General features: G+C 31.5%; 6 protein-coding genes and 1 long non-coding RNA gene across 8 annotated transcripts; 4 read left to right on the plus strand and 3 right to left on the minus strand.

Moving 5' to 3' along the window:
- Positions 1-4,970: 4,970 nt before the first annotated feature.
- LOC114398423 (adenosine kinase 2-like) lies at positions 4,971-9,903 on the plus strand. Its single transcript, XM_028360613.1, has 12 exons — positions 4,971-5,120; positions 5,268-5,321; positions 6,096-6,142; positions 6,287-6,318; positions 6,410-6,511; positions 6,608-6,675; positions 6,849-6,925; positions 7,034-7,131; positions 7,207-7,277; positions 7,356-7,422; positions 7,519-7,702; positions 9,493-9,903. The coding sequence occupies exons 1-12, from the start codon at positions 5,038-5,040 to the stop codon at positions 9,633-9,635; spliced, it is 1,026 nt and encodes a 341-aa protein (XP_028216414.1). The 5' UTR covers positions 4,971-5,037; the 3' UTR covers positions 9,636-9,903.
- Positions 9,904-12,953: 3,050 nt separating this feature from the next.
- LOC114400421 lies at positions 12,954-15,368 on the plus strand. The gene has a single exon (XM_028362859.1). The coding sequence runs from the start codon at positions 13,270-13,272 to the stop codon at positions 14,665-14,667; it is 1,398 nt and encodes a 465-aa protein (XP_028218660.1). The 5' UTR covers positions 12,954-13,269; the 3' UTR covers positions 14,668-15,368.
- Positions 15,369-21,217: 5,849 nt separating this feature from the next.
- Positions 21,218-21,738, minus strand: LOC114399286 (auxin-responsive protein SAUR50-like). Its single transcript, XM_028361449.1, has one exon. The coding sequence runs from the start codon at positions 21,618-21,620 to the stop codon at positions 21,243-21,245; it is 378 nt and encodes a 125-aa protein (XP_028217250.1). The 5' UTR covers positions 21,621-21,738; the 3' UTR covers positions 21,218-21,242.
- A 6,640-nt stretch (positions 21,739-28,378) lies between these two features.
- Positions 28,379-32,163, minus strand: LOC114400795 (translin-like). Its single transcript, XM_028363430.1, has 7 exons — positions 31,809-32,163; positions 31,396-31,492; positions 31,197-31,312; positions 30,001-30,045; positions 29,543-29,568; positions 29,188-29,323; positions 28,379-28,834 (listed from the first exon to the last, which is right to left on the minus strand). The coding sequence occupies exons 1-7, from the start codon at positions 32,140-32,142 to the stop codon at positions 28,701-28,703; spliced, it is 888 nt and encodes a 295-aa protein (XP_028219231.1). The 5' UTR covers positions 32,143-32,163; the 3' UTR covers positions 28,379-28,700.
- Positions 32,164-34,888: 2,725 nt separating this feature from the next.
- Positions 34,889-35,662, minus strand: LOC114399362. The gene is made up of 2 exons (XR_003663706.1): positions 35,486-35,662; positions 34,889-35,359 (listed from the first exon to the last, which is right to left on the minus strand). It is a non-coding gene; the product is annotated as an uncharacterized LOC114399362 (long non-coding RNA).
- A 2,063-nt stretch (positions 35,663-37,725) lies between these two features.
- LOC114400704 (serine/threonine-protein kinase PCRK1-like) lies at positions 37,726-41,952 on the plus strand. Of its 2 annotated transcripts, XM_028363295.1 has the most exons (6): positions 37,726-37,955; positions 38,410-38,471; positions 38,592-38,995; positions 39,402-39,662; positions 40,386-40,508; positions 41,018-41,952. In XM_028363295.1, the coding sequence occupies exons 2-6, from the start codon at positions 38,450-38,452 to the stop codon at positions 41,528-41,530; spliced, it is 1,323 nt and encodes a 440-aa protein (XP_028219096.1). In that variant the 5' UTR covers positions 37,726-37,955; positions 38,410-38,449; the 3' UTR covers positions 41,531-41,952. The 2 variants fall into 2 exon arrangements, with proteins under 2 accessions (XP_028219096.1, XP_028219098.1); XM_028363297.1 differs by lacking the exon at positions 38,410-38,471.
- Positions 41,953-48,760: 6,808 nt separating this feature from the next.
- LOC114400419 (RNA polymerase sigma factor sigF, chloroplastic-like) lies at positions 48,761-53,849 on the plus strand. Its single transcript, XM_028362856.1, has 9 exons — positions 48,761-48,997; positions 49,231-49,370; positions 50,293-50,417; positions 50,529-50,732; positions 50,841-51,129; positions 51,213-51,443; positions 51,732-51,872; positions 52,076-52,276; positions 53,252-53,849. Exons 1-9 carry the CDS (start codon positions 48,952-48,954, stop codon positions 53,537-53,539), a joined length of 1,665 nt encoding a protein of 554 aa, XP_028218657.1. The 5' UTR covers positions 48,761-48,951; the 3' UTR covers positions 53,540-53,849.
- Positions 53,850-72,089: the final 18,240 nt, after the last annotated feature.

The following is a 72,089-nucleotide window of genomic DNA, read 5'->3' on the forward strand; positions in this document are numbered from 1 at the left end:
GATTGACCCTCACCAGAAAATTACTCCAACAACAAAGAATGCAAATCTAGCCACCCTCAAGTATGGACTTTAGTAAAAATAATTGTTTTTGAGAATTGGTGGATTTTGGAATAGATTTTCAGTTTCGAGAAAAATAAAAGTATGTTAGTTGTGGTATGGAGCCGAAGTTTTGATTTTTAGTTGACATTTCATTGTGACTATATTTCACTGTCAACAAAGATGATATTGGAGTTATAAGATGGTTGTGATAGCAGCAACGAAACATAATTTGTCGGTTTACCCAAAGAAATGTAAATTGGTTCATGAGTACCAATTGGTAATTCATTTACAAATTAGTTTGCTCCCAATCGTGTTCCAGTTCAAGAAAAGAGCCAAACCTGTACTGTGTACCAAAGAGTATTCAAAACCAGATACCCATAGGTGGTGGTTCATCTTTTAGACGGCATTTATTAAGATATCCTACATCAGCTAGGAAAAAGGTTAAATTACTCCTTATAAGACTTGGGCTAGCTAGACTTTAGAGTTAAGTTAGCTTGATCCAGCCTTGATTTTAAGCCACAGCAAATATTCAATCCTACAAACTTTACGCTCCAAATATTCAGTCCTTGGGATGAAGGTGGGTGTTAAGATGTCTCACATTGGTTAGGAAAATGGCTAAATTATGGGAGTTCTGCCCAGTTCATTTCTAATACTTTTAAAAGGACAAAAAGACAAGACTGGTTTGCGGTGATTCAATGTATTATCATTGTTGAAGGTTTGAACCAGGAGTCACTAGGAAATGCACTTGCACCAACTTGGGGAGTCGTCCGCTTAAAGGTTCTTCAATGAAAGTTTTAACAAAAAAACATGCATGTTTAAGCAAAAGTTAGTGAAGCATGTATTGAGCCCCTACCGAAAATGTAGAATGTCGCAAATACATGATATATCTGGCTTTGGCAAGAATTCGATGGTGTTTGGCATGTCAAGCAGGTTCTTTTTCTCTGAAAATTGCATGTTCCTGTAGTTTCATTGGTCAAGGGATGCCCTGTGGAATCAAGTACACTAGACAAACCATTTGAATTACCTAAGGGCATATAAAAGTGGCAAGAAAACAATCAGCAGTACCATTTGATTTACTTGCTCTATTGACAACAACACTTGGATTCTTCTTGCTCTTCAACCTTGTTTTCCGATATTTGGAATCAACAATATTCTTGTACACTTTCCTGCCCTTAGAATCAGCATCATCATTGGGCACCTTCCTCCTCTTGGGATCAAATTTATTCGTCGTGAATTTCCTCCAGTTAGGATCAACATTATCCTTGGACACTTTTCTCCTCTTGGGATCAACACTATCCTTGGAAACTTTCCTCCTGCTGGGATCAAAATTATCCTTTGACGTTGTCGTCTTTTCTATAAAAGTATCTTTTCTCAGCGTCTAATAACTCCCATGTTAATGTAAAGACACACCAACAAAATTGACACTCTTGTTAGTGTTACATCATTTTTTGGGACTTAGAAGTATTTTTCATTAATAATTTTATTTTTATTCATAAAACTCAAATTGCACGTATTTTTTTATAATGAATTCAAGTCTAAATTCATTCAGATCGATTTTATTGTAATCACCAAACACCATTAATACACCCAAATCTTAATCATGGAAGTCATGCAAACTCATACAGCAAAGCTTTGAACAACATTAAAATAAGATGTGCAAAAACCCTCAAATCAGAAGTTTCTTTTTTCAATATTGAGATTTGAACAAGAACTCCACAATTCTCAATTTAATGTATTCTGGATCTAATCTATTATTTAAGAACTTCTCATTGTAAGAAGGCATTTCAATATCATCAAACAACTAAGATTAGGTCAATAAAAAAAATCAATTAACATATCTTAGAGTGAAGAGAACCATGATTTACTTTAGTCCTTGATATTGTTATGGATTGACCAAATCACAAACAATAACTCAATCTCAACCATAAATTGTGTGTTGATCACAAACAAAACAACATGAGAGTTAATCACGAACAACGCATAAATCAAGAGTTCTTTTCACCACGTCTAACATCACTATACAACACAATAAAAAAAAGTTACATCACTTTTCCACATCCATTTTGTATGTATTTATTGGACGATGTGAATCCAAACATCCACTAATATGACATTAGTTAGAGAAAGTTGTGTCACTTTTTCAGATTCATTAAGCGTGTATTTATTGGTGGACATGGATTCAAACACCCATTAAGAAGCATAGTAGCTAGAGAAAGTTGTATTACTTTTTCACATCCATCACGCCTGTATTTATTGTAGAATGTGGATCCAAACTCCCATTAAGACTTATGATAACCAATTACACTATTCCCAATAACTTAACCAAGCAGTGAAAAAGTCTCCCAAGAGGCAATGGAGCTAAGCAATCTTGTTTTACAAAAAATTCAACAATATCTATTTCACAGAATCTTGATAAATTCCTGAGAATATGAGGATAATAATATATATTCTCATGTTCGTTACTAATTTTTAAAAAATATTTTCTGGTTTTGTTGATTCGTGACAAGGATATAATTTCTTTTTTATCTTATTTTCTTCTGTTTATATTCTCATTAGGAGGGTGAAAACTGATATTCTCATGAGAATATGAATATTGTCTAATATACAAATATATTTTTAATTTAAATTATTTTTTAAAATTTAAAATTATTCTCAAAAATATTAAAATATAATCAAACATATTTGTTCAAAATATGGAAAATAATATTTTCATGTTCTATTTCTGGTAAAAATATTTATGAAAATGTAAAAAAAAAATTGCGCGAAACAAATACCCCTCAATAACTCGAAAAAATAAAGAAAAAAAGAAAGGAAGCATTTTTCAAAGATTATTCAGACTCGTAATTTTTCAAACAAGAGTATAATTTTTTTTACATTAATTGTAAATTAAAATGGATACTGATTTGAATTAGATTATATATTAATATAAAATAAATCAGATATTAATATAAAATAAATCAGATATTAATATAAAATAAATCAGATATTAATATAAATTAAATCCATATTTACAAAATCAATGAACATTAATAAAAACAAAAAGAGAAACCGTGCAATAAAAAAAGAGAAAAAAATTAAATAATAATAATAATAATAATAATAACACCGCAGCACCTTCAAACACCAACATACCTTTGACATCAACTCTTGTCCTTATCATTGATAGTTTATATCTTTTAAAATGGAAATTATGATAAAATTTGAGATAATAAATCAATCAATCGGTTATATAATATTTTAGGAAAATAAATTAATAGCAATCGATTATATAATATTTAGGCAATCAATTATAAATATTTATGTAATCAATTAATCAATCATCAACTATATAACATTTGAGGTAATAATCTACTGAATATATAACGGTTTAATTAGACTAACTCATTCGCCGGTCAATCATGTAATTATTTTTATTTATTTATTTTATGGTAGACAAAAATTCATTTTTAAGATTTAATTGGCCGAGGTCTTGACAAATTACAATGGTCAGTTGCGGAATTCCAAATATTATTATTATTGTTATTTAGTACATGTTTATATAGCATAATTAGAAGAGCTTTTTTTATAATATAATTTCGGTTAATATACATACCATATAATAATAATTATCCAGATATTATACAATCATCCTGAATGTTACGTTATTTAAAATTTTAAAAAATCTCAAATTTATTTTAATATTTAACACAAATATAAAGGACAATTAAGTGTCAACTTTTTAAGAAATAATTTAAATTAATTATAGGGATATTTTTATACGGGACATTATATTATGTTGAGTTTTTTTATAAAAAAAATATATTTGCACCGTATAATAATATCCGTGGAATAAATTGCTTTTTAAAATTTTTAAATCAATCAATATTGTAACCACTCAGAACCCGTAATATTTATACATTTTAACAATATTATAACGTGCATTAACAATATTTAACATGGAGCTTAACTTGGTAATGCTTTAACAAGATTTGTAATTATAATAAACTTGATTATATTTATTTTGATTAAAATTTATTTATAAATTAATTTCATGATATTAATAATTGCATCGATTTAAATAAGCATTTTATTTATCGATTTTTTTAATCTAGTTAATTTAAATATAAATACAAAACATAGCCCTATATTTGATTTATTTGCTAAAGTCTTAATTAAAAATATTTTTATAAGACAATAAAAAAATAATCTTTATATCTTTATATATATAAAAGGAAAATGTTTAATGTATGAATGGAAGGAAGATAGATTATGTGGGGAAAAAAAATTCATATTGTGGTATCAATCAATAGATAAAATTTTCTTTATTAATCACATTAAATTTATTATTTATTAATTTGAACTTTGAATAAAATTATACTGATTGCACATGACTAACATTTAAAAAATAAATAAATGTAAGATTTTAATTGATAATGTTAAAAATATTCATATTTTTATTGTATTTTAATTGAATTTTAATGATAATGATAATGATTTTTTAAATGATTATTATTATAAAATTCTATAAAAAAATTAATCAATTTTTAATAAAACATTCAAAATACACACGATGGTTTTTAATTCAGAAAAAAGAAAAAAATTAAAATTTACAAAGCATTAATTTAGAAATAAATTTTGACATAAAACACAGTATCTATAAGAATAATTAATTTAAACAACAATAATTATGATAAATTAAAATATCTGATTTGTGTGTGAGACTGAAAATTATTATAAACTCTTCAACATTATGTTCGAGATGATAATTCACACAGCTAAAAAATAAAATAAAATATTTGTATTGTTATTTTGATTGGTAAAATTGTGATAAACAGCATCATTAAAAAAGTAAGATTAATTAAAATTAAAATTTTACATACATTTAAAACTAATAATTTTTCTGACTCGGTGGAGACTTGAGGGCACAACACGTATATATAGCGTATAAAAAGGCATTGTTTAGTGTCCTCAGCAGCATGCAGAAGAGATCGGCGCGTTTCATTTGATCAGATCATAACAATGGTGTCCGAAGGCACTCTCCTGGGCATGGGTAACCCTCTCCTCGACATCTCCGCCGTCGTCGATGAAGACTTCTTAAAAAAGTATCACCGCACTCTCTTTAATTTCCATGCCGTTTTGCTCCATTCTCCTCGTCGTTTCGTTACTTTAGAGAACACCGTTCCGTAGCTTCACCGGACGGATAAACTACGTCGTTTATCGTTCTGAATGATTTTTGTGTGTTGTGACAGATATGATATCACCTCGAACAATGCGATTCTTGCGGAGGACAAGCACAAGCCTATGTAAGATACTTCCGTTCACTGTTTACTTCTCCGTTGTGCTGATACTCAACGATGTCGTTTTGTATAGTTGAGATTAATTTGTAGAATTTATGAAGGTTTGTTGTTTATCATTGGATAATCGAGTTTTATTTCGCTTCAAGCACTGCGGTTTTAATTCTTTTACACTGCTTTTTTACTATCTTCTTCACTTCTTCGGGAAATGTATTGAGTTTCATAAATCTGCAAGTTTTTATGTGCTTTTTTGGTCTTCATGGGTTTATTTTTGGGACAAAACTTGGATTCAGTTATATAGTTTCTTAGGTGCTTTTTGGTACAATTCTCCATTTAGAATTGGAGTTTCAACTTGGTAATACGCATGATAAAGGTTTGCTTTAAAGATTTACGCTCATTACTGAGGTGAAACTCCAACTCTAATTGAAGAATTGCACCAAAAAGTACCTATGTAATTGTATCTAAGTTTTCTCCTTATTTTTATTTTCACTTAATTACTTTTATGCTCTGCACCAGTCCTAATAGCTATATGTTAACTGTTGAAGGAATTCTTAGGTTCTGGGTATGTCTTTCACTAGATACCTAGTGTCAGCATGTATATTTTTGGATGCATGTAAAGTAACGATTCATTGCAATAGTAAAAGGGATATTCAGTCTCCTATTTTGATAAGATTTTAGATCTTTCTTATCCGTTCTTTAATTACGGGTTATTTTTATGGTTACTTGTTAAATAAGATATATCTTTTGTGAGTTCATTTGATGTGATCAGCACAATCGTTTCAGGTATCAAGAATTGGCTGAGAAATATAATGTGGAGTACATTGCTGGAGGTACTGCACTAGATCTGGAGTATTGGATTTCAGATAATTGCTTTAATATTTAAATATCATAAGCAAACTTAATAAAATCAGCAGTGGAAGTGCATATTTCATAATGACAGCTTCTACAATTTTTTTTTGTTTGTGTGCTGGCAGGTGCCACTCAGAATTCAATCAAGGTTGCTCAAGTATGTATCTACCTTGTTAGTGCTTAGTAATACTCTGAATCTATATTAGCTTTGGTCAAAGCAATTTACCCTTTACTTTTGCTTCTTGTAGTGGATGCTCCAAGTTCCTGGTGCAACAAGTTACATGGGTGGCATAGGAAAGGATAAGTTTGGGGAAGAGATGAAGAAGAACTCAAAGCTTGCTGGTGTAAATGTAGGTTTAATCTTATGATATATCTTCTCCTTTCATTGTCATGTGCTTCTTTGTACTGGCTGTTTTAGAAATTTAACTTATTTATTCATCCATCAGGTTCACTATTATGAAGATGAAACTACACCTACTGGAACTTGTGCTGTTTGTATAGTTGGTGGTGAAAGGTAAGACGATCAAATTTTCACCTGTTTCTTTGTTTGTCTGCGTGTCTGTTTTTTTACTAATTGAAGTTATTTTTTATGCTGTTTCTAAATAAAGTATATACCTTCCAGCCTGATGTTTACTTGACTGCAAAACAATTGTTTGAAGCCTTACATTTGATTGCATCTGAATACAGGTCTCTTGTGGCGAACTTAGCAGCTGCCAATTGCTACAAGTCTGATCATTTGAAGAGACCAGAAAATTGGGCACTAGGTACCCTGTCGTTGTTCTATACAGGCTCTCTTTTATTTCTCTCTCCACTTCATATCTGAGTAATTCAGTGGACTGACATTTTTTATTGTGCAATTTTTTGTGACGCAGTTGAAAAGGCCAAGTATATTTATATTGCCGGCTTTTTCCTCACTGTATCACCAGATTCCATCCAGTTAGTTGCTGAGCATTCTGCTGCAAATAACAAGGTTAAATATGATTAGAAAATTGCTTCTTTCTATTAAATGGCTGTTTCTGATGCTTTATTTTATTCCTGTATGCAGATCTTCTCAATGAACCTTTCTGCTCCTTTTATCTGTGAGTTTTTCAGGGATGTACAGGAGAAAGCTCTACCGTAAGGATCCATCCCCAATAAATTAAAATGAATAAATTTTTCATATTTGTTCTTAAGGATGCCCATTATGTGATTTAGGTATACGGACTTTGTTTTCGGAAATGAGACTGAAGCAAGAACATTTTCTAAAGTTCATGGCTGGGAGGTAAGCCTTGTATGTCAAATTTGTAGGCTTGCAGTTTTGGTTTTGAATGTTAACCCCTTACATCTTTTGACCCCCCCCCCCCCCTGTTTTTTCTAGACTGATAATGTCGAGGAGATAGCTGTAAAGATTTCCCAATGGCCAAAGGCATCAGGAACACACAAAAGGATAACAGTTATCACACAGGGTGCGGATCCTATTTGTGTTGCTGAGGATGGGAAGGTGAAAAAGTTCCCTGTGAAACTTTTGCCTAAAGAGAAACTAGTTGATACAAATGGAGCAGGTACTGTGCTACTTCTTTTAGGAGTTGAAATGTGGAACTTGCATATATAATTATTATGTATTTATGTTCATAAAAGTTATCTATCTTGTACTGGTCTTTCATGATGGTAAGGGGATACTTGACTGGGGTAGAGTGGATTAGTAGGAAGATAGCCCCTATAGTTAGAGGTACAAAATCATTAGGAAGGACTTGGATAAAGTTGGGTAAATGGACTTTCTGATGATTTATCATGATGAAACACATTAACATTGACTCCATGTAATGAGAAAAGGCTCTAGTTGTTTTGTTAGGGATGAAAATATAGTAAGCCACTCATCGGGGATTTATGACCTAGTTTACATCAAGTCTTGGCGGTTTATTTACTAAATAGGTTTTGGTTGGGCCATTTAAAAAAGCCTTTTATGCCTAATAAGTCAGCTTGTTTGAATAAATATAATAATATCATTATGTAGGGCATTTATTACAATTATTATAATATTGAAACTTCAATGTAATATTTTGAGATTGTTGTATTTAAAGTCTTAATTTAGTTAATGTACATATATAAGTTTAAGCTTATTAACCTATTTAGAGGTGGGGTTTTTGACCCAATGTTGTTAATGGCGGATGGCGGTTCATGGCGGAAAGCCAAAAATCCGCCATAAAAATATAGCGGATGGCTTAGCAGAAAATGACAGACGTCATGGCGGACAAAAAAAAAGCATATATATATATATATTAACAAAACAATAGATAAAAATTAAATATAAATAAAAAATTAAAAAACAATGGATTGCATTCAAATAAACTAAAAAAGTTTCATGAGTTCACACAATAACCAAGTACCAACACCAAATAAACTCATTCAAGAGTGTTCTAAAAATGGGTCAAACAGAAAAAAAAATAATCAAAAATAAAAAATGGGTGTCAAACAGAAAAAAAAAAACCAGAACATGTGCACACTTTCGCCGTTGCCGCCGCCCTCCGTTTGTCATGTGCTTGCTTCCGTGGTGCTCGCGTGCGTGGTGGTGCCGCTGCTGTCGTCGCGCCGCTGTGTGTCATGCTGGAGACTGCTGTTGCTATTCATGCTGTTGCTGTGCGTCGTGCAGGGGTCTCCTTTTGCAGGTGGCATTCGGGTAGGGTTGGCTTGGGTCGGGTCAGCCCAACAGGTGTTGCGCAAAATTTTAAAAAAAAAGTGCTATTCTGCCATTCCGCAACGACCGCCATGGCTATGGCAGCTGCCATACGAAACCCGCAACGTCACCGCTATTTGGTGGCGTTTTTTCAAAAACCCTTGACACCATACCGCCATGGCACCGCCATAACCGCTTTTTAACAACACTGTTTTGACCTATTTAAAAGACTTCATTACAAAGTAGACTTTTAAATAAACTTGAAGGCTAGACTATGATTTAAAAAAAGGCTAAATAGCTTTATTAGGTAAATAGATAAAACTTTAGGGTTAAATTTGAGAATTAGTTGAGGCTTAGACCTTGTAAAGTCTAGTGTAGCCAGCCTATTCTCACCTGTTGGTTGTTGTTGGTCTTCAATTGTTATTTTCGCTCTAAAATCCATGCTTGCTGGCTATAATTCTCTCATATGCACATACACGAACACAATTCCTCTTTGCACTTCTTTTAATTGCATTGTATATTATTGTTATACGACATTGTAACCAACCTGGAAAGTCCATGACATTATTTATGGTTACTGGGGCACAGCCAGGATTTCATAAATAGACGGTGGTAGTGACAAGCAAGATGCTGCTGATTTTGTTTCATGTTTCATCCCTTATTGTTTTGTGTTTGTAGGAGATGCATTTGTTGGAGGATTTCTTTCTCAATTGGTTCAGGAGAAGCCCATTGAAGAATGTGTGAGAGCTGGCTGTTATGCAGCAAATGTTATCATCCAAAGGTCTGGCTGTACGTACCCAGAGAAGCCTGATTTTCATTGAGTGTTTCTCTCGGTTCTGTTCCCATTATGAAGTTTTGATTGTTAGGAAACCTTTTGTTGTATTTCGATAGTTGCAGTATAACAACTGCATTTGGATTTTTTCAATCCCGACTGGGGAAAGCGGGGAAAAAGTTTCAGTGAAAGGAAACAAATAATTAATCTGTTATATTATAGTACTACCATTAGAGATTTAGAGCATCGTTTCATATTTTTGCTGAGTTTGTTATTGAGTCTTTTTTATTCGATATTAAACCTTGTTATTGTGCTTAGACTGATGTCTAACTTGTCACTTGGAGTATCATTTAACGACCTATTGGTTAAGCAAGGTTAAAAACATTATCATTTTTTTCGAATACATTATCCAGTTTATTAGAGAAATAATAAAACTGTTCATGGATCCTTGGAGACAGATTTTTCCAAGTGCTTTTAAGATTGGCAAAATTTCCTATAACTCAATTTACTGGCTTATTGATTTTAGAAGTTGATTAGTATGCTTTTTTAGAAAATTTCCTTTTAGTCATTTTTTAAAATTCAATGTTAGTTGTTAATTTATTAGTTTTTATTAGTGGGATGGGATGTATTTGAATTCAGGATTTTTTTTTCTTCTTCTCTCTTCGACCACCCGTTAAATCTTATAACTCCTTTTAGTCTTTATATATTTTATTTTTAATCTTTTTTTTTGTTTGAGTTCAGAGGATATAAGAATTAAAAAATATATATATATACAAGGACTAATGTTTTCTTAAAATATAAACTAAATGAGCAATTAAACTAATAATTTTTTAAAATATTAACAAAGAATTTGATTAGCTTGTTTCAGCTGGTTAGTTTGTTATTCATTTCTTAAGTCAATGTTACAATCTCCTCCATATAGGTATGTTTATATCCATTTTTGTTAGAGACTAATTTGAACCCATGACATTGACCTTTTCACTTATTTGTTTAACCAGCAAGTCAATTTATAATTCTGTTTATAAGCCACTTTATTGACATTGTATTCTCAATATTTTATTCAATTTAAATTCAGTTTCCCAAGTTAAGAACACACCTTCTGCGAAGCTTTTTGTCATGTTTATCAGCTGTTACATTCAAGCTAGTTATATTCAATTGAAAATAATTTATATTTACAATTCAAAGCAACTAGTGAAGAGTGTAAATAATATAGTTTCAAAATTGTATTTTGTCTATTTGATCATTTATCGGGCAAGAGTCAGACAAAAGCTCACGAAGTATTTGATTAACGTGTAACAGGTGATTATGCCAATTACCAATTGATTGGTTCTCTCGGACCTGTTACCATAGCTGGCTTGGAACACAGACAGCTTTATGCAGCTGGATCGCTATGACATCCTTGATTGGATTTTGATAAAAATAATTCAACGTTAATTACTTAATTTCCCTTTAGTTGGAAAATGTCACTATTCTATGCCAGTCTTCCACTTTTAATTAGTTATTAAACTGTTTTTCTCGAGGAACATAAATATTTGCACTTGTTTTTACTATCATAAATAAATATTTATCACAAGTCCTCCAATTTTGTTTAGAATACCAATAGAAACTTACATAAAGTACTAGATTTGCTTTTCCTTATATTTTGAAACCATTATGAAAGAATGACACTGATTAATTGAACTATTTAATTATATATTTAATACATACTTTCATAATTCGTGCTCTTTTTCTTTTGCTAGCAATGTTTTTGTCGTCACCTTTTATGTAAAAGGGCTGTTCAATTAATCAACACAACACTCCAAACAAATAACCGTACTAACACTTTTAGAAACAAATTAATTTGTTTAGCTTGGAAAGAAAGGACAATCGAGAGCGTGAGTTACTATCTTATGACGATTATTTTTATGGGTGTCACTGTTGAATTTAATTTGAAATTAAACCAAACATAAATAAAGTAATATACATTTTGATTGAATTTACATATAATATTAAACTCAATTGAAACCAAACTATTTTTATGGCAGTTTAGTTTAAATCAATTTTTTGGTTTTCCAAATTTTTTTATATAGTTTTTATAAAATCTAATAAACATACACTACCAATGTCAACCAAAGGTTATTAATGATGTAATTTTTAAAATAATTATTATAAAAATTAATAAATTTATAGAAAATTACATTCACACTCCGATTAGTGTTTATTACATTCAATCTCGCTCTTTTTTTATCATACACACGACTCTTTTTTTTTTTATCATATGTTACACAGTGACCCTCTGACCCTTTAAAACGGTCAACTTTAATAAGAATTAGGCCTATGATTTGCAAAGGGTGTCAAGCTAGGTAACCACATGCAACATGCAACGAGAGCACCGATCATTGTTGAAATCGCCGCAGCACTGGAAGAGGTTGTAGATGGCATCGAAGGAGGCAGGGACAAAGAAGTTGTTGTGATTGGCGAAGACAATGGAGTTGACGAGGGAGGTGAGGAGTGAGTTGACAATGTTTTCATAAAAAAAAATTGATGTGAACTTGAATTAGGAACAGACTTGCACAAGAGTAATAAGAGTTTCGGAAGCATTTCACAAAAAATTAGTACCGTCAATAATGGTAATCGTTTAGGAGGAACAAAATAAATGAAATTTTAGAAAAGGAGCATAATATAATAAATGTTAATCTCAAGGAGAACAAGTATAATTTACTCATAAAATTACTATAAATAAGTAGTTTATAATTAGATGATATTATAATTTTTTTCACACACTAATTAATAAATATATTATTTATTCTTTATAAAATTGTTTTAATTGAAAAATTAATAAAACAAATGAATATAATACAAAATGTAACGATCATTTTTTTTTTACCAGTCCTTATAAAATGATATTTAGATAATCATAGGAAATAATTGTTGAATCCCTACACTCCAATTCCTGACCCAAATGCATGGTCAAAGGAAAGAATTAATTTTTATATGCAACAAGTAGCCAAGTACAGTAGGAAAAAGAAAAAAAAAACATTAATACATTTGAAATGTGATTTAGTTCGAATCAATCTTAACAATAAAAACCAATTTTTTTAAAAAAAATGTAGTTTTTTAGTCAAAATTGCTGAATCTCCAATTTTCTTATTCAAGTTAAATAATTTAAAACAGTTTAAGATTTATTTAGCAAATGGTTACTAAGCTTTTAAATTTAATCTGAAATTAGTTCAAAAAAATATAATTTATTGTCAAATTAGTTATTCAACATTATAATTTAACAATAAAATAATTTTATAAATTTAATGATAAGATTAATTTATCATATTTTTTATATATTTAAAAATTAAATTTATATTTTCAGTGTATCAATTCATCACTTTATTGAGATGAATTGGACTATTTCTCCTTTATTTTATATTTCTGTTTTCTTGGTAATAATAAAGTAAAGCCTTGTGTACTGGAAGAAAGTAGAAAGCCCAAATCCACGATCCTGATCGACCACGACTTATCTCTTCTTCTTCATTTTCCCTTCACCTAGAGCGTTGAATGCACGGCCCTACACTAGCGCGTGAAACAAAATACCACCAGACTCATAGAACCAGCCACCTTCTCTTACCTTGTTGAAAGAAAGAAAAAAAAAATCGCCAAAAACAAGAACGAACGAAGAAACTGAAACTAACCAACGAACCCTTGAATCCGCCATGAGCGACCACCACCCTCGGTTGCAGCACCTTCGTTCAGCCTCTCACCTATTGAAAGAATCATTTTCTTCTTTCTCCTCAAATTTCCTCATATTTTTGTTCCTTTCTCTCTTAACTCTTTCTTTTCGCACCCTCGTCGAAACCGGCACCGCCCATGTCACCTCCTTTATCGACCGCGACCCTTCCCTCCGCGCCCTCCTCTCCCGCCTCGACCTCGCCGGAAACTCCCACAACCACCATAACGGCCACGACCTTCCTTCTCCGAACAACCACCGCCACCGCCGCCGCCCCTTCCTCCACCTCACCCGCGTCGGAACCCTAGACGACGACTTCTTCTCCGGCGACGACGATGACGCCCGCTCCCTCTTCGGCTCCATCCCCAAACCCTCAGCCAACGCCACCCTCCTCGCCCTCTCCCCCTTCAAAACCACCTCCGCCTTCTCAGATCTCTTCGCCGACGACGGAATTAGGGTTTCCCAAGTGATCCGCTCCGGCACCACCTTCAACACCCAAGGATTGTCCTCCTTATCTTCGTCGTCGTCGCGGCGCGACAACGACGACGACGACGACGATAGGGAGGAGAAGGAAGAACCGACGAAGGAGAAGGTGGATTTGCAATTCTTCGTGAAGGGGATCGAGGTGGGCCGCCGAGACGCGGCGGCGCTGTTCTTCCTGGTGAGCTTCCTCTCCGCCGTGTACGGATGGGTGATCCTTGTTTTCCTCGTGACGTACTCGTGGGTGTTGGGTGTCGTTTTCGTTTCCGTTGTGAACGATCTGTTGGGTAGGTTTAGCTCCGTCACCGTTTTGGTTTGGGAAGGTTCGAGGTTAGGTCTGAAGAGGCTTTCGGGGTTTATTCTGATGCGTTGGGCCGTGAGGGACGCGTTGACTCAGCTTCTTGGGTTGTGGTACTTCGGAGAAGTTGAGGATCAGTACTCGTTTTTCAAGCTCTTTGTTAGGTTAAAGTTGATGCCTTTCTCGGTTATGTCCCCTTGGGTTAGGGGCTTTGAGAGGGAGATTTCTGGGTTCCTTTTTACTTGGTTTCTGGTGGATACTTTTGTGGCTTTTATATTCTCTGTGGATGCTTGGGTTGCCATTGTAGACTCAAGGAAGAGTGGGAGGGAGATTGTGAAGGAAGGGTGTTATTTGATATCCACTATGTTGAATCAGGCTATTCAGGTGAAGTGCTTGGAGGCTATACTTTGCGGGTCGTTTGTGAGGTGGGGTTTGAGCCGGGTTTGCGGGAGGTCCTTGGCCAAGATGTTTCAGTCCACCATGGAGGTTTACTTCATGGTGACTTGGCTTATGTTTTACTTTGCAGCGCGGTGTAAGGACGCCGATCTTCATGGTAGGAGGTTCGGGCAGAGGGAGCTGGAGGGCTTGGTTGAAGGTCACAGATGATACTTGGTGGTGGTTGTTGGGTTTGGATGGATGTGGTTTTTTTTTTTTTTTTAATTGTGATGCACAAGCACAAGTAGCAGCAAATAGCAATGTTTCACAGGTTCTTTGTGTCTCCCACTTTTGCAGTCCATGTTGACTGCCGTTCTATAGTTTTTGTCACCAACGATGATGTGTTGAATGTGTACTTCACCAGAAGGCTGATATACTTCTCGTGTATAGTATATTCTGAATGAGGGTAGTTCTTATGTATATTATTCATGGAATTGTTGAATTAGTTCCTCAATATGTGTTGGTGATATGATAGTCTGTTAGTCACAAATTACAAGGTTTGAGACATGAAGAATGGTAATGATTTTTCTCCATGCAACATGGGGTTGTGTTGTGATGACAAAAGTTAACTGCGTAGCACTTCTGTTTGTTTGGTGTTATACTCTATCCTTTATGGGCATTTGGTGGCCTGACTTTGACATCATCTACAAACAATGAAAAGCGCTTTAATCTGCAAGAAAGAACAAGGAATATTATTAGTGAGTTATGTATTGTTTTCCCCTTTTAGAAATTCTCAAAGAAGGTGTGTTCAGGCTATATTAACTTTTTGTTTGTTTTGTATGATTATCTGCAACTTTTTCCGAACGAGCCTTTACATATGCTGTATGTATAGAATCATCTTGTAGAAAGTTCATAAAACTTGTTTTGCATCATGAAGCTACTTTGGCCAAGTTTGAATGAGGACAAATTTAGGCTGATAATTTATAACAAAATTAGGGCTATATGAGAGGGGCTTTCCAAGTGTTGAAATTAATTGTTGAAGAGCTTTGTGTTTAGTTATGCAAAACTGTTGTTTAATAGTCTATAGTAAATACTTGATGTTTTCTGTTTGATAAGGTGATGTGTGATATAAACAGTGTGCAAATGCATTGTGATTGCAATTTAATGAATAGTTCCTCCTGTTTGTCTGTGACTGAATGGATTCTAGTTTTTTTAATAGACATAACATTTTTGGCCAGTATTGGCCCTGAAATCAGTAGAATGTATAATAAAATTGGAGATGTATGAGTTTCTATGATTTACTTGATAAACTGCCTTTTGAGGGTGGTTTCCTAAGCATGTTGAGGATTACTCTTGTAAAACAGAAGTTCTCTGAAGGATTCCCCTCCTCTCCTATTGCTATTAACAATTCCATTAGTTTCAATACAGTTTTTGTGGTAGTTTCCTAAATGCACTTACTTTGGCCACCATTTTCTAATGCTGCGAGAAAACCAAAGAGGAGAGGATTTTCGTAATGCTGTAAGAAATCTAGAGACGAGAGAAATTTTGAAATTTAATTTGATGTAAAAATGGAAGGAAATAAAACTTAAAATTTTGCTGTTAGAATTCAACTTTTGTCTTTCTTTTCTTTATATAAACTCTATAACTAAATTTTAAAAAAAAAATTGCATCTTTATTTGTATTTTTCCTCCTCACTTTTGAACAAACCATAATAAACGTGCGTGTGGTGGTAGAAATCCTAAGGATAACAGTTTCCAAACACAAACTCGAAGCTAAGAACATGAAATCAGACCAAGGCTAAGAAGTAAACAATTAAGCATCATATTTACATCTCACCCTAATAAAATTACATGTCAATATAACAATTAATTAAGTGAAATTATTGTAAATTAGTTTTGACTACACGCGTGGTTTTAAGTGCTACCATTAATTAAACTTGTTAAAGGGAAAATATTTAATACTTAGATATCTGCATAAAATTTAATTTATCTAATTTAACACATTTTTTTATCTAGCACATTAATGCATAAGATAAATAATATTTTTCTATTATAATATTTTTTTAATGAAAATATATATTTCTATTTACGTAACCCATACTAGTAATTTATAAGAAAAAATTAATAATAAATGTTACCACCGCCAAAAGTCAAATTTACTTGAATTTTATTTATAATTGGAGTTTTAAAATCATATTATAAAATTTCATGATAAAACCGGTACAAAGTATTCATTTTTAAAGTAATCAATGCTAATTTTATTTTCACATATCTTATGCTTTATTTTTTTCATAATAATAACAATCTTATAACTTGATTGATCCTCGGGTTGGAATATGAATCTCAACCAATGTTTTAAGAATTGAATCATTCATCGTACTAGCCAAAAAACTAGGTTAATTGGCCATTGATCAAATCAAAATCTCACTGGTCAAACCAATTTGATTCATTATGCATCAAAAAATTATAAAAATAATATAAGTAGGTAACTAATATAATTTAATCATTCAATATTTTAAATTTAAAATGATTGTCATTATAAAGTAACTAATATTTATGTCAATAAAAATTCATAAATAAATTTCAAATACAAACAAACATCCAATGTTTTAAAAATAAACATAAGTTCACAAAAAATAACATAAAAAAGTTCATAATTTTATATTTTAAAAAAATAGCACTAGATCCAACCAAAGATCCACTTTGGTTCAATAAAAAATACACTTAATTCAATCAAAGACCTATCCCGATTCAACCAAAGATTCTCCTTGATCAACCCAAATCATGCATTTTTGATCCTTTTAATGAACTAAACAAGTGTGGTAACTAGATATCAGCCGGTTCAGTATGGTTCTTAAAACACTAACCTCGGGTATTGAGACCATGGACCTCAGTTATCGAGTTAAGAGGATACAAATATTCTTCAGCTTTTTTTGATACACTCTCTATCTTTTCTTTTCTTGGTATACACTTAAACTTATTCAACTTATTTTTAATGGTCCCCATCTTAATTTTAAAAGAAACTTAGAAAAAAACATATATTCAAAGGGAATACACTACTATCTTTAATTAGGCAAACTTAGTAAAATATATTTGAAACATATTAGTAAAATACATTTGAAAATGTTTTGAACTTGAAAACAAAAACCAAAATTAAACTCTATTTTAATAGTATATTAGTTTTTATTTCTTCTTCCTTAAATATAGAAACTCATAAGAATTGGTTGAATGGTAGTACTAGAATTGCCTGATAATATAGTTAAAGCTCAAATATATTTTTCGTTTTTATAATTTAGCTTTTTTTTTCATTTTAGTCCTCACAAAATATTTTTATTTCATTTTTTGTCCTTGAAGTACTTTAGATAATGATTTGAACAATAAAAAAATACTTTGAACAGTGAAAAAAATATTATTTAAAACACTTTAAGGATAAAAATATATATTTTACAATGATTAAAACAAATTTTTTTCACAAGGACCAAAAATAAAAAAAAAATACTAAATTACAAGAAGAAAAATATATTTAAACTTATAATTAGCATATGAAACCAATAAGTGTTTGAATCTTGACAAAAAGATTCTCATGGAAAATCTACTAGTCAATCTAGCCAGCTGCTTTGGACACCTAGCATTTTGGGTCATAAATAACATATTCCTTTTTTTTTATTTCTGCAGCGCCTTTTTGTTTTTTGTAAAACCTCACTCCGTAACTAAAACTTGCTTCCGTTATCTTCCGTTGGTGCCCGTTTGTTGCTTCCAAATGCACGTGTTTTGTTAAAGATATACGGTGAAGTTTGGTGGTTGTTTAATATGTTTTAAATAATATTACAAAATCAATATTTATAAAATTACTAAAACTATTGCAAACACAAAAAAAATAATTTCTATAACATGTTAAAAAATAAATAAATATTTAAAATTATTTAAAAATAAAAAACTCATACGAATTGATAATTCATATGACTCACACAGATCAACAATACATATGAGTTTTTTTAAAAAAAAATAATTTTAAAATTTGTAGTTATTTTTTAAAATAATTAAAAATTAAAAAAACTCATACAGATTGATGATCTATATGAGTCATATGAATTATCAATTCATATGACTCATATGCATCAACAATCTGTATAAATTTTTTATAAAAAAATATTTATTTATTTTAAATAAATAAGATTAGAAAAAACCCATACGGATCAATCTATATGAGTTTGTTTTTCTTAAAAAATATATTTTTTAATTTTTAATTATTTTTTGAAAAACTAATTAAAAAAAATTCATGCGAATTAATAATCTATATGAATCATACAATATGATTCATACGGATCATCAATTCGTATGAGTTATACATATTATCAATTTTTATTTAAAGAAAAAATAAAGAATATTTCAACTCTTTCACCTATTGTTGGATGTCCAAACAAAAATGTTGCGTGCCGAGTAACTCCCATCAATTTACATGAAAATATCTTTAGGCCGAATGGTTCTTTTTCTCTTTACTTTTTTAACCTAAGACCCAATGGTTTCTGCTGCATACAAACTCGATCTGTGTGAGCCATAATATATATGCTGATCTTAAGACAGAATTTGTTTGTTGAACTAGAAAATAAAACTTTTATCCATAGGTGCGGCGAGTGCGACATGGTGTCACTTAGCATCAAGTGGTGTAACTCTTAAGATTCCTAAAGATTTGTTTGTTATCTCACTCAAACTACATTTACACCATTTCAATGCAAAAACACACTTACTACGGGTATTAAACTGTTTGACTTCTCACATCACTTGACATTTACAATCTTTGTTGTTAATTACATTTACTATCGAGTATGACATTTAAGTTTCCTCTAGTATTAGATCCATAATCCATTGTATGTTCGTACAAGTACTTAGTAATTGATATTATAACAATAGTTCAAAAAAGTCTGATAAATATCCAATATAATATCTAACACTTAAAGAGAAAGATGCAAAAATATAAGTATTATAAGATTTTAAAAAGAGATTCATATATCAATTACTTATAGTGCAAGTAAAATTTTTAGTAGGCTTAGAATTTACTTATTTGTTGTAGGTTTTTTTATAAGTCTGACTTATATAAACGTTTTTTAAAAGTTTATTTTATTATAAGGCCGGTTGATTTAAGTAGGTTTAACGGCTTATTAGTAATTACACATTTTTTATATTCTCACGTGTTATATATGTGTGTATATATAGTTATGCATATATAATATTACATAATATAATTATATAATAATATTATATTATATTATATATGAACATAAATATACTCATTTATAAGAATTGATCTGTTTTTTTTTATGGTCCAAGGCCTAATTTTTTTAACAAACAACTCATGTCAGACTCTTGATAGGTTATGTAGTTTATTTTCATTCTTACTAACAATATATAATTTAACACATTCTTTGTTATTGTTTAAAATTTATTTAAAATTATAAAATTATTATAAATAAAATATTCATTAAACTGAGAAGGAGATCTACTTGTAATTTCTAATAAATTTTAATTGATAATAGAAAGTGTATCGGAAAGAGTGTTAATAATATTTCATATATGTAATTATAAATTGCTTTCATAATTTAAAATATAATAAAAGAGAGAATTCATAATATTATAAGTATTGTAGCTAATATATATATATATATATATATATATATATATATATATATAAAAGTATTGATTCACATTTTAAAATTTCTGAATTATTACTGCGCCTATAATATCCACATATTATTTTCTTATCAATAACTCTAAAGTGAGAGTTACGGAGAGAGATCCCCATCCTTATTAGACCACGGATCAAGTGAGTTTAACAACAAAGAGTAGTTAACTTCTTATTGTAAAACTGACTTTAATTTCCTTATAATTTGCTCAATTACTAACTCTGCATGTTCCCTGATAAGAGCAAAAATACAGAACAGGACCCTCTCCATCACTAGCGGATTCAGAAATTTTAGTTAATAGGAACACGAAAAAAGTCTATAATAAAATGATTTAATTTTTTTTTCTTGTAGCTTATTTTGTTAGTTGAATTTAATACTTTTATTATTTGCATGTTTAATTACCTCATGTATTTTTTTAAAATAATTTAATTAGTTATTTTATTTTTAAAATATTCAATTAAGTACTTTATTTTTTAAAATGAATTTAATTTGATCTTATTTAAAACCAATTCAGGTTCTACTTATTAAATTTTTGGAGCAAATGAAAGAATAATAAAACTAAATTGAATCCATTTTATAAAATAAAAGACTTAATTAAATCTTTTAAAAATAAAAGATCATATTGGATCATTTTTAAAAAACTACATGACATAATTGATCTAATGAATAACAATAAATGGTGATGATTTTTTCTTTTCTCTATCTGTTTGAGAATGTGTCAAAGTGTATTTTTATATTACTAACTTATTATGTTTTAGTACTAGAGGCATAAGAATGATAAAAATTAAAATAATAAAATGGTAAAATTAATATCAACATATTCTCTTTTTTATCTTATAATTTTATTTATTTATTTTAAATTATGGGGGCAAAAAAAATTCCTAAATATCTTTTAAAAAAAGAAAATAAAAATTTTGTGGGGACAATTGTCTCCTCCTAACACGCCTCAATCTTTAACATAACATGATTACATATAAAGGGATAACTAAGTAAAAAAGAAAAAGAAAAAAAATTATGATTCCCTCTGCTAATAAAAATTAATATTCTAATAAATTAATATTTATGAATAAAAAATGATTTTATATATACATGATTGTAGTTGTTTAGTTTAATTAATAATAATGACTCAGACACGCACAAACACTCGTTCGTTGTGTGGAGTGCTTGCACGGCGAAGGACAGTGAGGAAAAGATGCTCACTGCAAGGAATATAGAGCTTTGAATCTGCAATGAAATCATACTCATCCTTAGCTTGATCCAGCAGAGTCTTGAAGAGTGGATGATTGAGTAAGGTAATCTTGATGACATATCTCTTATGGTGCTCTCCCACGTACACAACCAAGTGACCCTTTGGCACATCGTTGGGAATGGAGTCTCCTTCATCTTCATGCATGGATGACCCCAGTTCCCATTCACAGCAGTAACCGTAGGCAGCACAATGGAACACTCTACTTCCCATTTTCTTCCACTTGTTAAGGCACCCTCTTAGAAACTTTCCCTTCATAGTGAGAGAGAGAGAGAGAGACAGAGACTGGGAAAGGGAGAAAAGGTACGTGGAGTACACACGGAAAATGAAAAGGTTTATATAAGTGCGGCATGGCAAGTACAAATGCTCTGCAGCATTATGGGGGTGTGTTTGCGTACTCGTTTTGAAGCCTATGCTTATATATAAATTACATGATGCATCTTATATAAAAGACCATTCAAGCTTAATTGGATACCATTATTATGGGTGGTAAAACTTTTTTTCTAATTACTTAATTTCATCTCAAAACAATAAAGGTAAAATAATCTTGTGTCAATTAATTCATATATTTATTAACTATATTGATGATATTTGTACACTCAAATTACAAATTAAACATCTCATCAACAAATTTATTTTTTCTGTATATTTTTGTTCTTATTACATTATTAATTAAATCAATAATTTATCTTTTTTCTCTTTTTTATTTCTCTAAAGATAAACAGGGAGTCTTAAGAATTCATTCTACTTACTGATAAGCCAATGCTTATGTCATGAGAGAAAACATATGAAAGATTTTCTTTTTATTTTTGTTACATTCCAATAGGTTCTATTTGAACTAAAAACCAAAGACACAGTAAATGGTTGACATGATACATCGTAGCTTTTGCCTATACAATTATCGCGGAAACATCAATATCCAATATATATTATCCTAAGTGTGTCAGATACTTGGATACATCAATATCCAATATATATTATTCTAAAGCGTGTCAGATTCAATTAACTGGCCTTGCTTGTTAGTAGCTTCTTTATAACATTGCACCTTGCGAAATTATACCAGCATGCAATGCATGCAGGTTAGAAAACATCAAAATAATAGAGACAGGTAGGAGTTAATTTCAGTTATGCATAAAGTCAAAATTAACTTGTATTATGCTTTTTATTTTTTACACTCTCACTTGATATGTATGTTATATATACAATGAGAGTATTGTCTCGTTAAACATGTGTTTGGTTTAGGTTATAAATTTAATTTTAGAATGTTTTAATTTGATAAACATAATTTAAGTAAAAGTGAATTTGGAAACCTATATATAAAAAGTGATCTTGATGATAAAATAAATATTATTAAAATAATGTTATTCAAAATTACTTTTGAATTATAGTATAACCAAACCAGTATGTCAGGTACGCGAGTAGTTAAAAAGAGAAATCAAATTTATAGAATTTTTTTAATTAAAATTTATACAACAGAGAGAGAATGGAAAAAGAAGAAAAACAAATATGCGATAAAATAATTGATATGATTAATAGAGAATGAAACAAGAAAAAGTAACATTGTAAATTTTTTATAAAAAATTATTGTATAGACTTTGCATAAGTTTTTGACAAAAACAGACAAAAATGTCTATTGCGACTTTCTTACTCCCATTCAAATCTCACTTTGAGGAATAGAATCACGGTTATTTACTTATTTCCTAAAAATGCAAAATTTGCCAATCATTTGTCTCCAAAAGCATGTTTAGAGTCTCAAACGCACAATTGCAGTTCTGAAAACCTAAATCCAAACACAACATTGATAGAATGTATAGAACTTATTATGAGCATTAAAACTTATTTAAAGATTTGCTACCTAGAAAATCCACTTGACTGTAATTCAATGTTCTAATGAAATTAATATCTTTCCCTGGAAGTAAGGGTAGTGTCTTTCTTTGTAATTCTTAAGGCCGGTGCTTGATGATTGACCTTTCAAAGTTCTTAAAGTTCAGACCCCACTACTTAGAGAGGAAAAGATAAGATATGAATGAGGAATGGGATAACGTTTCTTGGGTGAAGTGCGATCCCTCTTATTTCTCTTGAATTTCGATTTGTTTTCATTTTCTATATTTGTTACAAGAGAGAAAAATACAAAAGTAGTGAAATTAATAAACTTTATGAAACTAATAATAAATTCTAGTATAATTATTCCTATGTCTTTTACCCTTGTATCACAGAAAAATAAACATGAGAAGCCACAAACATGTCTCTTAGACAGTGTGATACCCACATTTTTTTCTCTCTATGTTATACTTATATGTACAACTGATCAACCACCTTCTATGTAGAAGATTGGTGTCTTTGTCAATTTGAGCTGCTTTTTTCTAAGCATGTATTGATATGAATTTATCATTCTTATTTTGACTGATTTCAGCTTAATACTTGTGTTGAATAGCCTTGAATTTGTCATGCCGGCCAAATCTTGCATTTTGCATGGAGTAAGGAGGGTACTATCCGTACAAAAATGTGAATTATTCAGTCTTCTAGTCTAGGAAAATGGGTTTGTGACGAGTTTTATTGTCCCATGTAGCTCTCACACATTTAGGAATGAAAAATTCTATTTCCCTCATTTTTTTTAATAATTTTTTTCTATAATTAGAAAATTGATGATAAAATGAATAATGTAATGGAATTAAAAAAGAAAAAAAAGTTATAAAAATTGTTATTATATTATAAGGATAAAATATCTCTTTAAGAAATGGGCTTATACACTGTATAAGGAATGGAGAAAACATGTACAGTTGCAGACAAAAGAATGAGTGTTACAGTTCTTTACCCTGAAATCTTTGACCCTCGAAAGATGTGACATGTTTGACTTGATTCCCGCATTCCGGTTTCTCATACATAATTCACGGATCTTTAGAATTTCGATATTTTAACTAGGATATTGAGTTTCAATGGTTTCAGATTCAGTTTTCAGCCCTTTATTGATCTTAATCTTAGCACTATAGCACATGATTTTTTTTTCTTCTTGAAATGAAGGTTAACATAATACAGAAAGTGTAACCTAAAGTATAAACTGAAAAAAAAAATCAATTTGTACCAGGAGAGTTCATTCAGCCACTTTGTTTTGGTTGAGAGAGGTTTAGAATCTTACTTTTCATTGTATAATTAGAAAATTATTAGGGAGTTGGAAACACTATTTTCTAAGAAGAATAACTTTTAGCACTTATACTAAAATAATTATAGATGATGCATGGGGTTTGAGATCCCCTTTCTCCTGGTCTGCGATGCTCAGAGAGACTACTGAGACTCAGTATTCTGACCCTTTAAGACAAAAGTGGGTCGTGCTTAGTTGTTTGAAAGAAATAGCATGTCCCAATTTGACACAACCTGCAACAGTTTTCCAGATATGAGAGGGACCATAGGGGCCAAGTACGTGTTTTTGAAAAGCCCTTTTGTGGATCTCGCGAAATTAATTTTGTAATGGAAAATACTATCTATTCAATATCATATTGCTAACTAAATAGAGCAACGAGTCCAGACACAAGAAAGATTAATTGAACAATGAACACAAGCAATTAATTCCATTAAAATTTGTCATGCTAATTCACCAAAATGAAAAAATTAGTGAAAAAAGATGAAGAATCACGAATTGCCACAAAAGAAGGTCAAATTTCAATTCTCAGAAACTTTGATCACATTATAATCAATGCTTCATGATCTCTTATTTCACACTAATTTACTCTCCTCTTCTAACGACTGTTATCTTCTTTAATTTGAGTAAGATGGTCTTTTTTGTATTGAGTTCTAGAGAACAAAATTGTAATTATAATCACTGCATACATAGCTAGATATTGGCTCATATCTGTGCAGGTGTTGATGTAACAACTCTACATAACCGAATCCAATGGCTACTTGTGCAACATAATTACAGTGATAAGAGAGTCTTCAAGGCTAGATGAAGCAGTGATAAGGTTCATTATTACACCTCAACCCACCATCCATTTTGTACATCAAAATTATTTGATTTGACTTGCTTTGCTCCCATTCCACGTGCAATTCTCTGTTCACATGAGCTGGTGCTACAGGCAACTTTATCGTTTTTTGTTTCTACTTCTTCCTAAGTGCCCCACCCACATCCCTCTATTAATTCCTCTCCATGCTTCCTTTTAGGGAGCAATGCCTCTCTGTACTCTTACTGTGTGGGTGTTTGATTTGGTCAGAATTGTGTGTGAAATTTAAAATTTAGTGTCGGTTGAGTATGTGAAAACCTTGGTTTTAGAGAATTTAGTGACTGAACCGATACTTAGGCTAAAAATAATAGCTACTATTTTCTTTGGGAGAAAAAAGGTCCTAGTCTTTAGATGTCATTCCACATATAAGAGTTTTAAATCACGTTTTAGGGCTTGATTAAGGTTTATGATAAGAATGTCAAAAAGTGTTTAGTCAAAAGTAGAGGATGAGCTCACTCTCTTTGCTTATGTTTGTCCGAGTCAAAAAAAATATTTTTAATTACAACAGGAGAATGAATATTAAACACATAATCAAGACATATTTGATAAGTATATGTCTGAAAAGTATTTAACACATCAGGACATCAACATGTCGTTCTATAGGAGTGTACTACTTTTTAGACCTCAACACTCTATATTAATCTTTAATACAAATTTTTATTACATAGATTCTCAAAATTAAACTTTAAATTAAATTGAAAAACAACATAGAAAACATATAACTGCATTTAGGTTTTGTTTTTTAATTTATTGGTAAAGTAAAAATGCAGACAGGTGTCCAGTGTCCTTCATCTTTCCCAAACCCTCTCACCTAATCATTTATGTGTAGTATGAAAATGTATGGTACAAGAAATGAGTACTTTATTGTTAAAATGTGATGTGATGTGTTTTAGTCATCGTTTGTAAGGTTCCATTGTTTTAAAATTGATAGACTTGATTTTGAATTGTTAAATGTAATTAAGATTAAGATGTGTGATAAAAACTTATTTCATCTATAGGTTTTTTACATTAAAATGTGTGTACTGTGTGAAAAAAAGGTTCTTGATGTAAAATAAACAGATCTTCAATCTTTTACAGTTTTACTCACCTTTTACAGTATGTCAGTATTTTTAAGAAGAAAAATAATTGTGAACGATGTTTTTCAACAAAACTAATTGTCTCACATCCCATGGAGAGGTTTGAGATGAAGATAGGGATGAGAGAGATATAATAATACGAGAGACAGAGTGAACATGAAAATGTAATGGATGATGTGTTGAGAAAATAAAAAAGAAAAAGAGAATATAATTGGCATCTAAACATTGAGGAGATTTGAATATTCTTTCACGATACAGATTTAAAAATTTAAAATGAACGCATTAGCCAACTCTTGCAATAGCAGTTCAGATACTTTAAGAGCATATTATAAAATAACAAAAAGAATACTTATGCTTTTTACTACCTTTTTAGTTTTTAGAACAGCAAAAAAGAAAAACATTAAAAAAAAATCCATAGAACCACAGACGATAAGCCATGAGTTGTCAGAAGGATTTCATTAGCTGATATGACCCTCGTAGAAAAAATTCACATCAAACAGAGGAGACCTTGTATAAAAATTGTATACAAATTCCACTCATTAAAAGCAGTATTATATATACTATTATCCTACTCCATACATATTGTTCGACAAGATTTGCTTAAATTGTCATTGCATGAGATTGAAAAAAAAAATATCGTGAAGTTGTACTAAAACCCACCTTATCTTGTCACATTTTAACAAACCCACAACAATCATATAATATAATTGACATCCGTGGTACATAAAGAGCCTTCTTTTGCGTTTATATAGAAATTAAGCAAGGAGGCTAAAGTGCTTCAAGATGAAGCTTCTAGCATTTTTTATCGCACTTATAGTGGTGACATCTCTCTTTGGAGAGTCGAGGGCCTCAGGAATAGGTGGGATATATGGCCAACAACAGAGAAATCGCGATGGAAGGGGAAAAGTGATACAAAGCATTGAAAAGGAAAAGACCAATATCATCAATAACCCAAAAGGCAGTGTTGAAAGTGCAAACCACCACCATGCCAAGCCTAAAGGAAACTACAAGGATATGGCATGAACTTCTCAAGAAGATGGTGGGAATAGAAAATGAAGATGGCAAGTTCAAACATAGGATACCGTTATCAGGCATAGGTTGAGTATGATGGTATTATATATGGTTGCTCTAAATAAAGGGACTCTTTATTTGTGCTGGCAATTAACTAAGCTCAGTCACTTTTTTTTCTTTTAATATAGTTCAAGGTTATGTTGTATATGGTTAACTTGGCGTAAGATGTGAGAATTACTGGCATATAACAGGGCTCCTCGTATGGGTTGCTAAGTTGTAGATTCAAATAGTGTGTTGTTCTTATGTGTAACTGTGTTGAGAACTAGCTTGCCTGGGCCGTTTGTAACTTTGTTGATTGTAATAGGACTTGACCTTGCATATTGTTTCATTCAACATTCGCATTTGCAAATCTGACTTGTACACTTAAAAATAACCACCACCTTCTTTCCTATTTAAAATATTTATATGATTAAAAAAAATAGCTAAAAGCTAAAAAAAGTTAGAACAGTACTTAGAACTTAGAAGAACGTTAGGAAAAAAAAAACACAAGTTACTAAAAATTAAGTTACTTTACGACACAGTTTGCTAAAAATAATTTACTTTACCAAACTCCAATCTTCTGACTAGAATTCTTTCAACTGAATGAAGTTGTGAAATACATTCTATGCAAATTCCCATCTTCTGACTATAATTCTTAATGACATATCCGACCTTATTGTAGCCGTTAGTATTCAGACTTCGAATTCATCGCTTTAAATTCCTCAAAATTATAACATCCCAGGTTATATCAGATCACCTAAAAAGAATTACAAATATTGATTTATCTCATCAGATTTTAACTTAATGAATTTTGAATGCCTCACCTTAGTGCTTGTTAAAAATCAATGAATTACCTTCTTTATTCTCTATTTCTTTCATCTCATGAACTTTTTTATTTTGCAATAGGGAATTACAACTTCATTTAGCCGATGGGGTGAAAGGTTTTAAAGAAAAACTTCAAATTGTCCGCTGTGGATTGAATTGAAAATCCCCGTTCAACCCACAAGCATTGAGTACAGGGTTCTTAGTTCTCACGATGGTTGAAAGTCAGCAGCACATACTGGCAATTGTATTTCCTTACTCATGAATCTTGCTTTCATCAACCATTAGAAATAGAACTCCCGTTACAGCTAACAAAAAGCTAAGCCTATCAATTTTTAAGGTCCATAGTTTGTTAAGAAGCTAGTAAAGCTCCATGTACTTTGGGTCTACAGGTATCACAACTTAAGATTAAGATTGTCCTGCGATTCCTTGATCTCCAAGTCTCCAACTGGCTCACCATTCGGTGTCAAACCCCGAATCTTAACATCATAGTAAACTTCTTCGACTTTTCTTAAGTCATACTTCATGCCTGCCAAGCCAATAGTGGAAAGATATCAACCAAACAGAAGGTACGAGTGAATACAAACTCCATGCCAACTGCACAAATACCTTAAGCACACATAGTTTTTTTTTTTTTTTGGGGGGGGGGGAGTAATCCTCAGCTGGTACATATGTTTATTAAATTATTACCTGTTTTCTGTGTAAGTCTGTTATGTTAATGATGTTACTCACTATAGTTAGTAGACCAATCTTGCTTTAGGATGATAAATATTTGTGACAACATTGGGAATGCAACGTCAGTACCATTATCTGATGAAGGTAATGCAGTGACAATAGGAAAAAAAAAAATAATGCACAGACAAGGTACAAGTAATAACATACCATCAAACTTCTTTCGCAAAAAATCATTTCGTAGATTAAGCATGCGGAATGCAGCATGGAGATCTGTTAAGAACTTTAAGACCTTCCTTGGACAATCATAGTCCCCAGCTGTCACTTGATTCACCACATACCTTGGCTGCAAAGTCAAATGAATGGCAAAATAAGGTGTAATTGTCATGATGTATTTTCCTTGAACATACAGAAATTTGATAGTATATGTAGGTGCCAATAAACAAACATTCATCCATCTCTAGTCTATATTCTTCTTGACAATATGGTTAAAAACATGTAGTGAAATATCTCCTCTATTTTATACAAGTTGATATGTAACAATTAAGAGGAAACAAGTTCTTACCAATTCATTAGACATAAAACAGACACCTGCATGGTAAAAATGTATCAACATCAGTTTAAACGGCAAAACTCTGAAATCATAATCAGCTATGTAATGTGATTGATTGATAAAAACTAGACCTATGGCTCAAATCAAAAGATGGAGTTGTGGGTTGGAGGATTTTGGTTGAATTCTTTAATCAGAGTAAAAAACTTAAGAATCATTTGTACTAATGAGCAATGGCTAAATATAACTAACAGTATAACATAACGCATTTGGTTATTGAGCTCCTTTGCCTTGGAAACCCTACTGATTCTAACTGCCACACCCATGTTCTTCAAAATGACAATCATATTTAAATTAGTCAACACTTCCTGAAGGAAGCTAGCCTAAGAAAACATGCAATAGAATCATATTCATCTCCATTAATGATCATTACACATAAACAATTAATGCAAGTACATGTTTAGAAGACTCACCTATTAAGTAATCTTCAACGTCTAGGCCAAATTCTGAACTATTCACTGCAATAGAACAATAAGCATGCAGAACTTAAAAATCTCACTGACTATGTGGGGAAAGTAGTTGACATTATGGCAAAAAAACAGGGAGGGAAAAAAAAAGAATACATTTTGTTTCCACTTATTCCAAGTCACAAAAGACATGAATGGTTATGGTGCATATAGAAGAATAGAAGATAAACAAATAAATTGACATAAATGATCAACTATGAACTATTTGTTCAATAATCTAATTTGATACAAGCTATCAACTATAGAAGTTTATTACGATCACAAGTTCAATCACAATGCCTCTTATAATTTAGAATAGCATTGAAAAAGGTTGGAAAATTTAACTGTCCAAAAGATAAGCTATCCCAATTAGATGTTAAAACTCGTGTTAATGGAAATTTACATGAGGCAAGACTCTTAAATGTAAAACAATGAATTCATAGGTATTTCAGCTTAAATAATCTTTGATTTTGGTACTTCTGGGACCCACCAATTGGACGATCAATGGTTCAGATTTTTATAGCTTACAAGTACCTATAAATAAATTATAAATTATATATGTAAGAACCCAGTCCCTTGATCTTACCATTCTGCACCAATATAAAGTGCACCATTCATTTAGATTTAGAATATCACAATGCCAAATGCAGTAGCAATTGACAAATTCTGCAGGACATTTGTTACACCAAAAATAACAATAAACTCAGCAGGACCTTCTTTACAACAAAAATAACAATGGTTGTTTCTTCTATATAGCAACATGCAGCCATGCATAATTGCATGATATGGTGTTCTTCACAACAACCATGTGAAAGCTGTACAGTTAATGAGGTTCCTTTTATTTTCCCTTCTCCCCGTTAAGAGGTAATGTTTGGATTACAATATGGTACATACCAAGTCCTTCAATACTTTGCCTAGGGACGAAACACTACCAGCATTGCATGCAGAAGCTTATTTTACAAAAGACACCAGTTTGAAACCCACATTCCCCTGCTGCTTAGAAGCTTAGGACATCATAATGTATTCAATTAGTACATTAGAAAATTAGTAAATCGTTAATAATAATGCTTAATAAAATCAATCTATGCATACATGCATACATACCTAAAGAATAAAACATTGATTGACATGCCAATAACTAACACGAGAGTATTAAAACATACACCCAAGTTTTTCCTCAGCCTCTTTGTGCTCGAGAAGGCTTCCTGTTTCAAGCCAGTGCATAAATGTAAGCATTGAAACTACAGACTGTGTCTCACTCTTCCAATCACCATGGTACCTAAATCACACACACACACAAAAAGTTACATACACACACAAAAAAAAAAAGATACACAGTTTCTCTTTAGTGAACTTAATCACCTATAGTATTGCCCAGGGCATCCTCCAACAACTTCAGCAAGTTGCTTATACTGCTTCTTTAACACATTAACATGAGACTTGGCCTTCTCTAAAAGCTCTGTTCAAACCCAAAAAACCAGATACACATGAGATAATGAGAAAACACGTTTCCTTGCCACATTATACACTTCATCCCTCAGCATTCATCGCAGGCATGCAATGGCCAAAAAATTATCTAAACCTAAAAATGTGGAACACAAGTTTGGATTTTGATGCTTTCTATTTAACACTCAAGCCTTGCAAAACAAACCCATTTACACACCACAAGTAACACGACAGAGAAACCCAGAATCGGCCCAAGAGAGCATAAGAAAAGGAAACTAGTGCGGTTAGGGTTAAGTGAAGAAAGAGGAGCATAGTGTGCTGGGTAGTACCGGGAGTGGGACGAGACTGGTGAACGAGAAGAAGTGTGGCATAGATGAGCCTAGTGGAGGACTCAATCTCCGAAACGACGCTTCGAATTCGTTCGCGCAAGGTTCCAGATTCTTCCAGCTGAACCCTAAAGTCATCGAATTGCTTCTCCAGCGAAGACGGAGGCACCGCCATTGAGGAGGAGGATAAGCACGAAACGGGTGAAGCGAGGCGAAACGTTTCGGGTTTCCGAAACGGGGAAACGAGGAGCAGAGGGTTAGGGTTTAAGGTTAAGGAGCGAGAGAAGACGTGGCAGTAGAAAGCCGCGTTTCGAAACGCTGGTTTCGTGTATTGCATGGTTTTGTTTTCTTTTTCCTTTTTTTTTTGGTGCGGGGTAATTTCTATGCTGGACAAGAGGCAAGTGTTACCATCAACGACTACTTACGTTTTTGCCAAACATTTTTTAGGATTTAATATCTTGTTGTCCTTAAATTTTATTTTATTTTCAAATGTTTGTTTTTAGTAACTAATTCTTGTAGCCTTTTTTGTATTTTGATGATCATGTTTTTTAAAATGAAAATTAGAAGAAAATGTTAACATATTTTTATATAATTATTTTTGAATTGAATGATTTGATCAACAATAAGTTAAAAAAATATAATTATTACATTAACACGCGCATGTGAGGAGTGTCTTGAATCTTCAACACTCATTTGCATGTTCAACTCTTATGTGCTAGATTGTTATTAGTTTTCTTGGAAGTATAAGTGGATATACTAATCGGTCTAATTCATTTAAAGTCAAATTCACAAAGTTAACATTTTTATACGGATTGAATAAGTCCAATCTACAAAATAAATGATCTTTAATTTATTCAAGTTTTCATCTGATTTGCAAAGTCTACGGATAAACGTGTTCGTTCACAAACACAAATAGTAATATTAAATAAATAAAAAAATCTATCAAACTATAATATAGTAACATTTATAACTAAAATATATCAAGATTTATTACAACACCACCGAACACTCAAACCTTGTAGACTAAATATCAAGGTTTTATGCAGGTTTCATGGCCTAGACTCAAACTTGCATGTATTTATGCATTTTTTTAAAAAAATAGGTTAGTTATTTATACAGTTTGAGAACTTAATGGATTGGTCCACAGAAGTTAGTCCATATATCTACCCCTACTTCAAAGGATCTTCAATTTTTAACGAGGTTAGTAACATTTTTAATGAGGGATGCCAATTACATTGCTCATGTGACAGCTAACCATGGTGTTAGACAAGATCTTGAATTTGTTGTTTTAGACTCCCCTTCTCCTTCTCTAGCTACCCTTGTGTTATGTTGATGATTTAGAATTTGTTTGATTGAGATGATAAAAATAGAAAAAATGAAAACAAATGAGTGATATCTAGATTAGAGTAATATGTTCTTTCTCTTCTCTATTAAACATAAGTTTAGAGTAATTTCTTGTTTCTTTACTATACACATATATATATTGTTGAGAATGAAATCTGATGATAGAGATCCATGATAGAGATTCAAAACAAAAGTGTTTATATATTATAGATCTAATGTAATGAAATTTTTTATTAGAAATCTATAACAAAAAATTATTATTTATAAAAGACTTAAAGCATATCTAAATTAAAAATTAATTTCTTTTTTAAATTATATATAAAAATAATTTAATAATAATATAGTAAAATAGTTTTACATTTTCAATCAATTACAAATTAAAATAATTATTGTAAAAGTAAAAAAAGTTATATATCATTACTGTTCCTCCAATGCAGTCGGTTCACCAAGACAGCATAACTACAACGCGAAAGAAAGAAACGGGGTGGAAGGTTCAGTAGGATGGAAATCATGAAAATGCATATTTTGTTTATTTAATTTGAAACAGATGGAATGCATTTGTTTAGTTTGTTAGGTTTTCAATTTCGATCATTGGGATTATTTGTTTCACGGAAATGATATTCTATTTTCAGGAATCATGTTTGAGTACATTATGATATTTTTAGACTTATTTTTTAAAATTTAAAATACTTTAAGTAAAAAAATAAAAATAAAAGTTACATATGTATTTAAAAAATAATTTTCGTATTCTCATGAAAATATCAAATTCTTATTCCTCTTTATGAGGATAAAAGTATAAAAAAACTATAATAAAAAATTAGTTACAACATTCCCAAAGATCAACAATATTCATAAATAATTTCTTAAAACTTACAAATAACTTAGCTGACTTTCTAATAAAGCTTGATTTCGCTACGCTCAATAAGAACCCATAATAGCAGAAATTGGTTCATGTTCCGCATCCAGACCCAGTCATCTTTGCTCAAGTGTAAACTACAAATAACTCTCCATTGGCATTTCTTACTTAGAAAGAGGTTCTTTAATCAGAAAGAATTTAGTTCAGATATAAAATGCTTATTCAAAAGTTTTTGCAATTAAATAATGTATGATGGAATCATGGAAATATTAGGTGTTTTGAATGTTTACTTTTTCAAAATGATTTTTATTTTTAAATTTACAAGATTTATAAAACATGTATAAAAAAAAAATATTCTAAGGTGCTATTACATTTTCACATATTCAGAAAACAACTAAAAAAGTTTATTTATTGTTTTCAGTTTTGAATATATTTTTGAAATAGGAAATATTTTTTAAATTTTAAACAAATGTATTTTTATCCTTATTTTTTGTTTTTTTTTTTTACAAAATCCATGAAACAAACACACTATTTAGTCTAGTAAAAACTATATAAAACAAAACATACGAGTGGACAACAAAATAGAATAACTAAGAGTCAACAAAGAAAAAGAAACATGATACAGAGATACAGATGCAGTTGCAGGGAAGCAAAACTGTGTAGTGGGGGGGGAAAAGAAAATTGATAGAAAAAAGCAGCTGTAGAAGAGAGGAAAAAAAAAAAAAGAAGGAACAGATGAAGAAGGAAAATGGGTTCCAACTTGCAGGTGGAAGATAAGGAAAACTAAGTTGGTTGCTAAAACAGAGCATCGTTACATTAATTTTTTACCCCTCTTTAGATTTGTTAGATGTTTGGAGGGAACTTTTAAATAACAAAATGTTGATTGTTCGGTAAAACTTTATTTTCATTAGTTTCACACACAATTTCATCATCAAGCATTCAAAATATACCCACAAATCCTTTAAGAGGAGACTTACTGAATTAAGCCCACAGAGAACATGTTACAATACACAAACTAAGAAGGAACGTCTGCATGTATGATACAAATCCAAAGTACCACTAGCGGCATCATGTTATTAAGCATCACTAGTTGTGCCTTCACTGTAAATAAATTTAAGCCTTGGAATTCAAAACAAGTAACCAAACAAAAGCATCACGGGAATGAACAAGGATGAAGATTTGTTGATTGAATAGGTGCTTGCACTATTCTTCCCCTTATGATCCTTTACGTTATTCCCTCCACCATTTGTCTTTGCTTTCTGTGACACCTTTGTGTGTTGAACAACATGCAATCCTAGATTTGTTCTTCTTTGAGTGTTTGGTTTGCTTGATTCCATGATCACACCGTACATGGCTGCATGCCCCAGAAAAAAAAAAAATTTAACATATTTTTGTCCAATTTGAATTTGATTTTTTTATATAAGAAATTAGACAAAGAAGTAGGACAAGAAAAAATAGCACAGAAAACAAAAATTGTTACTTTTGGTTTCCTTTTGTTGCCTGGAAGTCCCAAGATCTTCAATTTTTGTAGTAAATGTGCTCCCAGTAGTTGAAAACATGAGGATGCTGATCAATAAAAAAATCCATAGAAGTAATGTTTTGGTCATATTTTATTTTGGTGGTAAGTGATGAGCAGGGAGAGTAAAGTTGCTTGTGTAGAGGCATTCGAAAAATTTCATTATTTATAAGGATTTTATTTCTAATGAGTAAAGATGGTTCTAGTAAGTGAATATGTTTGTGCGGTGCACATGCTTGCATTGATTATCTTACTTTGGCAAAAGTATCATCTTCTTTGAGCATAATCCAGCTAGCATGGTTTCCGTTAAAAGGGAATAATAACATGATGATAGAAAGTAAACGAACATAAACATTGTCCACAAAGAAAAGAAAAAAACCATATTCTCGTAACCCAAATACGAAACGAACATTTTCTTCTGTTTTGTTTACCTTTTGAGTCAACCATGGATGCCATGCTTCTTCCCCGTCGCTCCAAAAATACATCTTTTCACGTTTGGGATAAGCATTCAATTTATAAGCGTCACAAAATAAATAAGTTACGTATTTGATTACATCCAACATTTGTGTGTATTTGTTTTTTTTTTAACATCAATTTGTGTATATTTGTGCAGTGCACTTTTCCTTCTATTAACTAAAAAGACTCGAGTGGGTGAGAATATTTATACCACGGCGTGATTAGTTTGTTGAGTAATTTCTGGTCTCAATTTTCTTTTAAGAGCACCGGAGATTAAATAAATTATTTTTAATTTGTGAACATAATAATGATTTTTTATATCATTATGTTGATCTTTTGAATTTTTTTATCTCTATAATATAGGGTACTTCTTTATTATAGCCCAAAAATTTATTTATTTATAATTCTTTAAAGATTTAAAGTTTTTTTCTTATTTTATCTTCTTATAATCTTTGATCAAGTCAAATAGACTGTAATGTTATTATTTCATTATTATTTAATGCTATTAGTAGACAACATATACTATAACAAAAAAAATTCTTCAAAAGACTAAAATAAGTAAAATCAAAACTCTTATTTCATAATCAACAAAAAACGTATTTAAATCTAAATTTTATATCAATTATTTCATTTACTAGTACAATATAAAAATAAAATAAAAACTACATGACTCTATGATATGAATTACATTTGTTTTATAATAAGTGTTATCTTAAATTTTTTTACATAAAACAACAAAAATTTGAGAAATGCTTGATATTATCTCTTAACATTTTTTTAATACTCTTTTCACCATGAAAATTATAAATTTTAATGAATCTCACATATCAAGATAAACAGTCATTAAATAAAAAATATGACCTATCAAAATTGATATTATTTTAATAAATTTTAGTTAATAATAAAAAATGTGTTAAAAAAATGTTATCAGTATTCCTTAAACTAAATAAAGAACACTCTTTATTTAATTTATTCCACTTATAATTTTATAATCCAAAATAAATTTTATTCATTCTATTTTAAAAAATAATGCTTGGAAGAATAAAACTTCTTCTATTTTAAATTTTAAATACATATACAAACTTGGGAGAGGCAATAAGAAATTAAAGTGTGATTTGGATTGTGTCCATTCAGCAGGGACCTTGGCTTTGATAACATTGGCCAATGGCCACTCAACACTAACCTTAACACAATCTGTTTGTTCCGTCTCTTACGGCAGTAGTGCTTATTGTTATCCAAGTCAAATTCTAAACACCCTTTTCACACTTATCTTTCCCTCCTAACGATACACCCTTTTTGATAAATTTATTTTTCTTTTAATAAGAACTTTTTATAATTTTTAAATATATTAATTATTTTTTTATTATATAATTTTATTTAATTATTTTTCTTTAAATATTAAGAAGTAATTAAGTGAATAGAAAATTAAAATAATAATACAAATAATTAACATATTTAATATAATTAATTTTTTAAAAATACGAATTAATTAAAAGAATATTATAATTAAAGATAAAAATAATTTAAATGGATGATTAAGTAGTTATCTATTAGATGAATAAAAATGATTTATTTAATAAAAAGAAAAACTTGTATTCATAATTATCTTGTGTAAAATTTTGTTAGACTAACAACAAACACCACAAAATTAATCTTTAAGTCATTCTAATTCGATTTTTGAGTAGAAAAAAAATAAAAAATGAGAATAGACGAAGGCAACCAAAGTTTGATTATTACTTTGTTATGCTCTTAAACACTGTTTGGTAAAACTAAGGTGACCAAGCCGGAAGCTGCCGTGTGGAAAACTTCTCCTTCCGAGCCTGGACTGGACTCTGTCTTTCTCTTCATTCTCAAAAGGTCTCCACTTTTGGAGGCAAATGGCTTATGTTGTTGTGAGGGGGCTCTTCAGAATCTTGTCCTAAAGGGAACTTCCAACATCGTAATCTTATTAGATCAAAAGTTTTCTTTTGCACCAGAGGTGAGTTTCAATCTCAAAATCTCCTTTTTCTTTTCATTTAGATGAAGGGTGCAACGATCCCATATGATTCTGAACACGTTTCAAACGTTACTGGGCTTCTCCTCTTTTAGATTGCAGTATGGATGGTCAATTTGGATACTCTCTATTCTTAATCTTATTTCCCCAAAAGCAAAACTTTGTTTCTATTAGCATTTTTTTTAAACTTTTTGTAGTTTAAAAAATTTGACTTATCTATTATGGATGGTTTCTATTAGTATGGAGGTTTAGTATTTCCCAAACACAAAACTTAGTTTCTATTGGTATTAATAGGGAAGGCCAATTTGGGCTCTTCCTTGATCAGAATTGGTTGTTGACTTGTTTAGCTTTGGTTGGGGGCAAAATATATAGGAAAAACATTTCATTGATTGAAAACATTTTGTTTGGGTTATCTGAAAATTGGAGATCTTGATGACAGGTAGAATTTGGCTGATAAGGCTGCTTTGGAAGGTTTTTTGATGATATGGTTATTTGATGCTAGTGGGTGCTTTTTTCTTTGAATTCAATTTGAGGACTCTTCATCATGTATGATTTTAGATGCAGTATTGCTTTTTCAATGACTCTCAACGTTCCTTTTCCCTTCTGAAAATGGAAATGCAGTCAAGTCAGAAGGAATGAAGTGTTTTCCATTCTCCTATGGAGAGAAGAAAGATGAACCGAAAGGCTTGCAGTTGCAGTCAACATCGGGTCGATCAGACAATTCCACATGTGTTGAGGCTGAGGTTAGAAGATCTGGTTCTGCATTAAATTCTCAGGATGTTTCAGACAATGGCAGCTCAGAATCTCTCAGGAGGAATGCGATTCCCAGTTTGTCCCAGAGACCCTGCAACCTCAGAGTGTTTACTGTATCTGAACTGAAATCAGCCACAAAGAATTTCAGTCGCTCTGTTATGATCGGAGAGGGTGGGTTTGGGTGTGTCTACCTGGGATTGATAAGAAGTGCGGAGGACCCCTCCAGAAGAACTGAAGTCGCAGTTAAACAACTTAGTAAAAGAGGAATGCAGGTAAGAGTTTGGCTTCTGTTTTTATCTTAGTGAAGGTATTGCCATGCACTAGTGTGTAGTTATTTTGCTCTATGATATACATTTTTATGTGTTGTAATATCATAATTCAATTATAATGTATATATATTATAAAACTTGAATACTTTGAATTGTCACATTAGTTGCCTCATGTAGACATGGTTCGGCGTTTAAATAATATAACTCTGTTCCCATATGTTAAATTTTACTGGGGAGAAAAGCTTTCAAATTGTTACATTTTGATTTTGTTAACCTTACTTGAGGCTAGAAGATTTCTGATGTCAAGTAAGATGCTCTGGTAGCTACACAAGATATGAGTTATGTGTTATTCTTTTCTGTATAATTTTTCCTCCACTTTAAATTTGTTTCTCTACTTTTTGACTTGTAGGGCCATAGGGAATGGGTAACAGAAGTGAATGTTCTGGGCATTGTTGAGCATCCCAATCTTGTGAAACTAGTGGGTTACTGTGCTGATGATGATGAGAGAGGAATCCAGCGGCTTCTGATTTATGAATACATGCCAAACAGAAGTGTGGAACACCATTTATCTCACCGATCAGAGACTCCTCTCCCATGGAGTAGGAGATTAAAAATAGCTCGAGATGCAGCTAGTGGGTTAACATACCTGCACGAGGAAATGGATTTCCAGGTATAGGTTTATAGGAAAAGGGTGAATTACTCTCTCCTCGCCTGAATGATGCTTATGTTATATTTTCCTCTCTAGTCTCTAGTCACCTCTTATTTTAAAACTTACTCTCCTTCCCCTAAGAGATGAAATGTGTTAGTCCAATTTAATGTAAATGATCCTTTTCGCAATGATGAAAAACTGTGAATGGGCCTCCTTGGGACATTTTTTCCTCTGCATACAACTTTTAGTTTAGCTGGGCCTGGGGCAGCTAATTTTAAGCATTCTAAAATTGATTTTACATTGATTTTAGGACTTTAAATGACAAAATGATGTTTAAACATCCCTTTTAATGCCTTTGGAACTTACAATCTTTATTTCATCTTCTAAAATTCCAAAGTCAATAGTGAAGGTTCAAAACTGGCTACATATTAAGCAAAGGATCACGAAGATAGGAAAACTATTCGTAAGGTAAGAGGTTCGTTCACATTAAAATGGACTAAAGCATAACATATATTAATCTTAGGGAAAGGGAGTGCAATTTTGTAAAATAGAGGAGTGGGCAGTGTAATTTAAGCTTTTAAGCATATAATATATTACTAGAGAGAAGAGTAATTTACCCAAAAAAGAAGACTGTGGTATGTGAGGAATTAAATTTGAATACTTTGACCAATGCCATGCTAAATTTATTTACCATTCAAATCTGTGGTGCAGTTGATTAATGCTAACTGTGAGTGCATTGTGTAGATAATTTTCAGAGATTTCAAATCTTCAAATATCCTATTGGATGAACAGTGGAATGCTAAGCTATCAGACTTTGGGTTAGCAAGGTTGGGACCATCAGATGGACTGACTCATGTCTCAACAGCGGTATGTCTAAGTGTATTAATCTACGATTTTGTAAATAGATATTGTTTTGCCTTTAATCTTTTCTAGTGATTATTTACATGAGGAAGTAGAGAAATTCAACATAAGACTAGGGGCCTGAACTTTAATTGTCTGTAAAGCTGCTGCTGATCTAATGGGGCTGTGAATAAAATGATCATGTCAATTATTTGATATAATAGAATGAATTGTGATTCAGTACAGAAAATCGTAAGAAATGCTCTGGGTGTCTTTTGATGGCCATCTATGAAAGCTAAATCTATGTCAAAACTTGGGTTCATTTCTTAACCATTAAACATTTACTCAATCTAAATTCACCTTTCATTTTATCACTGTTATTTCAACATGGGCACACAGATAATAGATGGTTAAGTCACCCTTTTGTTGCTACCTCTTTTATTGTTCAAGCCTGTAGTATACTATCTGAACAGCACTCAACCATAATCCAGTGACTCAATATTACTTGTGTTCATATGGCTGTCTATGTTTGTCAGGTTGTAGGAACAATGGGATATGCAGCTCCTGAATATGTTCAAACTGGACGTCTAACATCAAAGAATGATGTATGGAGCTACGGTGTCTTCCTTTATGAACTCATAACTGGTAGGCGCCCTTTAGATCGAAATCGCCCCAGGGGTGAGCAGAAGCTGTTGGAATGGATAAGGCCATACCTATCAGATGGGAAGAAATTTCAACTAATATTAGATCCAAGACTTGATAAGAAACAAGTCTTCAAGTCAGCCCAGAGACTTGCTACGATAGCTAACCGATGCTTGGTAAAAAATCCAAAGAATCGTCCAAAGATGAGTGAGGTATTGGAAATGGTGAATGGAATGGTAGAATCCATATCCAGTTCTAGTCCACAGTTGCCCCTGAGGAGTGTGGCAACATTGGAAGCTTCCCAGGATACTGAAACAAACAACAAGAAACGAACCATGGATCATAAGCCTGGAGAAAGTAATTGGTTTGTTAGGATGTGGAGACCAAAGCTTGTAAGAACATGTTGACTATTGTAGATTTAAGCCATCAAGCCTGTTACTTGGGAGCAAAGCTTCTTCATGATAAGGGAAGAGCTCCAGCATGTTTCTCAATGCCATGCGGTCACAAACAATGTGCAACTTCTCCATCTCTTCTAAGGATGTGTATAAATCTGCCATTACATGCTACTTACCAACTACTATAGTTTTTTCTTTCTTGTCAAACTACTTGAGGAAATTTTCAGGGATGATTTATGAATTTTTGGAGAGACAATACGTTTCTGAGGATATCTGATGTTTCTGTCTGTTCTGGTTCTCAGAGAAACCATAATGCTGGAAATTAATCACTAAACTGAAATGGTTGTAAAGTAGTTTAGTTATAGTTTTAAATTAATCTTTAACAGCATCTTGTAATTTTACTATTTTTGTTAGAGTTCCACAGAAGTTCTGCAGTGTCTTGAATCAAATGCACAAAATGCATGAATGATTCTTGCATGGTAATTGGTAAATGCAAGTTCAAAACCTAGAAAAGCAGTTCGTACGTTAAATCACATTATCCTCAAGTATCTTTGGTTGAACTGATATAGTTCCATGGGCAGTTTAAAATGAGGTGAACTTTTGGTCTTAATAAATGCGTGAATTATTATGATGCGATTTTAATTTTGATATGTTGATATTTCTCTGTAAATTTTTCATATTGTTATCAAATCATCATGTATTGACACTTGTTCCCAGGCCAGAACACAAGTGTTATTGGAACGCATGGGTATTGTCACGTTATTTTAAAAAATTAAATTAGTTTAATAATAATCATATGAAAAGTTAATTGAATTTAATTATGTGACCATGGCTGATAATATGAGAAATTTAAACCTAGCGTGACTTAAAATTAAAGTCAGTAAGGGTTTTATTGATTCTCTATACATGGGCACATAGATGGTTAAGTGTGTTGCAGCATATTGTCCAAACAGCAACACCCAGTAATTAAGTCATTAGTAAGTCATAACAATTGGCTTAGCTGTAAAATAAGAAAACATTTCAATAAAAAATTATAAGTTTACATTGCTTGATTGAAATGGTTCATCTATATATATATATATAGTAAAGTTACTATAAAAAAATATCTCGATTCTTTAAAAAACAAGTAACAATACGAGACATTAATGAAAAACGTTTTCATGGTTTCTTTATTAGTCACTAATTCTTTAATGTGGGTAACAGATACAAGACAAGCAGTAGTTTTAACATTCACAATACATTGCAAAAGTTTTTGTAAGTTAATTTTAGCTTATAGAAAATTTATTTTATTGTTCCTTTTTCGATCTCTTCTTCTATTAATGATAGAATAAATGATTTGATGCTTTTAATCATAATCTCCAAAGTTTTACTTATGATAAAAAAAAAAGTTCATTTTCAAAAGAAAAAGCACCTTTTTTAACACTTTAATCATCTTACCGATCACACTAGATTTTTTTAGGAAAAAAAGTAAGAGACAACAAAAACTTTGGTCCTTTAGAAACGCTTCCCCCCTCCCAAAATTAATCATATCCAAAGATGCACCCAATACATGTGCTAACCGTTCTGGCTGTTTATAATATACTGTATTCATCAGCTTATGGCCACCCACCCTTTACAAAAAAATAAAATAAAAAATCATCAGCTGGTTGTAAGGACAATGGGACATGCAGCTCCTGAATAATGAATATTGAACTCATTAATTACTAGCATAAACTATCAGACGGGAAGAAAATAAATTTCAAATAATATTGGATCCAGGACTTGATAACAAACATATAATCAAATTAATTAGCAAGAGGCTTGCTATGAATGATTGTTAAGAGCTCATGCATACTTTCAGTGCCATGTTGTCACAAAAAAATGTGCAATCTTTCTATCTCCTCTAGCGCTGTTGATAAATCACCCATATGCTATACTTACCAATTAGCATAGGTGCCTCTTCTGTCTTGTCAAACCATTTGAGGAAATTGTTGTATTGATTTATGAATTTCATGGAATACACTATAGGCATATTGGCTGACCCTAGTGTGCCTTTGTTTCAAAATTTTCCATTTCATATTATTTAAAACATTTAACTGATGATTAAACTTGACTTGACTCAACCCAACTGTGATTTGTTGGATTGGGTCTGATTCATTCGAACAAGTTAACCCAATTCAACTCAATTTTTTATTCACCGCTATTTTTGATCCAACCTCATTGCAGATGTGACTCTGTAAATTCATTGTTAAGGTATCTTACAAGTACTCCTTTGAATTAGATTAAACACCAACTTTGACGGTAAGAATTCAACCATTTCCTCGTCTTTTAATATTTAATATTAACATTTAACAATGCATGCACAAAGTTTTCTCTTTGAATAATATTGTTGAAAAAAGGGCAACAATCGAGAGGGACAGGAGTAGAAATATTTGACCAATTGTGACTGGATAAGAATCATGTATAATCAAATTATACCATAAACTACTGTTGGCATATAAATAAAAATTCCCTCTACTATCAATTTAATAAACAACAAATTAAATCTTGAGAGGTGATGGCATTCCAAATTGGCAAATACTTTGACTCGACTTGGATAAATAGAATCCTCAATATTAATTTAACCTGAGCATGACCAAAAAGCTTAAAAAATTATTTTCTGATTGAAAATCAATTTGATATTTCATAATGCAAGGTGTCTACTGCCCGCCAATACAAAGAATTTGTTTCCCTAGAAAACGAATTTAAATATGTAGAAAATGTGATAGGAAAAAGGAAAAAAAAATGGAATTTTACAATCACACAAGTGCTTGAATTGACATTCAAAAGATAACGAAAAGCATTTAATTTTTACACAAGACATACAGCTTTTTAAGCATTCACTTGCATAAAATCTTGAATATAAGTTAGAAATCATATCCTCTTTAAAGAAAAAAGTTAGAAATCATATATACAATTGAATAACAATTTTTTTTATCCTTCTCATTTTAGTTTGAACCATTACTTTTAAAAGGTTAGGAAACAAGACTCTTTCACTTTCAATCCTTATTTATTTCTTCATTTCATAACATTTGAATCTAAATCTTCATTTAAGCAAATGACCCCTCCTAAAACCCACTGCATGTTCTGCATCATGCGAGCATTGGCTCATCAACTAAAATTTCACAAGTTTCCTCCATATAACAAACGAAGCTAGCACAAGTGCCCACAACAAAATGATAATAATCTATGCTAAATGTCTTAAGCATTCCTCTATATCCAGACCTTCGACAAATGATCTGCTCCAGCTCCATGATCGAAATTTGATAGCTTCCAGCAGCTCTTCCAGATCGCATGAACTGTTTGAAAAAATATCGTTCTTTAGCTTCCAAATAGACCAAATCACAGTAACCCAAGCCACCCACCATGCCATTTGTTTCTTCCTTCCTTTGATCATCCCAAAGTGTTGCCAAAAGTGTGCTATGGTATTTGCCCATAATGTCACCCCACCATTGATAGCACCTTGCTCATACATATAAAAATAACATATTTCATTTAGTTTCTATATGCTCACTATAACTAGTTATTTCGATTTTTTTACTAGTGAGAAAACCTGCAGCCAAAGAATAAATGTTCTGCAGATTCCACACTAGATTTGCATAGAACACATTTTAAATCCGTGCCATTCAGAATGATGTTTCTTTTTTCCAAATTGTCCACTGTTTGAATCCAGTTATGCACCAATCTCTACGCAAAACCTTTGATCTTCGATGGCACCAACAACTTCCACAAGAAATAAAAAATTTCGCTTCTTCCACACTCCCAACCTCACTCAACTCACTGTAGACTTCTCTAACCACATATACTCCTTAGATTTCCACTCCCATCCATCTTGTGTATTATGATTTGGCCGAAATTCCCCTATGGTTTCCCACAATTTGTTGACCAAATGATGCCCTCCTCCATGATAAGTTCCACCTCCAACCCTCCCCACACCAAGTGCCCACCTCCGATATCGTAGCTTGTTTTTGAACCGAGTTTAAGAAAAGGCAATTGAATTTTGCTGATAATTTCTACTCACCAACCCACAAAGCATTCCAAAAGCTCACTTCACTACCCGTCCCCACAACTCTCAACTCTTCGTTTTGAAACCACCCCAACCCATTATCAAAGAATTCACAACACCCCACAAGGTCACATCACCATTGGGACCCCTTTTTCTCAACACATCCCCCCACAAGTCTATCCAAGCACTTAATACCATACTTGCTCACTAAAACATCTCTCCAAAGGCACTCCTTGTCACTCAACAATCTCCAAGCCCATTTTCCCAATAGTGCCATATTAAACCCCTCAAGATTTTTTATACACAAACCCCCCCGACATATGGAGTACACACTAAAACCCACCTAACCCAAGGCACTATATGTTCCTCACCCTTAACATCCCACAAAAAGCTTCTTTGAATCCTATTAAGAACATCAATAACCTTTTTAGCAATTTTAAAAGAAAGAAAGAAAATAGAGAGAAAGAGAAGAAATAACATATTTCACCAAGCAAATCCTCCCCCAAAAGATAAGTGCTTCCTCCTCCAAAAGGTGTCAATTTCTTCCTCATCTTGTTAATCACCTGTTGCCAAGTACTTAATTTCCTAGCACCCACACCCACTGACAACCCCAAATAGACAAAAGGACTTGTCTTAATTGTGCAATTCAAGATCACTGCACTTGTATACCCACAACACTACTATGGTAGAAGTTCACTTTGAGTACGGAAACTAACTCAAACATCTAAGAATTGTCATTATCATAAGTACCTCTTTCAAGTCATCTTTAAGGAAGAGACCTTTCCATTCCGCTTTTCTAATCAATCCACTCAATCCCTCTACTACCACCAAGAATAGGAAAGGTACTAGTAGATCGCCTTGCCAGAGTCCCCTTTTGTGCCACAAACTTCTCCGTCACATTAACAAAGACGAATATGGGATGTGCAAACATGAAAATATAATTGACATTAATTAAAAATAGAAATAAAGCAAATCACTATTTGAAACTTATGATTTAACTTACACATGTTTAGGTTTATCAATTTTATTTATTAAATAAATTAAGATTTTAAAATATTTAATTGAAAAAATAGGCTTTAATTTATTTAAAAAGATTTTCAGAATTAATAAGTTAAGCTATTTAAATAATAACAATTATATCATTATTCAATTCATTTTTTATATAATAATAAGTTAAGCTATTTATTAAACTTATTTAAAGGCTTAAGTTTGTTTTTGTTTTTCATCATTACTTCATTTATAATTTTTGTGGCAAACTTTATTATTAATTAATGAAATGCTTTTTTGTTATGTAAAAAAAAGCGTTTGCGCATCACATATATCCCACTCTAATAATTGGCCTAAAAATCAATTTTGTATAAAAGGAGACAAGTACTTTATTTTCCTTAATTTATCTAGAATATTGAAAAATGGAAATCACATCACATCAATAAAATGCCATAATTGTAAAATTAATTATTTTTCTAAAATTTTAGGCTTGTTTCAACTATACAAAATTAGCACCAAGTGCATTCCTCATTGAAGAACCAAGACAGATATGAGTAAATTGGTTAGCCGGTTGGGTTCCATCCCCTACTCATTTGAAAATTCTACCTCCACAGAAAAAGAATGATTTAATAATTAAGTTTAACCTAACTTAAATATAATATAAATATTTTTTTTTGAGAAAATATAACTTAGTGCGTTTCATTCATAATCAGATAGAAAATATAATGAGGAATATTATTGTGAACATGGTGGCTGACATGAAACCTAGATGCCCCAACTAATATATGAGCAACTTGATTGACTAGCTTTCTTACAAAACTCACTGTAGAGTTTGGAAGAGATGAAAACAAATTTCTACATTTGGATAAGATGAAGTGAAAATTAGAGTAGCCAACGTAGGAACCATTAAGACAATCAACCATTGCCTTCATTTTTATAAGTTATTCAATTTATTAATAGAGTCTAGTTTAATTGTTTGATTAGGTGTGTTATTTGCCATATTGGTTCTGTTGTTAGCAGTAAATTTTACAGTTTTACTATATTTGTCCCTAAAATTATATAAAAGATTTTTGTAAAATGAAATAATCCAAAGTTGAAAATTAAAAAAGTAAGGAGATTTAAAAAAAAATTGTTTGGTGCACCTCAAATTTTTTAATATCCCTTTTTAGCCTCATTCTTCCAAGCAAAGCCTGCTTCCTCTCTCCCTGAAACCTTCACTGAGTCACCTCCGCACCACCCGACCGCTGCTACCTCCCTCCATCGTGTGTGCAATCCCCCTGCACACTAGATCCGCGCATGGCATCACCCCGTCAATCTGATTCTTATATTGTAATCTTACACCTTCTACACCATATTATTCCTCGTCGAGGACCATGTGGTAGTAAACATTAACTTACCCATAAAATCGAGCAAACCAGCGGCGTCGACAAATAATCCTTCACTGTTACAATAACATCCATCACTGTTCCGTTGCTGCACTCAGAGAGGGTCCAGGGATTTGCATTATGGCGCATTAAGGTGCATCGCCGCGTGAGAAGAGGACAAAATCAGGTTGGATTGTTGGTATCGTTTGAAGGATAACCTGCAATTTCGACGTAACCTTAACTCAGTAGATAATTTTGGAATTAGAATAATAAAACTTTTGCATTTAAACGCCGATGCCGCAATCACTTTTTAAGTAACGGTAACAAATACTAATTGAAATCTGGAATTTAGTTTTTGTTTCATAATTTAGTGTTCATTGGTGTTGGGATTCTAAATGCAAGAGAAATTTGTAGGTGGACAAAATTTGGATTAGTAGGACAAAACTAGATTGTCAAGTTTCTTGCTAATGGTTGGAGGTGATGGGTCAAGTATGAAGAAGGAAAAATAGATTAGAACGATTCCTCGAAAATTACCTTCGTGGTGGCAGCAAGAAGGGGAGAGAGTAGGTAAGTTGGGGGGAGGAATAATATGACGTGGAGGATATAAATTTCACTCATGAAATGAAAAATTTAATCTAATGGTTTAGAATAATAGTCCATTTGAAACACTGATTCACCGAAATAATATCCTTGCTAAAATTGTTTTTTATTTATTTATTACGGATTGACCAATGAGTTGTTGGGCCAGTTTGAATTGGGCTTGATGGTCATGAATAAAACTGGGTGAACCAGCAAGTATGTTTTTTAATTTAATTTTTTTATATGTAAAAAAATCTTTTTGGTTCGGGGATTGCCCAAACCGAAAAAATTGAGGTGCGGAATATTAGGGTAATGTAATGTAACAGAACTAGAAAAGAAAAGAAATCCTTTGACTCTCCGATATTTTTAATGTGAAAACATTATCTTTTGCAATTGTAATTCCTCCGTAGAAACTGGAAATTGGACACGTAGTCCTACACATAGAGAATTGAAGATAGTAACTCAGTGCTGCTAACACCATGTTTTCTTCGTCTCCACCGTTTCCTTCGTCTTCTTCGCCTTCAGGTAAACTTATCACAACTACTCTTTTTTTTTTTTTAAATTATAAATTGAGCGATTATGTGTCCATTAAATATTCAATTGACAAATGCCTGTGTTTTTCGACTTCATTTCCCCGATTTTTTTTTAAAAAAAATACGATATATAGCATAGCTGTTGTGTTTAGATATTTTGAATTGAGGATTTTAGAGGTATTATGCATGCTATGATAATTTCATTGAGTTGAAAACTGTGTGCAGTTACGATGCTTCATGAACAAGCTGCTCCTGCAGTTGCCTCATGGTCTTCTAGTTCTGCAGCTCAGCATTTTCCTACTTCGGTTCTTTTACAAGAGCAGCGTGATGAGTATAAGCCCTTTCTGCACGTGCATAATAAGGAGGTTCAAATTTTATTTATATATCAATATCAATTTCACCATCCTTGGGTTTGTTTAAATGCTTATAATAAGGATCTATTTGGATAAACTTCTTCAAAAGCACTTGTAGGAGAAGGAAAAACGAAAAAAAAAAAAAAAACTTCTCCATAAGCTAAAATCAGCTTTTGGAGAAGCTAAATTTGAATGAGCTTCTATAAATTAGCTTATGCATAAGCTAATCTTAGCTTGTGAAGAAGATTTATTTTGCTTTTTTCCTTCTTATTTTATTTACCTATAGGTGTTTATGGAGAAATTTATCCAAACAGTCTTCATTATCAAGCACGACTACTTTCATTTGCTTTATGTATCCTTACATCATACATATATGATATTGCTACTCTTGATACTTTGCCATATGTGTTTGTGAAATATCCTAGTCTTTAAAAATAGTTATGAAATCCTAATAGAAGTGTGTATAGGATAGAAACATAGGGGCATTGTCCCTCGATGAATCAAAAATAGAAAAAGTCCTCTTTTTGGATGATCTGAAGAAAGGAATGAGAATGATACTATTTCTATTTCTATTTTGTAGACAATAAGAAGTGATCTATTATGACAATGGTTTATAAATTTTATTTTGTTTTTAGTAATGTACAAAAAGTATGCGCTTAATTTGGATTTGCAGAATTGGAATTATGTATTTATTATGCTTTATGAATTTTATACATATTGTGTAACTTACTCATATTATATCCTATGTATTTTTAGAATAAACATATCCCCATAACCCATAACAGATACGTATTATATCTGTTACAGAAATTGTATCTATGCATCAGAGTCGTTATATTTTTTCTTAGAGCGCCTTTTAGTTTAGTCAGATGCCGTGGTCCCATTTTTCATGTATGTTATCAATTGATTTATCTTCCCTTTGTTTTTATTGAAGACAACACTAAATACAAGGCAGATGGATATGACCTCAGTTCATGAAAAAGGTAACACAAGCAACGCTGATCAGTTAGTGCATGACTTTGTCCAGCAGTTGCATCTCCGGTCTCATTTACAGAACTTGTAAGATAATTGCAATCTCATGTTAATTTCATTTGTTGCAATTGCTATATTTTTTATCCAAAGTTGTCTCCTTATAGGGTGTAAGGGTGCATGTATGGTGGTTTATTGCAGATTGACTTGTTCTCCGACAAGGGGAATTGCTGCTTCTTCAATTCTGCAGCCTGTTGATATTGATTCTGAGTGGCCTGCGGATGGTGTGCCACGGAATGCCGTTTCTCTTGCACAGCAAGCTTTGTCTGCCTCAAAGCAAGCAGTTTCAACAACTGGAGAGATGAAATTGATTGAAATTGATGATGATGATCCACTTCCTTCTGGGTTAGTTCTATCTTTTTGGTCAATTCTGACATCCTCAATTATTTTATTCTGTTTATAGGATAATTTGCTTTTGACTTTTGAGAATAATTCCTAAAATATGTCATTCAGTCTGGCCTCCACAAGTTTGACTGACTCTTCACTAAAAAAGAATAAAGTTGTGAGGTCAACACGGATTATAGAAAGACTATCTAAACAGAGAAAATCATCAAAGTCAAAATTTCTTGACGAAGAAAGTTACCTTGAAAGAAAGTCTGATGTACAGAGAAGGTTACGTTTAGAAAAGAAGTTAAAAGAAGGGTATGATCCAAATGACCCTTTGCGTTTGTTCCTGTCGGGTCCTGAATCAAGGCAACTTTTGACCCGTGAAGAAGAGTCTCAATTGATTACTCAGTTACAGGTGTCACTTGGAATTCCATATTTCTTTAAATGCATGCTATGCTCTATGAACGATCTTTTTCCATAATGCGGAATCTGTAACAGGATTTATCAAGATTGGAAGAAGTAAAGATCAGGCTTCAAACTCAGTTAAGGCGGGAACCAACTTTGGCTGAATGGGCTGATGCAGTGGGCCATAGTTGTTATGCCCTGCAGACACAGCTTCATTGTGCTAACAGAAGCAAAGAAAAGTTGTTTCATGCTAATTTACGCATGGTAGTTCACATTGCTAAACATTATCAGGGACGTGGTCTCAGCCTTCAGGACTTATTTCAGGTAGCCTCCGGGAAATTAATAGTCACCATTTCCTGCTACCCAAGTCTATTTATATTTCCTGATTCTTGCATAGTTATTGTTAATACTTAGTTTGCCATGTATATGTTAACATTATTTTGAACTAAGAAAAACCATAGAATAAATATTTGGCTAAAGTTAGAGCTGCAATTGGGTATAAAAAGATTCAGCTAAAGGATCTCCATTATTTCTTTTGAGAATTGTTGCAATCATTACCTTAATACATAATTAGCAGCTACATCTGTTCATCCTTTTCTGGTGATATTGTAGGAGGGAAGTACGGGCCTTATGAAGAGCATTGAAAAGTTTAAACCTGAAGCTGGTTGCCGGTTTGGTACTTATGCATACTGGTGGATAAGGCATGCAGTAAGGAAGGCCATATTTCTACATTCCAGGACAATCCGTTTGCCGGTAAAAACAATTTGTATATTTCTTTATAATCTAGTTAGCCAAATTTAACCTTCCTCCTTCTGAAGTGTCAATATTCATGAAACGGTTGTATGTTAACAAAGAACAAAATAATGTTACTTTTGCATTAATTTTTTTTTATATGTTATCTGTATAGCAAGCATCAATTCTATTTCTGTAACATGGAATGGTCGTATTATCTCCAGGAGAATTTATATACCCTTTTGGGCAAGGTCATAGAAGCAAAGAAATCATACATTCAGGAAGGAAATCTTCACCCTACCAAAGAAGAATTGGCAAGAAAGGTAGGAATTACCATAGAAAAGATGGACAATTTGCTGTTTGCTTCAAGAAATCCAATTTCGATGCAGCAAACTGTGTGGGCGGACCAAGATACAACTTTCCAGGTATGGCCTTCAAGTAAATTTGTTTTTCTCCTGCTGTGATATGATTTTTTTAGATCTATAATTTGAAAGTAGGGACAAGGATGGCTCTGTATTGATATAATGATTTTTTAGAACAGCTGATGCTTACTAGGCTTCCCATTTTAAATTGGCGACTTCCTGTATCAACTATCAAGCTTTTGCTTGTGCTGATAGTTGTATAAACAAATTTGTAGAAATCGAATTGCAAAGAAAACCAAAATGAAAATGTAATTGACTGCATGAATCATCTCAAATTCGCGTAGTTATTGCATTCTGTTGTGCGTGATGGTAATGAATCAGCAGCAGCTAAAAGGTTTTCTTAGATCTCATTCCAACAACAATTTAATTGACTGCATGAATCATCTTACATGTTTCTCACATAATGTCATATATGTGCATTATAGACTTATTACTTTATTAGTAGGGTTAGGAACACCAATGAATTATGGATTGTGAATGATGAAATTTGGTTTGGTTTGAGGTTGATCCACAGACTAAATTTAACATTCTAGACTAAACCACGATCACCCCTAACTAAATATGTCAGAAATAGTGATTGGACTCGAGTCACTAAATTCTACCTGTTTCCATATTGAAGTTTGATTATTTAGATCTCCACCATATACTGGCTTTGTTGAATTATAGAAACCAGTCACATTCTAAAATTTTCTTGTATTGATTAAAGTGGTTATTCATTTTGGCCTTGGTTGGGAATATTACAAAATCTTATTCATGTTTTTTTTTATATTTGTTTTGAGCTTGTGTGCTAGTATCCTTACAATGCGCTTCCACGTTGAGCAAGTTATTGTCATACCGCTTTGGTGTAAATTTCTGTTAAGCTGGTCTTCTCCTAATGTTGGAGAATGTTGGGTATGGTCAGAATAGACCCTCTGCCTTTGTTGAGCAACATAATATTATGAATGTCCCAAATTGATCACAATTTTATTACAATTGCAGGAGATTACTGCAGACTCAGCAATTGAGATCCCAGATGTGACTGTCTCAAAACAGCTAATGAGGATGCATGTGCACAACCTTCTAAATATCTTAAGCCCAAAAGAAAGGGGCATAATCAGGCTAAGATTTGGTATTGAGGATGGCGAGGAGAAAACGTTGTCAGACATTGGCAAGGTGTTTGGTTTGACCAAGGAGAGGGTCCGACAGTTGGAGAGCCGAGCATTGTTGAAGCTCAGGCAGTGTCTTGAAAGTCAAGGACTTGATGCATACACAGACTTGCTTGTATAGATGAGTAGACACCAGGAAGTTCGTCTTACTTGGCTGTGACTTTTTTTCTGGCCATGTGCAAAAGCAATAACTAGATCAAGCTTTTGATGAGAAAGCTGACACTCAGCCATGGTAATTGAGGATGAACCGGGGTAGCTATTTGGGGATAAAGAGAATTCAAGAACCAAAAAAGCTTGGGTAGTTTGTAAAAATTGAGAAGCCAAATTTACGCGAATCAAAAACCATATTTTGATTTAAACTGCTGTAATATATTGATGCCATGCCATTGGGATAGGATGTGTTTACACCATGTCTAAAGATTTACACTAAATCTACACGTTGGTATAGGTTAATTGCATGATTTATAATATCTTAATAAATATGGTAACTTAATATATTTAATGATAATCAATTAGTTACCTTTAATTAATAATTTTTCAAATTAATTATTTATCAAAATTATTAACAACAATATATTTTTAAATTTTTTTCGTGCAATAGAGTATAGATTTATTTGTCTCTATTTATTGTTTTCATAACATTATTTTCATAACATTTTATTTTTTACTAATTAAAAAATACACTTATTTGAAAATAAAAAATTAAATGTATAATGTAACTATGATTTAAACTTATTTATAAGTTTTATTATCCTGTGTTCTTTAATTTATGCATTTTATTGTAATCTTTTAACCTATATTAACATGTGAAAAAATGTATATCTTAGGTAGAAAAAATGAGTTTAATAATAATGTAAAATAATTTTATATTATTATTTAATTATAAATTATGATTTAAATTATTTTAAATAATTATTTTAAAAATTAACAAATTTATCATAATGGATTGTGATTAAATGATTGTGTAAATTTTTTTATATTATGAGTTCATAACCATTTTTCTCAACAAGAATATAGACTTTATCACATGAAACATTTGTAGAAAACGTTATTTTATTAATAATTTTTATAAATTGTTAAAAAACTGAATCAAATAATCTAATTAATTAATTGATAACCATAAAATATGTTACAATTATCATATTTATCAAGATATTATAAACCGTATGAACTTACACTTGATGTCAACGGATCCTATCCCCATGTTATTTACTTTTTTTATTTTTTTTATTTGCTTATAAACAAAGAGGTATCTATATATTGCAGTCGAACAGCTAAGCTGTAACTATAACTTCTTGCATAGGAGAGGGAGCTCATACTGGCCAACACAAATGTAGCACTAAAGCAAATAAAAAGATATAAACTATAGCATATAAAACATTTCAATATATAAATTATGAAAAAAATAGATAACATAGACATTAGAAATGTCTTTCCATAAATGCATATCAATTAAATTTATATTGTACTAAAGTAATACTTTCTTTTCTTAAAAAATAGTAACAGTTTATTTTGGTCAACCGAAGCAACTAAAAGAAATAACTTGATACGAATTTTATTAATATAAAAATTAATTGGTACGCAAGTAAATTCAAACCTTTTTTTTCTTCTTGATTCTGTTTTTTTACTTATTCTGAAATTCAAGCGTTAACTATGAATGGAAGACATTTTCAGGAAATAGATTGATTATTTGCTTAAAAAAATCAAGTGCTGTAGAGGCCCAAGCCACTTTTGGGACTAGTTGCATTTGCTTTTGCAAATTAATGTGAAGAGATATATTTGAAGATATCTTCAATCCGTATTACCTACATACTAATCGAATTTTTACACCCCACTTCTTGGAGACCAAGTTATCCCAAAAAACAGTTTCAGCAAAAAAGCATTTTTCTTATCAAAGCAATTGCCAATTACTAAGAAACGATATATGCACATGCAGAATAACACGAATTAATTATTAAGTGCCTCTTTGATTTCAAGTTTGATAAAATTGGTTGAGCCATTGAATACCATTGACTTATGTATTTGAATTAATCAGAACCACATACTTGCGTTAGAAAGTGTACTTTTTATTGAAAAATATGACAATTATTTTTTATTTTATTTTAAAAGAAACCGATTAATTTGATATAAGATACACCACATGTAATGTAAGTGACACATAAGAGAGACTTAAACTACAAAACGATGCATGTGCAAGGAAATGTACTAGTGGTCTGCAAATAGCACTACTTGGTTTATTTTCTTGTATCTTTCACTAGAACTAGGACTTATCTTACAGCCTCCAAAACGGAAATTTATAAATCTTTTTCAAACGATGACGGTGATCATAAAGTTTAATTGAGTTAGATTATGGTAGATGAAGACCCCTCAGAGAAAAAGGGTATCTTCAAATTCAAAAAAGGTGACCCAAGACAGGCTTAACACAAGATAGGTCCCGTGAAGGGGACCTCTGCTTAATTAAATGTTAACGTCACGAAATACAACCAAAGCTCAACTTGAACATCTAACTTTATTGTCAAGTTCCACGCTCCCATAATCTTTAGCAAAAATAGTAAATTGGATGCTAAGTTCTTAATCTAAGTATAGCTACGAAGCTGTCAACATTCACCAATCCCTTCAAATTTTACTTTATGATATCATCTTAGGGGGTACAATGCAGGCACGAAAAGGAACACGGTGACCCAAATGAAGCCATAATTAAGTTCATCAAACATCAAACTTTGCATCCTTTTCACTTTAAGTTCTTAGAAAATTAGTAGAAAAAAATTAAAGAAAGGAATCTGGAAATGCCAAAATATAAATAGTTGTGCACATGTTAGACATGATGTAGCAAGTGTGAGCAATGACCCGGACATTACATATGTATCCTTCATCAAGGAAATTTCATGTCACGGTTTCCACAAACAACATTGAAACAAGAAGAAAAGATAATCTCTATTATGCTTACACCCACAAGATTTTAAGAACAAAAAACAATCCTTAGGGGCCTTATAGCCACTATAGATGGGTAGTTTCCGCTAGCTCTGTCTGTCTTATTGCTTATATGAGGCATACACATAGGCTGGGCCAGTAGTTGTATCCTTCCCAGTAGGAAAATGCGTTAGTACTTAGTACTGAATAAAACACTAGCTTTTAATCCGAGAAATCTCACTCACTCGAGAAATAAGGGATATATTATTGTCCAATTTAACATCACATTCTTGTCTTGCATCTAATATTTAGAAAGACTATAAACCATAACACTTCAAAACTTTAATGAGAATTAATTTCTCCCCTTTTTTTTATACATCATGGGTATCTTTTTACTAAAGATAATTAAGATCGAGTGAGATAAGATTATTATGAACAATAAAACTTTCAAATATTTAATATAATTGTATATGTAAGATTTAATATTATTGATTAAGCTGAAACAATCTCGTGCAAATTGATTTAGCGCGTTTGGTTATATTAATTTGTCCTCCTTTTAACTTTACCCCCTTTAGGTCCCTCCCAAAAAATAAAATAAAAAAAGCATTGACATTGGAGGAATTAGTACCTAGGAGGGTAAAATATATAGCAACCTTGGCCCATTCTATTTTCATATGCTTCTGACAACTGATGGTTTTGTAATTGTAACAGTCCATACTTGATCTAGAAGACCCAGAATTACTAGCTTCCTATCCCTGCCCAAATAGATGTCTACTCTGCTATATAAATACCTAGTGGAAGCCGTAGCTACCATGTTTCCACCACTATATTTACTGCTTTATGGTGCCAAATCAGGACCAGTACACAACTTGCCAGAAAATCATTCATGGCAGTGAAGGAAAGCAACACAAGCCAAAATATTCAGCAGCAGCAGCAGCAACAACAAGAAGCTTGTGATCCTTGCAAGTCTTTTGGCCAAAAGTGCAGCCACATTGTCAAGAAGCAGCGTGCAAAATTCTACATTCTTCGCCGCTGCATCGCCATGCTCTTGTGTTGGCATGAGCGTGGTGACACATAATAAGGCCTGCCACACAGTATCATCCTTTTCTCTATCATTGTAACATAAAGAGGGTACTACTATGTCACACTGCAAATTGTTACTTTTTCTCTAATAGGATTATTGCATTGTGTGTAATTACGTGCAGCTACTAACATGTGAAAGAGATTAGATCTGTTTCAACTTTCACAACTATTATTCAGTAGATCTTCTTTTTCATGTGTGTCAAGAGCCTCCTCTCAAACTTGCATATATGTTACTACATTTGAGGTTTAGTTCATTTGGAGAGCTTGATTAAACTTATATGCATCCGCAGCATCTTTCTGCTTCAAATCTTGAGAGTAATAATTTGTTTTATTTGTTCTAAATGAGAAAAAAATTGTTGAAATGATCGATGCGAATTGTATTTAACAATCTATTTAATGTTGGTTTTCTTTGTTTGTACAGAACCATATCTCTATATTTCATCTAACCAAATTATGGTGTATAAATTAACTTTATCATTTATACTCAGAGAGATCTCAGGAGTTAGGTGAGTATTAATGTAATTAATTGTTGCTCCTAACTTTTGCTTCTTTTATGCATAGTTCTCACGAACGATAAATTAAAGTAGTAACTAACTGGAAACTAACTTGATATGACGGTTGTCTCAACTCTCAATTTTAATTTCTTTCTGGTGACACTATTGCATGTGTCTGCAGAAATATATTTATTGACTTCATTTTTTAAAAATAAATAGGAAGACATTATTAACCATGCGGCTAGCTACCAAAAAACTTCTTCACCTGGCCCTGCCAAGCTTTCAAATGACGTGAAAAAGAAATTGAAGTTAAGAAAATGTTCATTATTGCTTGTATAGTGGTGATACAGGGTGGTTATAAGGACTCAGCAGAGAGCTTCAAAACTTAACACAAGAAGCATTTAAAAAAATACTAGGAGCAGCATACATGATGAGTTCTTTATTTATGCATCAATTATATATCATGCAACCCACACCCTTCAAAATCCAATATGATTAGTCTATTTTCAGACAATGGTCCTCGTGCTAAGGAAACATCAGACAAGATCAAGCCTCAATTTAAATTTTTATTTTTTTTTCTTGGGTCCATCGCCATTCCCTTTTATAACTTTCTACTTTTTCTATAATATTTTGTGTCCTAAAAAATCCCACACCGTCGTCTATTGGTTAAAAGTTGCGATCGTAGCAACAAGTAAAAACTCGACATATGCATCTAAATCCAAACTAATTAATGAATTTTTCGTTACATAATAGTAGTATTAGTATTGTATTTGCACAAGCACTTGGTCACAAGAAAAACAAGAGCGAGCTCGTGAAGTTACGGCAATAAAGTTAGGTTTGATTCGATTTTACGTGGGTGAAATTCAGTTAATTAATCCAGAAGCACTTAGGTGAGGTTGAGGAATTTGGGGAGAAATAGGAAGGAATGACTCAGCATGAAACAAACTTTACGTGTGGTTGCTTTCTCAAATCATTAGCATAGCTGCTTTTATTTTTCTTATATGGAAAAGAGAAAAATTCTATTCATCATCCCCACATATTGATAGCGAAACTGTTTTTTCACTCTCTCGCTCGCCATGAAATTTCCCTACGAACATGTGCCAATTACTTTTGAAGCCACGAAATAACAGTTGCACAAATTCACACACTCATTCCAGGGTGATAAATTGCACGATAGAGGAAAAGTGCCCAAATATATAGTATAATACCCTTCATACGCGGCAAGTATCTAGCTAGGTTTATTGCTGAGCCCCTATTCCACTCACTCTGAGGCTAGTGAAGGAATATGTTTAACCTTACCTAGGACCAACTCTACCATGTATATTATCAAAAACCTGTGAGAACACCAAGTTCGGGCCCCTCCAACCATGAGTTACCATCCTCTCACATTATTTTGGGCACTATATATTTGTTGTGTTTACATTTGGTAAAATAATTTATTTAATAAAAGAATTTATTTGATTTTTATAATGTGTAAAATTATCTTAGACCAACAACAATCTTTTATCATAAGTGAGATTAGTCTCTGATTCAATTGATTAAGGAAAATTCGTGATCTTTGACTCATATATATATATATATATATATATAGTCCGTTAGAGATTAAAAGTAACTAGGGAAAATAAGAAAAAGAAATGAGGATGGAAGTGTTGTTATTATAGAGGGTAGGGGTGGGTCCGTTAGAGGAGACAGCAAGAATCGTAATAAGAAGAAAAGATGAGTTGTGGGTACGACCCGGTGCTGTGCCAAGCTGCTCCCCAGACCCTGACCCTCGTGCGGCCCTCTCTGCGCCGTGGGCTCACTCCTTTCCTAAGCTTTAGGTCCCACTCACCCACCCACTCTTACGCGCTTATCTTACCCTAGTTCCTTCCTTCATTGTTACTTTTCCTTTTGGGATGTTAAATACAAAACTCAAAAAATTACTCTCTCAAGATATGTCTATCTATATTTTAAATATTTTTTTCAGAACATTTTTTTTTTATACAAATAGACGTGAAGATTGAAATGCTAATCATATATTTAAGAGACATAATTATTATATCAGATTCATTGGTAATAGTTATTTACTCATTTTTAACTATGATTTTTACAACAAGGTGACAAGTGCTCAAGGTTTTATTAAGCCATTTGAGATCCTGTTTTTAGTTGTATTGTCAAGGTTTGTAGCTAGAATGCAATCGCAGCCACATTTTTATGTAATTTTTTATAATATCAAAAAAATTAAGCAATGGATTTGTAACGTCAACTATTTTTTAGAACCTTGTTGGTGCTTATATTTAATGTCAGAGAATTGTCTTTGAAAAGAATATTTGTAAGAAAAAAAATGGTTTGTTGCATGGGGCTAATTAATACAATAAACAAAAATAAAGATGAGATGAAATAAATTTATAACAGGTCAATACTGTTACTTAAATTTTTCAAATGAAATTGAGTGGTGGAGTTTGTTCATCGCCATCACACTGTCTTGCTTAAGACATCTTTTTCTTCCCCTCCAAATGAACGTGCGTGTAATTAATGAAATCGTGCAAAGTCTATTGACATAATTATAGAATGACAATTCATCATTGACCCTAAAGAAAGTGAAAGACCGACTCTATAGATCTTAATGAAATTATGTAGTTCATTATGTAATAGGGTGTTTATTAACTATAAAATGACGGTAACTTCATCATAAAACCTAAAACAAAAGTCAAAGAATGATTCTATAGCATCTTGTTGCATCATTTAAACAAGGAAACGTTATCATTCTTATAGTAGATCAAGGAATTTTATAAACTATTTCGATCGGTCCTTTTTTTTTCTTTTTTTGCGTTGAAAAAGTTGTAATTAATTTTATCATGCATTTAAACTTTGTTTATACTAAAATTATGTACTGCAAAATTAAGAATTCAGATATATTATTTATAAAAAAAAAGAATAATATTCTCCCTACACCGCACAGGCTCACACACAATATAGCCTGTTTGGCTAATATTAAAATTACAGTGAAAGTTTTTACTTATAGTTTCTAACACAATGATGAAAAATAGCATTTATTATATAATTTCAATATGTACTTAATTTTTTTTTAAAATAATACATATGCATTAATAATGTAAAAAAAATTATTTAATCATAAAAATTTAGTATAATCATTTTTTTAGTTTTATAATATGAACATTAAACAAATAAATGTTATTCAACTAAAGCCAAGGGACAAACAATTGAAACAAATAAAGCTTTTTTTTAATCAGCAAATTAAAATCATATATAAACGATAGAATACCTATGCACAGTAAAAGCTTTTGAAAATAACAGGTCAGTTTGAATAAAATTATAATAAGAAAAACAATTTTAAAATAAGTAATTTTTTAGAAAAAGTATTTTTTAATGACCAAAACTATGGTGGTCCAATGTGAACAATAATTGTTTGGCATTAGATTAAATAATTATTATGGACAGTCCTCTCAAACAGTCATCGGAGGTGAACTCCGACAGTGGCTTTTTTCTCCCCCATTTCCTTCCTCTTCTGCTATTTGCTCCAGACTCAACCTTAGCTTCCTCGAACCTCGCATCCAACCTCGTCCCGTTAAAACTCCGTCGGAAAAATCACTGACAAACCAACCTGTGCTAGAAAAGCGTGAAGCTTTGGATGCTCCTAACTCGAGAAAGAAACAGCGGCACAAGACTCGTACACCCATTCGCTGAGAAATTCCTTCAACGCTTTGGGGAGTCCCATTTCGATGTTGTGAACCAACAAAGGTTCCAGATACGTCCAGTACCATGCGCCTTTTCCCTTTATCACTTTGTTTCGAACCATCAGAAGCCCTTCGAAGCACTTCAACACCGTCTTCGTCGCGCCCTTGTCGGCGGAGGGGGAGTTCACCGACACGCTAGCGTTCATCGCCGCGCCACCATTGCGAGTGGTCACGATTACAATTCACGTTTTGCGCCATCATCGTTGTTGTCAGGCTCCATGGAAGGGAGAATTTAGCCGGAGAGGGTGTTAGATCTGCTATACCGTTGGTGTCAGATCAAGTGTGGTGCGGGTGTTTGTGGCTGATGAGGGTGGAGATGTTGTGGTGGTCGTCGTGTTTGGCTCGGTGGAGGGGCTGCCGGAGTAAACATGGGGAAACAAATGAATGCCGCCGCTGAAAATTGCTTCCGACGACAGTGAATGGTTGCTGGAGGGGGAGGGACAGAGATCTAGTGTGAGCAGTCCTATGATTATCAGATTAATATTACGGTTTAAAAATGATGGTTCACTATAAACCCTAGCCTTAGCCACACATTAAAAAAAACTATTTATTTTATTAAAATAAACACTTTTTTCAACAAGTTTAAACTTTAAACAAACTGCGCAACATCTAAACTAGTATGCTTATACCCAAAAGAACTACTATGGAGTTCAATCTAATAAAGGGTGACCAAATATACAAACTGGTTTACCCATTCTAGATCTATGAATATACAAACGTATGCACTTCCAAGCATATTGTCCTGCGTACTATTCAGCTTAACATATCAGCATAACCCCATTCATCAATTTCAGTCACTGCTGCAAATGAAGCTCTTAAAGGAGCCAGGTCAATATCAATATGATTTCGTAAGTTGGTGTTGGTGAGTCCCAATATCTAAATATAATTATAAAGAAATTGAAAATTAAATTGAGCAATAAGAAATGATAAAAGTAAAAGCGCATGCCAGTTAAACTCAATCTATAAATATGAAAACAAAATTGTGAATTGGATCGCTCCAAAACGTAAACTATCGATCAGTGTTTTCCTTTTTCTTTCTCTCTTCCCTTAATTAGTTTTCTTTGATATAAGTACTTCCTAAGAATACTAAAAATTAAAGTTGAAATCCTGGATGACATGAATTGAGTGTTAGTGGGGTAAATTGGTTTAGTATTGTCTCCTTCAATGGAGTTTGCCCACTTTGGTAGGCTCAAATAAAAACACGTTCCAAGGCTAGTGATATTTCTAAAGCGAAAATTTTATACCGAGAGAAAACGGATTTCCAAACAAGCAAACAAACATACCTTGACTCATCAATCATCCTGAGCCGTAATGTACATGCGTAATCCTTCTAAGTCCTACCAATTTATAAATGTGTTCGGACCAGTGTCTATATGTGAAAAAATGTAAGTCCACCTTACACTACTCTGTTTTGTTTATAACGTTGATAAGTGATATTGTTCTAAACTCGCTCTATCTATTGTCTTAATTCATTAGGTCACTTTGACATCCTTTTTTTATCGTTTATTTTAAAAATAAAAAAGTATATAAAATTGAGAACGCTTGACATAAATATTTTTAATTTCTATAAATATAATTAAATTTATTTTCAAAATAATTTGTGTTATTATTTAATGATGTCATAAAATATATTTAATCATATGTTAGCAATTATTCTAATATGATATATATGTGATATATATATATATATATATATATATATATATATATATATATGTCAGATTATTAGTGAGTGGCGATATATTTTTATCCTAATTGAATTTTGTCGGTTACCATCGCATTGCAAAACTTTTTACATTATTGATCTATCAATCACTATTGACGTTCACAAGATTTTTTTTATCAATGGCAAGAAGTATAGGTGAATTAGAATTTGCAAAACAAATAACCAGGATTAATTTGATTGCAGATAATCCCCAAAAAGAATTTGGTGTAATTGAAGATAAGATTCTTGAATAATCAAGACAAATTTTTAAGTAATTATCATAGTCAACTACTTTTAATACTATATATTTAAACAATTAATAATAATAATACATGATAATTGACTACAAATAAATAATTGGTATCAAATTCATAACACACCCATTTAATTTTTTTAAGTAATAAGTATCAAATAAATAAATACTAATAATACTAATTTTATTTTATATCATATTTGTAATTTCGTTCAATCACTTAATTTTATGTCAAAAGAAAAAGAGAAGAGTATGAGTAGTATACTACTTTTTACATTTTTTATCAGCTTATATAAATTATAGTATTTTTTTAATAAATTTAATTAATAATAAATATGTTAAACTGTGTGCTATTACTATTTTATTTTGTTTTTTTCAAAAAGAAAAAAAAAAGTGAAAGAATCGAACTGCATGCATGACTTGACTATTGGGAATTGTAGATTGCTTGGTGGTTGCACAATACTAGTACTACCTGGGGGGGACCTAGAGAGAAACACGTGCAATCCTGACAAGGTTGAAATGTAGAGTGTTACTGTGTTACCCAAACAAAAGCAAATTAGAGTGCCCATCTATTGTGTTTTTCTGTACCACCCACTCACAACTTCCCACGTGGAGACGCACGTGTGGGTGTTCATAAAAGTACTGCACACAACTATGGTTAAATACTTTATTTATTCATACCTATTTTTAGGTTATCTTCTCCAACTACTTGTCAGTGTGCCATAATTCCCGATTCCAATTTGTTTTTGTAAATGGCATGGCACTATCAAAGTGTGAAACAAGGACTTGTGTTGTTGTATACATGTACTGTGGTCTGCGGATACTTTGTTTCACCAACAATTGAACGAATCAAATTCACCCATAGGGAAAATTGGAAAGAGTAAAACAACAACGGACTTTCTACTTTCCATGTACACATGGTAATGGGGCGGGTCGGGGACAGGTATTGTCTCCCCAATTCTTTATCTCTACTCCTCAACATATTTTCATACTCGTACAACCTCGTTCCACACACCATTTAGAAAAATACTTTTTTTTGTAAAAAAATATTAAAAATTTGATTTTGGAAAAAAATAAATTGATTGTTAAACATTTATTTTTAACTACTTATATATCAATAAATTTATTATAACGCGTGTGTCTACATAAATAGTTAAGAAAATAATATTAAATTATGTAAAAATTTTAAAATAAAATTAACTAGTAATAAAAATTATATGTCTTTTGATTAAATTATGCAAATATTCTAAAGATTTTAAGTGGCGGGGCGGGTTCGGGTTCGGGACGGGTTTAGTAATCCTATACCCGTACCCGAATTTTGGTTATCGGGGAAAACCCAAACCCGAACTCATACCCGGTCAACTCGGGTATTACCCGTCATAGTCTTGACAGATTCGGGCGGGTATTCACGGGTACGAATTTTCTTGTCATGTCTATTTCCATATCCACGATTCTGCTAATTTTACAAACTAATTAAGTTAAGAGGAATCCTGAAACCCGAAAAGTTTTAGTTGTTTTTTAACATATAGAATTAAAATTGTTTGATTTTATTAATCACTGCCGATGATGATGATGATGATGATGATGATAATGATAATAATAATAATAATAATAATAATAATAATAATAAACTGAAAAAAAAAACAATCTCACTATTTTATTCATTTTATATCAAATAATGTTACTTAATTTATTTAATATAAAAAACTACCTTTAAATTGACCAAAATCGATGGCTTTAATTTTTTTTATAAGCAAATCCATCGTTTCAGTTCATTTAGTTATTTGTATATGCATAAAAGAAAAATGTAAAGAGTACAAATAATTGTTAGATTAAATTAATCGTTCACATATAATAAAATTTTAAATAATTTTGACATCATGTTAATATGTATTTTTATTCAGTTACTTTAGAATATAATTTACAAATAACAATAATAGATGCGTAAAATATAACGATTTGTATATATATAGTTAAATTAAAAAATTATAATAATATATGCTTTCCAGAAAATTATGTTAATGTAATCAAAATAATAGTTATCGATAAAAATAAATAAATAAATAAAATATTACTTATATACTAGTATTTATATAGACATTACTACTATTTATTCAAAATACTAGGTTAAAATATTATAATTTTTAAAAAATGATCCACCCAAATCTCAAACATGAAATCTTTAGATTATATGTTCTAACCAACTGAGCTAATAAAACAATTATATTTTAAAATAATTAATTTTGTTATATATAATGTTAAAAATTTTAATGTGTATTTAATACACATATAAATTTATAATAATTAATTTATAATAATTAATCTTGATTTAATAATGTATTTTTTATATATATAAATTTTAAATAATCAATAGACTTAATAAATAAATATAAATTAATTAAATTTTTAAAATATGTTATATTTAATAAATATAATATTTACTCATATTAATGTTAATAATAATCATACTATATAAAAATATGTTTATTTATAATTTTATGTAAATAATATATTAATATTAAATATTATGTAATGCTTACACTCATTTTTTTAAAATTGGTTACTTTGAAATATATTTCATGAAGAATAATAATTAAAAACAATGATTTTATAAATGCATAGTTAAATTTAAATAATTAATGAAAAAATATTTAAATTAACAATTAATGATGATATAAATTAAGAAATGAATTATTATATATACATATAATATTGTAATTTTAAATTTGGTTAGTTTAAAATATGTTTTATAAACAATAAAATTAAAAAAATAATGATTTTATAGATTTTTATTTAATTTTCAAATAATAATTAAGGATGGAAATAAATGGATAGATTATATACATGATCAATATTTATTTACATTTTTCTATTTTAAATCAAGTTTCATTATTTTTTATACAATAATTAATATTAAGGTATTAAATGTTTGTGTGTTAATTTTGGAAATAAGTTAGTCCAAGTGGAATTGAGTTTTGGTATCTTAAGCAAAAGTTTTGATTTTAAGCCTTGTAAATAAAAAAAAATGAGGGAATAGAAGAGAGGAGTTTACTAAAGGTTGAGTTTTTCAATAGAGATGGATCATCAACAAAAGAAAATAACATGGTGATAAAAAAATATGATAATTTTTTTTATTTAGTAAGATTTTAATTCAATTAATATATATGAAAGTAAAATCACAATGAATTAAACATGAAAGTTATTAAAAAAACAAAGGAATATGGTTTAAAAAAATGCGACAAGATTTATATTGGTTCAATTACCAACAGTAACCTACGTTCAATCCTTAAGTCATGCCTCAGATTTTTCCACAATTTAAATAAATGTTACAATGCAACAAGTGTTGTACACTTATGACAATTCCAATTGGGATGCTGATCACTTCACTTTCTAATAACCCTAGAGTTCTATAGGGAACCCACCTTACAAACTTAAGAGAAACTTACTCTTAGAACCTAACAAAAATCATTTCCTAAAACCACACACACACACAAAAAAAACATTATTGATCTTAATACAAGCAAGTTGAAGGTTATTAACTACTCTCAAAGTAGAGAGTTGGTACAAATTGAACCTCTAATGACTCACAACCCTCACTAAACATTAACTAAGAGAAACATATTTACTCCTATTTACTCAAGGTCGGCCCAAGAGTAAGACGGTCCAAGTCTTTGTCATCAAAAAATAAATTTGTTGCAATTAATATATGTATATTAAGCATATGTACTATCAAGAACAACAACTCAATGGTAACATTCTGCGCTCCTATGCTTGAGGTCTTGTGGTCAATCTTGCATATGCATGGAAGGCCTCAAACAAATTTTATTAGTTTAAAAAAAGTCCCAATTTTTTGTCAATGAAAAAACTCCATTTCAAAACTCGCTTTAGGCCTAACAATATGTTGGATCAGTCTTGTATTTATTCTTTTCTATTGTCTTTGTTTAATGAAAAGTAATATTTATATAGGATTTAAAAGATAAAAACACTTTAATTTTGAAATTTCCAACGACAAAAATTTGATAAGAAAATATTAATAAGGATTAATCGGCATAAAACTATTTTAGTTTAACCAGTGACTTAAATTTGAGTCTTGACTATATAATTGTAAATTGTGATAAATATTTGAAAGAAAAACTTTATCCCGCGTAATTATTTTATCTTTTTTATATAATCATTAAATGCTTTTGCTTTCCAATACTACATTAACTGTGAGGCTGATTATTGTTTAGTTTACATTTTTTTTTATGACGTGTGTTTGTTTACATTTGCAAGAGCCTTTAGTTTATAAGACATATAGGAAAATGTACGCGAGAAGGGCAAGTTATTGTTTAGCAATAATCTTTAACAAGTTACTGTTTGTCTCCCTTAATTAGAGTTGTATCCTTCAATTGAACACAGAAAATAGGCAAACGAAAAAGTGGGAGAAGAAGGGAAGGATTGTGAGAAAATTGGAGGATGGTACAAGCCACCCCTCTTTCCTCTGCGGCATAATTGTTATCTACGTGTATGATATGATGCTGCTCTCTCCATTATTATTTCATGGTATATGATATGATTTGATGTGTTTCTCTCCAATTATTGTGCCACTAATGCATTAGAAAGATTGCCAACCATGTCACAAAAACGACGCTGTCTCCGGTTCACAATATAATTGAAGTGGTACTTTTGCGCGACTTATATTTGTAAGAGTAACATATGTTCTCAGAGATAAAATCTCTTATATGAAGTTTCCTAATCTAAATAAAGGTATATAGTATCTCAGTGGCTAGTGGCCAAGCTTCGCATAGGTAAAAAACAAGACGCGTTAATAACTATAGGGACAGTACAAAATTATTAAGGTAGGTTTGATTTAATTATAGTTGAGGACATTTGAGTAAAAAATTCAAAAATTGACGTGGATTTTATAATTTTACACTTTATTTTAATTCACTTTCACACTTTTTTTTTTTTAAACTAAATGGATTTTAATTCTTAACAATATGTACTACATATTGACCTAGACTTTGAACCGATGCTTAATGAATCTAATTTACTAAACAAATACGTGCCTTAGTTGTATATTTGCGGCTTGGCATAATTTTGTTGATAATTACGTAAGTTTACATTCATCTAGATTCTAGACATATCTTTCATATACATCTATAAGTATATTTGAAGAAAAAGGTAGTGTGACTAGACTTCGTCCCCAAAAGTTTATAAATGAAATGGTGACATGATAGAGAAATGCAAAAAACGCCAAATTACCTTATCATAGGTCTCAAAAGTGATTGAGGACTCATTATTAGGACTTGAGTTTCCACATGAGACTGCCCCTCAAAAAGTCATTTAGTCTAATCAGTGCCCAACTATCTTCGACTCAAATCATGTCTCTACCCAAAATAATCTTGGGCATAGAGATACCCCCAAATAAAAAAAGAAAATATATTTCTAATTCGTGCACTACACCAACCCTAAGCCTACGAACTCGTGGCTTGTTTTCAATTGAGGAACATGAACCCTGTTTCTCCCGCAAAAGCTTGACTTGGGCCGTTGTGCAAGTCCCATCGTTAAGCATGTGACCCGCTTAATTTGACTCAAACAAATATTCCAATCACTAACCCACTTGGAATGTGCTACAAATATACCACAGTCTTGCGTCTCTTTATTTTCCTAAACTTTTAATCATAAGGAACCCAAGTAGTCAAAGAAAAGAAAATATGCAAAAATAGAAAAAAAGTACAAAAGATTGTACAATTTTATTATTATTATTTATTATTGCATCAATTTTTTTTTGGCCCAAGTATTTATTGTTTCATCTTTGAAAGGAAATGTTTTCATCGGTTAAGAAAGATATCTCAAGTTACTGAAAGTTTGAATAGAAATCACGGCTTGACTTAGTTAATAAAACTATAGGAAAAGTTAGTAATAGTAGCTAGGGATTGAGCCTTAAATGTCTTGACAGATTTAATTTTGGGCCCTGAATAAAGCCCAGGGCCCATTGGAGGGCGGCAAATCATGTGTCCGAGGATTATTACATTTTCTTAAGCCCAAAGTGAAAATATTGAGATTATGATTTGCCGACCATAAATATGTACGAATAGATACTTGCCTGTCCTTAGGTTTTCTTTTTGTTACGGAAAGATTGAGGTTGTTTTATTGTGTCTTTCCAATCTGAATTAGATTCGTTAGCACTTAGCAGTAAAGCAAGCTGGGTTTGGATGTTTATTTTTGGTTGGCTTTATCGTATTACTGGAAGGGTTGTTCTTGGGCCCTTGTTTTTGTTAGTGGCCCGTGTTTGTTCTTGCTGTGTTGCAGCTGTTCTCATCGGACCAAAAAAACCATATTTGCCGGATCATAATAAGCACCATAGTACTTGTTTGGTAATTTGTCAAAATTGTTGAGTAAACTTTTTGTTGAGAAAACTTGTAGAACAATTAATTTAAATAAATTTTATTTTAAAATAAATAATTGGTTTTAGTATTTTTAGTTCATCAGGTATTGTAATTATATGATTTAGGTCTTACAGTTTCTTTTCATTTATAATTAAACTTCTTCATCCCAGTTTCATTCAATATATAATGAACTTGATTAATATGAGAAATTAAGCATGATATCATAATAAGTAAATACATTATACTAGCTATATTTATATTGACTTGAAGAGGTATTTGGATTATATTGACTTATTTATAATGTTGATGATACTTGTAGCTAAATTATTTTTTTATGACAGCAATGAAAAACAAGAGAAGTGTCTTTTCCTTTTAAGTAATAACATAAACATTGGACGAAATTAGAATAAAGGAACTTGTTTGGAAATGAGAGAAAATTTGAGGATCTAATCAGCGCAATCTGAATCTAAAAGAACAAAATAACATAATTGCGAAGTTTTAGAAACTAAAAATGCAATTAAGTCCAGTTTTATTGCAAATGTTACTCAAAATTAATTGTGTACAGATGAATGTGGTGTATTTGGAAATTTATGTAAGATTTAATGGTGTTTGGTTTAGCATTACCTAAATATGAACACTGCTACTTGAAACATATAGAAGTAACTTTTGCATCTTTTTCAGCTATATGATATGCAATTATTGATATTGAGTAAAAGAAAACACACCATAGCATCATAGTAAGAGGGGATGCAATGCCGAGACAAATAAGTAAATTGCCTCCAAAATAGTACTTTTTCTAAAAGAAGGTTTGGAGGGAAAAAAAAAAGAAAAACACAAAAACAAAATGAGAAAGCACGGTAACACGATTCTTACAATTTAAAGAAAAAAGAAACAACACAAGTTGCGATGAATGTGTGTTTATCCGGGACAAGCATTTATAAAATCAACCAAGTTTTTTGCCTTGAATATTTTCTGCGATCATTAGTCAACAAGTTTGTAACAGACCAAAATTCATTTTCAGAATCATAATTGGAAAAGGAAAAAAAGAAGCTGTCGCAATAGTACACGAGTAAGCCTATACTTGGTTGATTTTTATAAAAAAAAAAAAACGGTTAGTTTCAATAATATTAAGTATATATATCAATTATCAGAAAAAGATAAATACTGAAAATAATAAGTTATGACATAGCACAAATAAATGTGCGAAAATATTATCAGAAATCAACAGTTTATTGAAAAAAAAAGTTTAATTACTCGTTTAGTTTTTATAATTTTTAAATTTATATCTTTTAGTCTTTATAATTAATTAGTAGATTTTTTTTTTAATTCTGAAATTTACAAAGAACTTTTAAAGAATTAAAATATAAATTTCAGAAACTAAAAAATTCACTTATAAGTTAAAAACTAAAAAAATAAATTTAAAAACTATATGAATTAAATAATTAATTAAAAAAAACGTTTATTTTATCCTACCCTCTATGATTATCGATACTTAGTCAGTTTAGGAATTCGTCAATTTTGCTAAACATATTTTACTCTCAAAATTGATTAAAAGGGTGATTTTTCGGTACATTTAGAAAACTAGTTTCGAGCTTTGGAAAACACACCTATCCCTCAAAAAGATGCAGAATGTCAACCCAAATTCTGCTTAAATGATTCTTCCATGCACATTCATCAATCTGATATATATATATATATATATATGGTCCGAGATAAAGCAAAGCAAGAACCGGAAGTTCGGAACAAGTATTCAAGTAATGTAGTTTAATTTTTTTTTTCCTTTCCTTTGAAACTAACCCTCAAGCTAATAAGTTAATAACAATTTAAACAACTAAAATTACGGGCATATTTTACCCGAGTAATAATAGCCGTTGGGTAAATGCAAATTGAAATATAACTCGGTATATAAGAAATAATTTATTGGGCTAAAAATATACAAAACTCCAAGCAAACACTAAACGGAGCTTCAAAACAGCGATTCCTATCTGACAATTTCCCAGTTCTCAAAAAAGAAACAGCAATACCGTAAAAAAAAAATCACGAATAATAGGAAGCTTCCCACATCCCGTGGTGGCACATCTAAAAACATGAAGCCTAAAAATGCAAATGGGTCATGGA

This window comes from Glycine soja, chromosome 19 (genome assembly GCF_004193775.1).
Source record: "Glycine soja cultivar W05 chromosome 19, ASM419377v2, whole genome shotgun sequence".
NCBI lineage: Eukaryota > Viridiplantae > Streptophyta > Magnoliopsida > Fabales > Fabaceae > Glycine > Glycine soja.

Bases quoted from the DNA above. Each gene is read 5' to 3' on its own strand.
- LOC114400704 (XM_028363295.1), top strand. From the start codon at position 38,450: ATGATATGGTTATTTGATGCTA. The intron at 38,472-38,591 runs GTGGGTGCTTTT...ATGGAAATGCAG, and splicing joins GATATGGTTATTTGATGCTA to TCAAGTCAGAAGGAATGAAG. The intron at 39,663-40,385 runs GTATAGGTTTAT...TGCATTGTGTAG, and splicing joins ACGAGGAAATGGATTTCCAG to ATAATTTTCAGAGATTTCAA.
- LOC114399286 (XM_028361449.1), bottom strand. From the start codon at position 21,620: ATGAAGGGAAAGTTTCTAAGAGGGTGCCTTAACAAGTGGAAGAAAATG.
- LOC114400795 (XM_028363430.1), bottom strand. From the start codon at position 32,142: ATGCAATACACGAAACCAGCGTTTCGAAACGCGGCTTTCTACTGCCAC. The intron at 31,493-31,808 runs GTACTACCCAGC...GGGTTTGAACAG, and splicing joins CCAGTCTCGTCCCACTCCCG to AGCTTTTAGAGAAGGCCAAG. The intron at 30,046-31,196 runs GTATGTTTTAAT...GTTCTATTGCAG, and splicing joins GGCTGAGGAAAAACTTGGGT to TGAATAGTTCAGAATTTGGC.
- LOC114400419 (XM_028362856.1), top strand. From the start codon at position 48,952: ATGTTTTCTTCGTCTCCACCGTTTCCTTCGTCTTCTTCGCCTTCAG. The intron at 50,733-50,840 runs GTTAGTTCTATC...TATGTCATTCAG, and splicing joins GATGATCCACTTCCTTCTGG to TCTGGCCTCCACAAGTTTGA. The intron at 51,873-52,075 runs GTAAAAACAATT...TATTATCTCCAG, and splicing joins CCAGGACAATCCGTTTGCCG to GAGAATTTATATACCCTTTT.
- LOC114398423 (XM_028360613.1), top strand. From the start codon at position 5,038: ATGGTGTCCGAAGGCACTCTCCTGGGCATGGGTAACCCTCTCCTCGAC. The intron at 6,512-6,607 runs GTAGGTTTAATC...TTCATCCATCAG, and splicing joins CAAAGCTTGCTGGTGTAAAT to GTTCACTATTATGAAGATGA. The intron at 7,132-7,206 runs GTTAAATATGAT...TCCTGTATGCAG, and splicing joins ATTCTGCTGCAAATAACAAG to ATCTTCTCAATGAACCTTTC.
- LOC114400421 (XM_028362859.1), top strand. From the start codon at position 13,270: ATGAGCGACCACCACCCTCGGTTGCAGCACCTTCGTTCAGCCTCTCAC.